Raw genomic sequence first — 60,948 nt, forward strand, 5'->3', positions numbered from 1 at the left:
AGCTCTGGTGGACATTCCTGCAGTCAGCATGCCAACTGCACACTTCCTCAAAACTTGAGACATTTGTGGCATTGTGTTGTGTGACAAAACTGCACATTTTAGAGTGGCCTTTTATGGTCCCTAGCACAAGGTGCACCTGTGTAATGATCATGCTGTTTAATCAACTTCTTGATATGCCACACCGGTCAGTTGGATGAATTGTCTTGGCAAAGGAGAAATGCTCACTAACAGGGATGTACACTAATTTGTGCACAACATTTGAGAGAAATAAGCATTTTGTGCATATGGAAAATGTCTGGGATCTTTTATTTCACCTCATGATACCTGGGACCAACATTTACATGCTGTGTTTATATTTTTGTTCAGTGTACATACAGCTCAGTATCACCCCTATGTGGAAGACATGGGTTAGCTTTGAAGCATGTGTGCTGTAATTGCTATCACATTTGCTCTCAGAGCCAAGCGAAGAGCTCTGGACTAAAATTAGACAAGGGAGAGTGGAAAACAAAATGTAATTTAGATTCTTTTGTTGAAATGACCTTTGGAAATATAACTCATTCTAGCGAGCAGATAACTGGCAAATGTCTCTGTTTGGATATGCAATATACATTAATACAGTTGTCAAGGAGCCACTCACACCCTTTCCGTGTATACAATGGTAAGGTCCTCAGAGCCCAGGGCTAGAGGAGCAGATGACCTTAACTCAAACTGAAGCAAATAAAAAAGAGGGAGGGAATCTTATATTTTTTTTATACACTCCATTTAAAAAAGTTTATAATTATATTAGTCCCACATTCTGTAGAATTTATGTGAATTCTGCACTCTTTCTGACCTTAAGAAAACCCCAGAATCAAACCTGCATTGTGGTATTTACACAGTAGTTCTTTGTGTCATGGTCATATAAAATCACAGAATGAATTTGGGTTCTGTGAAAACCTACTACTGTACCAGGTTGTGTACATGGGCAGACTTTGTCAACAGACACTTAAAGACATTGAACGAGATCTTAACCACAACAAATTCTTAACATATTGTACGAATTGGATTAGTAACAATAATAATAAAAAATAAAAAAACATTAAATCGGGACACGTTTTGGCTCAAATCCCAAGCCTTTATAACATATCTTTTACATTGCCATTGTGAGTTGGATTGAATTCCAGTCATGCAGCAATGACGTAGGACTATATACTGAGTGTAAAGCACACTATATCCTGTAGATGGAGATGTTACTCTTTCAACAAGTGCTACAATATCAGAGTGGGGGTAAAAAAACAAACATTCACTCATATTGTAATTAATTATAGGCCCAATTTCATAGAAATCTGGAAACACTGGACAGCTACTTTAAAATAATCTGCTTCATACAGTGATTAATTATATTATTATACATAAGATCATTATATGTTTTTATTACAGGCATTTCACACTATGATATTTGCCCTGGTTTTCATTAGTCATCATAAAACATGTGTGTTCTTTATATTTTATATTGTCGGTAGCTAGTGTAAATTTGTATTTTGTATTTTTGTATTTATTAGGGATCCCCATTAGCTGCTGCCAAGGCAGCAGCTACTCACCTGGGGTCCAAACATATTAAAGCACTTACATTACATATAAAAATATATATAAAACAGTACATCATATGACATTATTACACCACTACCTATCTACAATACAAAATGTTTAATACCACCATACAACAATATCACAATGTGTGCGTATGCATGTTTCTATACCCTTGTGTGTGTCTCTTCACAGTCCCCGTTGTTCATTAATGTGTATTTTTACCAGTTTTTTAAATCTGATTTTACTGCTTGCATCAGTTACCTGATGTGGAATAGAGTTCCATGTAGTCATGGCTCTATGTAGTACTGTGCACCTCCCATAGTCTGTTCTGGACTTGGGGACTGTGAAGAGACCTCTGGTGGCATGTCTTGTGGGGTATGCATGGGTTTCCGAGCTGTGTGATAGTATTTTAAACAGACAGGTCGGTACATTCAGCATGTCAACACTTCTTTCAAAAACAAGCAGTGATGAGGTCAATCTCTCTTCCACTTTGAGCCAAGAGAGACTGACATGCATGTCATTAATGTTAGCTCTCCGTGTACTTTTAAGGGCCAGCCGTGCTGCCCTGTTCTGAGCCAACTGCAATTTTCCCAAGTCCCTCTTTGTGGCACCTGACCACACTACTGACCAGTAGTCTAGGTGCGACAAAACTAGGGCCTGTAGGACCTGCCTTGTTGATAGTGTTGTTAAGAAGGCAGAGCAGCGCTTAATTATGGACATACTTCTCCCCATCTTAGCTACTGTTGTATCAATATGCTTTGACAATGACAGTCTACAATCCAGGGTTACTCCAAGCAGTTTAGTCTCCTCAACTTGCTCAATTTCCACATTATTCATTATGAGATGTACAGTTGAAGTCGGAAGTTTACATAAACCTTAGCCAACTACATTTAAACTCAGTTTTTCATAATTCCTGACATTTAATCCTAGTAAAAATTCCCTGTCTTAGGTCAGTTAGGATCAAAACTTTATTTTAAGAATGTGAAATGTCAGAATAATAGTAGAGAGAATTATTTATTTCAGCTTTTATTTATTTAATCACATTCCCAGTGGGTCAGAAGTTTACATACACTCAATTAGTATTTGGTAGCATTGCCTTTAAATTGTTTAACTTGGGTTAAACATTTCAGGTAGCCTTCCACAAGCTTCCCACAATAAGTTGGGTGAACTTTGGCCCATTCCTCCTGACAGAGCTGGTGTAACTGAGTCAGGTTTGTAGGCCTCCTTGCTCGCACATGCTTTTTCAGTTCTGCCCACAAATTCTCTATAGGATTGAGGTCAGGGCTTTGTGATGGCCACTCCAATACCTTGACTTTGTTGTCCTTAAGCCATTTTGCCACAACTTTGGAAGTATGCTTGGGGTCATTGACCAAGCTTTAACTTCCTGACTGATGTCTTGAGATGTTGCTTCAATATATCCACATAATTTTCCTTCCTCATGATTCCATCTATTTTGTGAAGTGCACCAGTCCCTCCTGCAGCAAAGCACCCCCACAGCATGATGCTGCCATCCCCATGCTTCACGGTTGGGATGGTGTTCTTCGGCTTGCAAGCGTTCCCCTTTTTCCTCCAAACATAACGATGGTCATTATGGCCAAACAGTTCTATTTTTGTTTCATCAGACCAGAGGACATTTCTCCAAAAAGTACAATCTTTGTCCCCATGTGCAGTTGCAAACCGTAGTCTGGCTTTTTTATGGCGGTTTTGGAGCAGTGGCTTCTTCCTTGCTGAGCGGCCTTTCAGGTTATGTCGATATAGGACTCGTTTTACTGTGGATATAGATACTTTTGTACCTGTTTCCTCCAGCATCTTCACAAGGTCCTTTGCTGTTGTTCTGGGATTGATTTGCACTTTTCGCAGCAAAGTACGTTCATCTCTAGGAGACAGAATGCGTCTCCTTCCTGAGCAATATGACGGCTGCGTGGTCCCATGGTGTTTATACTTGTGTACTATTGTTTGTACAGATGAACGTGGTACCTTCAGGCGTTTGGAAATTGCTCCCAAGGATGAACCAGACTTGTGGAGGTCTACCATTTTTTTTCTGAGGTCTTGGCTGATTTCTTTTGATTTTCCCATGGTGTCAAGCAAAGAGGCACTGAGTTTGAAGGTAGGCCTTGAAATACATCCACAGGTACACCTCCAATTAACTCAAATGATGTCAATTAGCCTATCAGAAGCTTCTAAAGCCATGACATAATTTTCTGGAATTTTCCAAGCTGTTTAAAGGCACAGTCAACTTAGTGTATGTAAACTTCTGACCCACTGGAATTGTGATACAGTGAATTATAAGTCAAATAATCTGTCTGTAAACAATTGTTGGAAAGATTACTTGTGTCATGCACAAAGTAGATGTCCCAACCAACTTGCCAAAATTATAGTTTGTTAAAAAGAAATTTGTGGAGTGGTTGAAAAACAAGTTTTAATGACTCCAACCTAAGTGTATGTAAACTTCCGACTTCAACTGTAGATAGGAGTTGCAGTAATTTGGTTTACCTTTAAGTCAATTCAATTGAATACTTTTCTTAAATTGGATTTTATGTGTAAAAGAATTTGCCTTGTATTTCATTTGAATCTGTTCATCAGATATAGCTACTGTTACAGAGTATACTGTAGACACAGAACATCAAACAGTTTGTGTAGTTTTCGTTTTTACTAAAAATAATTTGCAGTTTACGAAAATAGCGGAACAAAATATGATACATCCAGTCATATATAATGTGTCTGAATAATACATACAGTAAGTACAAATAAATGTCATAATATACTGTGATATTAAATTAGCATAGTGGTACAACATCCTTCAAGAGGATAGAAAGGAACAGCAGCTTAAGGGAGATAGAAAAGAGAGAATTTGGAGTGAGGCACTGACACAACCTGTCTTAGTGTGTTAAAGACAACCACACGCTAACACCAGGTATCTCCTACCCTGTTCCTGGAGAGCTACCATCCTGTAGGTTTTCATTCCAACCCTAAGCTAGCACACCTGCTTCTAATGATTAGCTGGTTGATAAGCTGAATCGGGTTAGTTACAACTGGGGTTGAAGAGCCCTTCTCTACACTGTAAAAACTAGTGTTACCTCTAGCCCACTGACTTAAGATTTCAGGTTGAATCAATTTGATCAACTATTGTCACTCATATTACGTTTTGTCAACTAATTTTGAACTAATGAGTTGACATAACCGATTGTAAGGCAGCCAGGTAATTTATCTTCTTAAGTTGAATAGTTTTTTTTGAACAGTGCAAAACTACTTTTGATATCATCAGTGTGGTATAAAACTGGGCAAATGGTGTCCTAGATGGTCAATATGATAGGAAACAAATGCAGGGCTGTGCTGAAGACTAACTTGGAGGTCACCTATTAAGATTATTGATGTTGACTGTTGAATTATTGTCAAAATTCATACTGTGCATTGAGGGGTAGGGCTATGGGGGTAGAAGGGAATGGGCTGTCCATTGAGGGGGGTGGGACAAGGGTGAAAGTAGGGTGAGGCTGGGGGCCAGTCTGTTAGAGTGAGTTGACCGTGATGAAGACGTAGATCCGGGCCAGGAACGTAGTGAAGGTGCCCTGTCTCCACAGCTTCATCTCCACATCGATCAGAAAGTCCCGGGGCTCAAGCACCTGCCTGTGCATGTACACCGCGCCCGTGTAGGCGTTCAGCTTCCGCGTGCTAAAGTAGTTCTCCTCGTTGCCCTGGGTGATGCTGATGATGACGTTGTCCCCGGAGTAGGCGGGGGAGGGGCCGATGCGGAAGATCTGGGCGGGGATGACAATGTTGGTTTGGAAGCTCAGATGGTAGTAGGTGATCCTGAGAGGAGAGTTCTGACAGTCCAGGAAGTTGGGACAGCTCTGTCGTTCACAGCGCCTAGAGGACCAGCCAATGAGAGAGTCAGAATCACATAGAATCACTATAGTGAAAAACGATATTAATCAGAATGAAAAAGACAGACTCACAGAATGAGAACAGTCAAAACATGAGCCAGAGAGTCAGAGTCATGGATTCAACACATCATAAATAATAACAGTCAAATGGGCAGAATCGTATAGGCAAAACATGACTGTTTTTCCAGGTCATTTCAGAATAAGATAGAAGAGAAATAAAGCCATAAACTCAATAATGCGATCCCAGACAGCTCTTCTGAATCCTAGCTGATCTATCATGGCCTCTGTGTCCACTGTGGCCGTTCTGTTTCACAGCTTTGATCAGATTACCCAGCCTGACACATTACCCTCAAGGGAAACATTGTTCCTTCCTTCGTACACTCCACTAGATTGGAGAAAAACCTCAAAAGAACTTTGAGAAAATCAAGAGAGCACAGTTTGCCAGCCCCAGAGGGCAACATGAAAATACCTGTGAAAATGCCCATTCATTGTTGTTTGAACTTTTCCAACAACACATAAGATTAAAATGCTTCAATTCAACTGTAGTTCCTCTCTTTTCCAAGGAGTCCTGGGATAATGGATTAGTTGAGATACAGTCACTTACATGTCAGAGGATTTGCGGTAGTTCTGTGGACAATTGAAGGACAGACAGCGAAAGCCTCCCTGGATGTTGTAGCAGGTCTCAGCCAAGGAACAGTTATGGGCCCCGATGGTACACTCATCTATGTCTGTAACCCAAACCATAGTCAGCTCAGAGGTAATGTGTTTGTGTGTGTGTGTGTGTGTACAGTATGTGTGTGTGTATTATGTGTATGTAATGTGTGTATAAGTGTGTCCTCACCTCTACAGGAGCGTCCGTTGGGGGACATGGTGTAACCGTACTCGGGACAGGCACACTGGTAGCTCCCTGGGACGTTGACACACTTAAAGGAACACAGGTGGCCAATGCTCTGGGCACACTCATCAATGTCTTCACAAGTGTGTCCATCCTCCCTCAGGTAGGAACCCTGTCTGCAGTAACACTGGTAGGAGCCGTAGATGTTGGCACACTCCTGACTGCAGGGGTTGGTTAGACACTCATTCACATCTGTAAGACATTCAAAGATGGAAAAAATACTCCTAAAACACTGTCATGACGTCCATGATGCCACAGAATGCAACATATGTCTGTGTCTCTATGTCTCTCCACCAACATCCACTACTGTCCTATCAGTCCAATCTCACAGTCCCCTAGAGTTGTGACGGGGGAACAAAAGCCTTCTCTGTCCTGCTGGGGGTGTTGCAGGACACCCACACACAGACAGACACACACCCACACACAGACAGACAGACACACACCCACACACAGACAGACAGACACACACCCACACACAGACAGACAGACACACACACCCACACACAGATAGACAGGCACACACCCACACACAGACAGACAGACACACACCCACACACAGACAGACAGACACACACACACCTTCACAGTTCTTGCCATCCCTGGATAAGCTGAACCCAGCGGTGCAGGAACACTGATAGGATCCCGGGGTGTTCTCACAGGTCTGGGCACAAAGGCGGCCAGGGTAACGCCAACACTCATTCACATCTAAAGAGAGTGGGGGGAGAGTGTGAACATGTGTGTGTGCATGAATTAGTGTGTGTGTCTGTGTGTGAGAGAGAGAGAATGTGCATGTGTGTGTGAGTGTGAGTGTGAGTGTGTGAGTGTGAGTGTGAGTGTGGGTGTGAGTGTGAGTGTGAGAGTGAGATTGTGAGTGTGAGTATACAAAACATATGTATGTGTGTGTGTGCATCATCTTAGTGTGTGTATGTGTGTGTGAATAGGGGTTGGAAGTGGAGGGGCCAGCTGCCTGCTGATAAGTCTAAACACGCCACTGGAGTTCATTATTATTAAAGTCACGTACCAGTGAATCAGCACACTGTCCTCTGCAGATAATGGCTGGCTGGCTGACTAGCTGACCAGCTGACTGACTGACTGACTGACTGTCTGGCTGACTGGCTGACTGACTGGCTAACTGCAGCCCAAAGGAACAAATCAGAGCAGCAGGAGTTAAGACTGCAGCAGGAGAGAGCTGCCTGGGAGACTAACTGCAGCAGGAGAGAGCTGCCTGGGAGACTAACTGCAGCAGGAGAGAGCTGCCTGGGAGACTAACTGCAGCAGGAGAGAGCTGCCTGGGAGACTAACTGCAGCAGGAGAGAGCTGCCTGGGAGACTAACTGCAGCAGGAGAGAGCTGCCTGCGAGAGAGACAAGTAGGGGAGAGAGAAAGAGCGAGAGCAGCATCTGGAAATGTTTTCCATTTTCCTAAAATTGTCATCCATATTTCAACTAGCCTACCAAAACCACCCAGAACTACACTGACAAAGATTTGTATTGAAATAAAAAAGTGAAAAGGGAGAGCTTCTCCTCTTGAGGTCAGTAGGCCACACAGTACCTACCCACACAGTACCTACCCACACAGTACCTACCCACACAGTACCTACCCACACAGTACCTACCCACACAGTACCTACCCACACAGTACCTACCCACACAGTACCTACCCACACAGTACCTACCCACACAAGTCTTCCTGAACATGTCATACTGGTAGCCCGTCTGGCAGTCACAGCGGTAGGAGCCGGGCAGGTTGTGGCAAATCTGTCCCTCCCCACAGTGGTGCAGAGCACTCTGACACTCATCCACATCTGGACACAGGAAGTGAGGAAGAGAGGAGAGATACAGAGTGGGTACTGTGGCTCAATGTCAACCATCTCTATTAAAGGCTTGTTGATGGTATTAACCATGGAAATGAAAACTCCACAGATCTCTATACCTCTCCTCCTCTTACCTATGCACCTGGCTCCGTCTGGGCTGGCATGGTAACCACGGCTACACATGATGATCTTCCTCTGGCAGCTGTAGGATCCCACAGTGTTGATACAGTTAAAGCCAGGACTGCAGGGTTGGCCCACTACACCACATTCATCTATGTCTGATGGATGGAGAGGAGGATAGAGGTGGGGAGGGAGGATGGACAGAGGGAAGAGAGAGGGTTGGAGACATAGAGGGAGGGAGGGAGGATGGACAGAGGGAAGAGAGAGGGTTGGAGACATAGAGGGAGGGAGGGAGGGAGGGAGGGTGGATGGATGGACACAGAGGGAAGAGAGAGGGTTGGAGACAGGGAAGGAGGGAGGGAGGGAGGGAGGGAGGGAGGGAGGGAGGGAGGGAGGGAGGGAGGGAGGACACAGAGGGAAGAGAGAGGGTTGGAGACAGGGAGGGAGGGAGGGAGGGAGGACGGAGGGAGGGAAGAGAGAGGGTTGGAGACATAGAGGGAGGGAGGGAGGGAGGGAGGGAGGGAGGGAGGGAGGGAGGGAGGGAGGGAGGGAAGAGAGAGGGTTGGAGACATAGAGGGAGGGAGGGAGGGAGGGAGGGAGGGAGGGAGGGAGGGAGGGTTGGAGACATAGAGGGAGGGAGGGAGGGAGGGAGGGAGGGAGGGAGGGAGGGAGGGAGGGAGGGAGGGAGGGAGGGAGGGTTGGAGACATAGAGGGAGGGAGGGAGGGAGGGATGGGGTGAGAAGGGAAGATAGAAAAGGAAGAACAGAGGACCACGGGAGGACAGGGCGAAAGAGAGGACAGAGTCAGAGAGAGATGGCAGCCATTTAGTCACATTGTGTTCCTCAGAGGCAGTCGCACATCATACACTCCCATTCCCTGGGATCATTTTGGTGTGTGTGTGTGTTTCCCTCTATTTTCTCATCTTCTAACCCTGCCTTTGACTGTTTTTCAGTGGTTCAGAACTGCCTCGACATGCCCCAGTTTCTGTCCCCCAGGCTCATTCCTCAGCATCAGAATGTACTGACTGGAGGAGGGTTGGCTTTCATCCGCCCCACTGCAGCCCACTGTGCTCTGCTCCCCTCTGATCCCCCTCCTGTGTGGCATTCAACCCCTCTTTACATGGTCTGGCCTGCTGGGTGTTGGTTTAAACCCCACTATCTGTATGGCATTCAACCCCTCTTTACCTGGTCTGGTCTGGGTATAGCATTACATTTATATTGACACACTTCTACAGTTACAGTGGGGGAAAAAAGTATTTAGTCAGCCACCAATTGTGCAAGTTCTCCCACTTAAAAAGATGAGAGGGGCCTGTAATTTTCATCATAGGTGCATGCATCTATGACAGACAAAATGAGAAAAAAGAATCCAGAAAATCACATTGTAGGATTTTTAATGAATTTATTTGCAAATTATGGTGGAAAATAAGTATTTGGTCAATAACACAAGTTTCTCAATACTTTGTTATATACCCTTTGTTGGCAATGACACAGGTCAAACGTTTTCTGTAAGTTTTCACAAGGTTTTCACACACTGTTGCTGGTATTTTGGCCCATTCCTCCATGCAGATCTCCGCTAGAGCAGTGATGTTTTGGGGCTGTCGCTGGGCAACACAGACTTTCAACTCCCTCCAAATATTTTCTATGGGGTTGAGATCTGGAGACTGGCTAGGCCACTCCAGGACCTTGAAATGCTTCTTACGAAGCCACTCCTTCGTTGCCCGGGCGGTGTGTTTGGGATCATTGTCATGCTGAAAGACCCAGCCATGTTTCATCTTCAATGCTCTTGATGATGGAAGGAGGTTTTCACTCAAAATCTCACGATACATGGCCCCATTCATTCTTTCCTTTACACGGATCAATCGTCCTGGTCCATTTGCAGAAAAACAGCCCCAAAGCATGATGTTTCCACCCCCATGCTTCACAGTAGGTATGGTGTTCTTTGGATGCAACTAAGCATTTTTTGTCCTCCAAACACGACGAGTTGAGTTTTTACCAAAAAGTTATATTTTGGTTTTATCTGACCATATGACATTCTCCCAATCCTCTTCTGGATCATCCAAATGCACTCTAGCAAACTTCAGACGGGCCTGGACATGTACTGGCTTAAGCAGGGGGACACGTCTGATACTGCAGGATTTGAGTCCCTGGTGGCGTAGTGTGTTACTGATGGTAGGCTTTGTTACTTTGGTCCCAGCTCTCTGCAGGTCATTCACTAGGTCCCCCCGTGTGGTTCTGGGATTTTTGCTCACCGTTCTTGTGATCATTTTGACCCTACGGGGTGAGATCTTGCGTGGAGCCCCAGATCGAGGGAGTTTATCAGTGGTCTTGTATGTCTTCCATTTCCTAATAATTTCTCCCACAGTTGTTTTCTTCAAACCAAGCTGCTTACCTATTGCAGATTCAGTCTTCCCAGCCTGGTGCAGGTCTACAATTTTGTTTCTGGTGTCCTTTGACAGCTCTTTGGTCTTGGCCATAGTGGAGTTTGTAGTGTGACTGTTTGAGGTTGTGGACAGGTGTCTTTTATACTGATAACAAGTTCAAACAGGTGCCATTAATACAGGTAACGAGTGGAGGACAGAGGAGCCTCTTAAAGAAGAAGTTACAGGTCTGTGAGAGCCAGAAATCTTGCTTGTTTGTAGGTGACCAAATACTTATTTTCCACCATAATTTGCAAATAAATTCATAAAAAATCCTACAATGTGATTTTCAGGATTTTTTTTCCTAAATTTGTCTGTCATAGTTGACGTGTACCTATGATGAAATATTACAGGCTTCTCTCATATTTTTAAGTGGGAGAACTTGCACAATTGGTGGCTGACTAAATACTTTTTTTCCCCACTGTATGTTCATAATGTTACAATCATACTATTAACCAGCCCAGCCCAGTTAGTCCCGACAGCCCCTCTTACCAATGCAGTTCCCATGTGTGTCCTGTGTGAAGCCCATGGAGCAGCGAGGTTTGGCGTTACACCTGAACGAGCCCTCACTGTTCACACACTCAAAGCCTGGCCCACAGTTATGAGTCCCCTGAAAACACTCATCAACATCTGTAGACAGAGACAGGAATAAACAGGATGCATGCTAGAAATTAAACCTAATATATGACCAATTATTTAAAAACAATTTTGGTTGGTGAACTATTGTCAGTTTGTAATCAATCTAAGTTGCTTAGAGGAGAAGCAAAACTCATATGTTGCAAGCCTGTTAGCGTGTAATGTCTACTGTAACCACTGGGTGTCACTGTGTTACTGTGGCCTTGAGACATCAGCTACAGCGCTCTTGAATTACCCGATAAATCATTTCACATAGATCTATTTAAACACTCTCCCTCCCCTTTAAGAAAACAATCAACAGCAAAAAGGTTAATTCTCCAACTTCAGAGAGGATCCTAGGAATGTTCCCCCCACCAATCATCCTCATTTCATTAGCACTACAGCAGATATAGCTTATTATTTCTACATTATGAATTATCTCCAGTGAGTCAGATGATAGTTATGTGCATTAGTCTTCCTATTCTCTGGTGTTTGTGTCTGTGACAGTAGAGAGCAGTGAGAGCAGTGAGTTCCCCCAGAGCACAGCTTCTTACAGCTCTTCCACCTGTCTACACTGGGATTCCCCTAATGTCAATCATCCTGACACATCTGCTGTTGTACAGAGCCTTATCACTGCAGGGAAATCACATCTGTCATAAACAGGGCTTAGAGAGCTAACTTCTGTATGTGTGTGTGTGTGTGCATGCATGCAGAAAGCAAGTGTGTGTGTGTGTGTGTGTGTGTGTGTGTGTGTGTGTGTCTTCCTCTGTCCATGAAGCCACACATACTGTATGTCTGTGAGGCTCTATGATCCCTGTAGGGACATCATACAGTATGTACCATGCTAATGCCTCAGCTTGGCCCCTGGTTAGGGCAGGGCTTCAACTAGCACATTAAGACCATCCTGGCCCCTGGTTAGGGCAGGGCTTCAACTAGCACATTAAGACCATCCTGGCCCCTGGTTAGGGCAGGGCTTCAACTAGCACATTAAGACCATCCTGGCCCCTGGTTAGGGCAGGGCTTCAACTAGCACATTAAGACCATCCTGGTCCTGACACTTGCCTGGCACGGCTGGCACAGGACTGAGTGAAGCTCAGACAGACCCAGACATTCTGAGACAGAGAGAGACAGCGGCCAGGGACAGGAATAAACGTGTGAGAGATTGGCAGGGTGCTCAGTCGCAGTCAAAGCAATACTGTAGGAAGGTAATTGGCTCATGACAAATCGAGGAGGGAGCTGGCTCGACAACCTCACAGAGGCCAGGGAGTTCACTCTACCCAAGCAGGGACAGCAATTATTGGCTAAGAAATTGGGGAAGACAATCAACTCCTGGAGTAAGCAGTGAAGAGAGAATTCAGTGAGGAGAGAATTTGCTCTCTTTGTAAGATGTGGGAGGGGAGGGGACTTCAGTCGATGAGAGGGGAGTTTGGTCGATGTGAAGTAATGGGCAGGGAATTGAAAGGGGAGTAGAAACATAACAACACAGTCTCCATCCCACACTCCAACCAGCCGTCGCAAGTGGCAGCTGTTATGAGCACTGTGTTTAAATGCTAATTTGGTTGACTCATTGCTGTGCGAGTTTCATTTACGTTGAAGCCCAGAGCACTCTCCACCAGAGCACATTGAGACCCATCTCTCCCTCCATTTCCCTCTAGTAGTCAACAGCTGCTCATCTCACAGCTCTATCTCAGAGCACACTGGCTGTGTGTAGAAGTCCAGCGTTAGCGTATCCTGCCAAGTGTGGGCAATGGAAATAATGAGAAAGGCTGTGAGGTTTCTCCACCGACATAAACACAAGTCAAGTGAGATCTTCGTAAAGAGGGTAAAACCTAATTCTAATACCTAGTCTGTAATCATATTCAGCATCAAATAGACTTGTTTGTGTGGTCAGTTGAGAAATTGTGTAATTACTATACTATGGCTTACATGAAGCATGGTTCAAGATCTAATTGGCAGCTCCCAATCTCTGACTCGTAGTCACTCCCATGGGTGGCAACTGTGATTGTAAAACTAAACAATGTGCTTTCCTCACATTGTGAAAGGTCAAATTAATACACACCAGTTGTTGTGTTGCTACTAGTTACAACTATACATGGGTCTACTGGAGAGTGAATGCTTTGGGTGTTGCTACAGGTTGCAGCTACAGTACTGTCTCCATACCTTCACAGACGTCGTTGTTGATCTGGTAACCCAGAGAACAGGTGATCTGACGCTGACACACAAAACTACCAGCCGTGTTCACACATCTCTCGTTCATCTGACAGGTACGGGTGGACATCAAACACTCATTGATATCTGTGTGAGAGAGAGGTGGAGAGAAAGAGGGAAAATGAGAGAGAAACCAAGAGAGAAACCAAGAGTGAAACCAAGAGTGAAACCAAGAGAGAAACCAAGAGAGAACCCAAGAGAGAACCCAATAGAGAAACCAAGAGAGAAACCAAGAGTGAAACCAAGAGAGAAACCAAGAGAGAACCCAAGAGAGAACCCAATAGAGAAACCAAGAGAGAAACCAAGAGTGAAACCAAGAGAGAAACCAAGAGAGAACCCAAGAGAGAACCCAATAGAGAAACCAAGAGAGAAACCAAGAGTGAAACCAAGAGAGAAACCAAGAGAGAACCCAAGAGAGAACCCAATAGAGAAACCAAGAGAGAAACCAAGAGTGAAACCAAGAGAGAAACCAAGAGAGAACCCAATAGAGAAACCAAGAGAGAACCCAAGAGAGAACCCAAGAGAGAAACCAAGAGTGAAACCAAGAGTGAAACCAAGAGAGAAACCAAGAGAGAAACCAAGAGTGAAACCAAGAGTGAAACCAAGAGTGAAACCAAGAGAGAAACCAAGAGAGAAACCAATAGTGTAGGAGGGGAGATACAAAAGCAAAAATAAAGAATGAAAGCATGAGAAAAGATGGAGAGAGAGGGGAGTGGGATAGAAAGGGTAAATCAGAGTGGGAGAAAGAGAGAGGGAAAGAGAGAGAGAGAGAGAGAGGGAAAGTAAGCACATTAGAATAAACTAGTCACCCCTAGTCCTGTGTAATTCTCAGTGTAACACAGTGCCAGTCCCAACTAGATTAAGCAGCCTGGCCCTGGCCTCCACAGAGAGAAGGGATTGGGGGCACAGCCACAGGGTATAACTCTCACACAATGAGAGATCTGTCAAAACACTACACCACCATTCATAATGTCACAACAGAACAATCCACTGCCACCAAGCAGGAAGTCTCAGTCTGCAAGACGAGATGGTTTATCCCTTAAATATGGAATCAGAGCAATCTCTAACAAGGGTGACGTAACGTATGCTTTCTACGAGATGACTTAAACAGATACAGTAGCTCACTAATCAGCTTCATCGTAACAACCGTACAATCCCATATTGTGTCTCAACCAGTAGATGTGTGTGACGTATAGTACTGTAGGGACAGTGTGAGATCACAGATAGAAACACATTTAATCCCATAGTGGCGCCAGCCTCCAAGTATCAGGCTCTGTTTGTCTGCAGCCTGGCGTCTTCTTCTCCAGTGTCATTGTGAGAAAAGGGGATTAGTGCTCTGGTTAGCAACGTGCATGCACTGCCCACCTGAGGACCTTTCCATTTCCTGTGTTTGAGGAGTGCAAAATCCACTTAAATCTGGATTGATTTCTTTCATTTTACTCTGGTGACTCTTTCCAACTCTTGCTTGTGCCATTAGTTTTTTCCCATTAATGTAATGACTGGGGAAACCTTTGTAATGACCTGCCAAACACACTCCGGTAATGGCTGAAATGGGCTCAATGGAATACATCGGCTTTCTGTTGCATCTATAAAAATGCTAACACTTCGTCTGGGATTTAACGCATCGTCTCGGCAGTTACATCACAAGAAAGAGAAGAAAGATAACTTTATTTTGTGCAATTGAAATACGCTGAAATAAAAGTACCTTCCGAATACTCGGATTATAGTGATATTACAGTTGAAGTCGGAAGTTTACATACACTTAGGTTGGAGTCATTAAAACTCGTTTTTCAACCACTCCACAAATTTCTTGTTAACAAACTACGGTTTTGGCAAGTCGGTTAGGACATCTACTTTGTGCATGACACAAGACATTTTTCCAACAATTGTTTACAGACAGAAAATCAAAAGAAATCAGCCAAGACCTCAGAAAAAAAATTGTAGACCTCCACAAGTCTTGTTCATCCTTCGGAGCTATTTCCAAATGTCTGAAGGTACCACGTTCATCTGTACAAACAACAGTACGCAAGTATAAACACCATGGGACCACGCAGCCGTCATACCGCTCAGGAAGGAGAAAGCACGGGGGTGGCAGCATCATGCTGTGGGGGTGCTTTGCTGCAGGAGGGACTGGTGCACTTCACAAAATAGATGGCATCATGAGGAAGGAAAATTATGTGGATATATTGAAGCAACATCTCAAGACATCAGTCAGGGAGTTAAAGCTTGGTCGCAAATGGGTCTTCCAAATGGACAATGACCCCAAGCACACTTCCAAAGTTGTGGCAAAATGGCTTAAGGACAACAAAGTCAAGGTATTGGAGTGGCCATCACAAAGCCCTGACCTCAATCCTATAGAACATTTGTGGGCAGAACTGAAAAAGCGTGTGCGAGCAAGGAGGCCTACAAACCTGACTCAGTTACACCAGCTCTGTCAGGAGGAATGGGCCAAAATTCACCCAACTTATTGTGGGAAGCTTGTGGAAGGCTACCCGAAACGTTTGACCCAAGTTAAACAATTTAAAGGCAATGCTACCAAATACTAATTGAGTGTATGTAAACTTCTGACCCACTGGGAATGTGATGAAATAAATAAAAGCTGAAATAAATAATTCTCTCTACTATTATTCTGACATTTCAAATTCTTAAAATAAAGTGGTGATCCTAACTGACCTAAGACAGGGAATTTTTACTAGGATTAAATGTCAGGAATTGTGAAAAACTGAGTTTAAATGTATTTGGCTAAGGTGTATGTAAACTTCAGACTTCAACTGTATGTCTGATCTCTCAAACAATGTAAAGTACGTATAGATAGGTGTAATCTAGAGCCAAGTGTTTTGATTTTAAATCACATGGGTATCCTTCTCTTGACACACTTGTTGAATTAGGCAAGAGAACGTGATAATAACGGTAATTAATAATTAGCGAGGTAGTAGAGTGCAGGTAGGCCAAGTTTTAGGTGGTTGCAGCCCAGTTCCACTCCTTTATATTAATTTATTCTTATATGCAAATACACCCAGTGTATATGCAAATAAGGCAAATTGTATTTTAAAGTCACAGGAGGTTGGTGGCACAGGTAATGGCTAGAGCAGAATAAGTGGAATGGTATCAAATACATCAAACAAATGGTTTCCATGTGTTTGCTACCATTCCATTCGCTCCGTTCCAGCCATTATTATGAGCTGTCCTATTAACGCAACATATAAGGTATTGGTTTCATGAGCTGAAATAAAAGATCCAATACATTTTCCATATGCACAAAAAGCTTATTTCTCTCAAATGTTGTGCATACATTTGTTTACATCTCTGTTAGTGAGCATTTCTCCTTTGCCAAGATAATCCATCCACCGGACAGGTGTGGCATATCAAGAAGCTGATTAAACAGCATAATCATAACACAGGTGCACCTTGTGCTTGGGATAATAAAAGGCCACTTTAAAATGTGCAGTTTTGTCACACAACACAATGCCACAGATGTCTCACGTTTTGAAGGAGCGTGTAATTGGCATGCTGACTGCAGGAATGTCCACCAGAGCTGTTGCTAGAGAATTGAATGTTCATTTCTCTACCATAAGCCGCCTCCAACGTCATTTGAGAGAATTTGGCAACCGCAGACCACGTGTAACCAGGCCAGCCCAGGACCTCCACATCCAGCTTCTTCAGCTGCGCGATCGCCTGAGACCAGCCACCCGGAAAGCTGATGAAACTGAGGAGTATTTCTGTCTGTAATAAATCCCTTTTGTGGCGAAAAACTCATTCTGATTGTCTGGGCCTGGCTCCCCAGTGGGTGGGCATGGCTCCCAAGCGGGTGGGCTTGCCCTCCCAGGCCCAGCCATGGCTGCACCCGTGCACATTCATGTGAAATCCATAGATTAGGGCCTAATGAATTTATTTCAATTTACTGATTTCCTTATATGAACTGTAACTCAGTAAAATCATTGAAATTGTTGCATGTAGCGTTTATATTTTTGTTCAGTATAATAAAAAAATACCTGATATACTAAGAAAATGTATATGAGTGCATTTTAAGAAAAAATTTGACATTTTTCAATAAATGTAATACCTGAATTCCATTAATTATGTCCGTGCCAGTTCAATGTTTTTTATTTTATTTAATCAAAACGTTTGGAGTATCTTTGTTCATTGTCCAACTGTTGCATTTATTAGAATAGTTTTTAAGACCTTTAAACAATTACGATGACCATTGCTAATCTGGTACACAGAGAGCAGCTCTGCACTGCTCCGGGGGCACTGGGGGGAAACTGAAGAGAGACCGGAGTCAGTGACAGCCATTCAGAGACTCTGCCAGACTGGAACTGCTGAAATACTGAACTGGTGTGCCCTCTGTGCATGTGTGTGTGTGTGTCTTTTTTTTTTTTACCATCACAGGATTGTCCATCAGCCATCAGAGAGAACCCAGGGAAACAGGAGCAGCCAGGCCTTCCAGCCACTGGGGAGCACTGTTGCATACAGGGGCCATTTCCTGCTCAGAGGGTCACAACACAGCTCAACATCACACCAAAACACACCACAACACAACAGTAGTCAGGGTGACATAAGTCACAGGGGGCCAGTCCCTGGCCCTGCATGTGTGTTATATAACCTCTGTGTGATTTACTATATCCCTGTGTACTAATTTCCTGTTTCCACTTTGACCCCTGACCTGATCATATTGAATTTCCTCCTGCGGCCCACTGGGACGGGACCCCACCCTGGAATTATGGAGCCAAACACACACACCCTGAGGAGACCCCCACTACATATACTATGCTGAACTACATGGGGATGGCTGGATACTTCTCAATACACACAGGAGCTTCATGGCCTTTGATGCAATCTTAAAACTTATATGTGACATTTAAAAGTACAATGGGTCAAACATAACTAAAATGGACAAAGGCGGTTAAAGTATTTAACTGAAGGAGGAAACATCTGTCATGTGAAGGAATGTGACATGAATTATACCAGAAGGGTGCATAACTGAAAACCTTATGGTCTTTGGGCTCTCTTAGGGGACCTAATTGGTTTCTATTCTGTACCTAATATGCTGTTCCATAATGGTTCCTCTAATGCTGGCGCACCATAATAATGGGACTACTTCCACACACTGATTCCAGACATGCATTTGGGTTCTTCTATCAAGACTAATGACTGATTTTAAGGTATGAAAACACAGTAGACATTGTGGTCTGCCAGGTCTACAGTAGATAAGCACCACTCTGGCCTACAGTCAGGTTCTACCCACCCTCACAGGGGTTAACAGAGGTTGGAGTGGTGGGGGGTGCAGTTGAGGTAGCCTCAACCTCTGGTCTGTCATCCTCTCTCAACTTGTTCTCTTCATCTACCGTCTCTGTGAAAACAGGAATAAACTCATCACGGAAAATACTAATTAAACAGTATAACCAACAAACCGCCCAGTCATCCTGTCTTGGTGGTTAAAGAGAAAGCTGTGAAATGCCTTCAATTCATCCACAGATATGAGGCTAGGCAGCAACAGGGCACAGATGAAAGTTCCCTTAGAGAGAGAGTTGAGGTACGACAGGAAAAGGCATGGCCTGCAGACAAACCTGCGTTTTTATCAGCATGCAGACTCACTGCACCTTTCTGTAAAGTAGGTCTCGCATTAGATTCCTGTTGAGACAGGCTTGTGCTGGTGAAAGCCTCATTCGATAAATGTATGGCACACTTACAGTAGCCTACAGTACAGTAGGTTGGAAATACCTGAACATACTGTCTTTACTTGTCTAAATGTATATAGGCTACTGTTGTGATAACTGTGAAAAGAGGCTTTATCAAAACAGTATGAGATCTGGGGGCCTCCTGAAGGCACTGATCAGTGCTAGAGGCGTTACTACAGATCCGGGTTTGATCCCGGGCTGTGTCGCAACCGGCCGTGACCGGGGGACCCATGAGGCGGCGCACAATTGGCCCAGCGTCGTCCGGGTTAGGGGAGGGTTTGGCCGGCTGGGATGTCCTTGTCCAATCGCGCTCTAGCGACTGCACGCTGACTTGGGTCGCCAGCTGTACGGTGTTTCCTCAGACACATTGGTGCGGCTGGCTTTCGGTGTAAGCGGGCAGTGTGTCAAGAAGCAGTGCGGCTTGGCGGGGTCATGTTTCGGAGGACGCATGGCTCTCGACCTTCGCCTCTCCCGAGTCCGATGAAACAAGACTGTAACTACCAATTGGGGAGAAAAAGGAGGTAAAAAGTACCAAAAAGAAGAAAAAAAATGAGATCTGGATAACAATGATCATTCTGAATCAGAGACAGTAGGCAGGAAGCAACGTTCAGGCCAGAGCAGGAAAATCATATGCTGTCAAAGTGTGGACAAATATAGACAGATAGTCTGGCAGGAGTCTGAAAACACAGAATGCTGTTAATCATACTGTTGAGAGAGTGGCTGTGGAAAATGGTTTGGCACAAAGCTACTACACTCTGGAATCAGTCATCCTTCACTGGTTTTATGTAATTAAACATAACTGTTCTATACTTTAGTTATTAGCCTGGGTGCCAATCAGTTTTTCCACTTCATCCAACTTGTATTGCCAATTAAGGCAACTGTGTGCCGTTATTCAAGGCCCAAACAGACAGGCAACCAGGCTACTAGCTATGTGGTCTTGCACATATAGTATCGTGGAGTACTGTACAGTACAGTGCATGGTCTGACATACTCGAACAACCTCAGAGTAGTTTTCCTTTACCTGGCACACAGCTGACTGCGTCCTTCTGCAGCACATAGCCAGGGTAGCAGGCACACCTGAAGGAGCCAGGGGTGTTGATACACCTGTGGTGGCATAGTGTTCCCTGGTAAACCTGGCACTCATCTACATCCTCCACCTCCAGCGGGCCCTCCACCGTGTTCTCCCTCTCCTGCTCCTCCTCCTCCCCGATGGAGAAGGCCTCTTTAGGGAACAGACTGTCTGACACTACAGGACAAGGAGAGAGGGCTGTCACTAATAGCCTAACCTCTATGTTGTACAGTAGAATAGAGTCAAGTAAAGCAGAATTTAACCAAGGCAGTTGGATACAAGAGAATACAGAACAGAAACTGCATCTCATTTGTTAAAACTGCATTGTTGGTTAAGGGCTTGTAAGTAAGCATTTCACAGTAAGGTCTACACCTGTTGTATTCGGCGCGTGACAAATAACATTTTATTTCATTTTATTTGTATCTCTCATAGAGGGGTCTATAGTAGTTCCCATCCTCACTCTGGCAGGGCAGTGGGGTGCACAAAGTGGGGAGATTCCACTACAAAGCCTCTCTTTAGTAAGGAGGGGTAGAGTAAAAAAGGCTTTCTTTTGTTTAACTCTGTGCCTTTCTTTGACAGGACAGTGGTGTGTGTAGTGTGTTGGCAGGACAGTGGTGTGTGTAGTGTGTTGGCAGGACAGTGGTGTGTGTAGTGTGTTGGCAGGACAGTGGTGTGTGTAGTGTGTTGGCAGGACAGTGGTGTGCGTAGTGTGTTGGCAGGACAGTGGTGTGTGTAGTGTGTTGGCAGGACAGTGGTGTGTGTAGTGTGTTGGCAGGACAGTGGTGTGCGTAGTGTGTTGGCAGGACAGTGGTGTGCGTAGTGTGTTGGCAGGACAGTGGTGTGTGTAGTGTGTTGGCAGGACAGTGGTGTGTGTAGTGTGTTGGCAGGACAGTGGTGTGTGTAGTGTGTTGGCAGGACAGTGGTGTGTGTAGTGTGTTGGCAGGACAGTGGTGTGCGTAGTGTGTTGGCAGGACAGTGGTGTGCGTAGTGTGTGTGCGTGTGCGGGTATGTGACACTACCTCTCTTTGGCACTGCGGTCGGGTCCAGGACAGGCCTCTCTCTGAGGGTGTGCAAGCCGTCTCCCTCCCCCTCCCCCTCATCCCCCTCTTCTCTCGCCACCTCCTCCTCTCCCTCACAGCAGGTGAGGAAGACGTGGCTGCAGGGGTAGCCCAGGTACTTATGGGCCTCACAGCGGTGGCCCTCGCTACGGAACCTCAGCCCCAGAGAGCAGCAGCTACAACACTCCTGTAGGGTGGACAGATTCAACATCAGACTACCATATCTACCACATCATGTGTCTCTCTTCCTCTCTCTTCACTCTCAGCAGGATATCGTTCAGGCTACATGGAGGAGAGCGAAACATACAACTGAAATAGTGACCACTGTGATATAGAGTGGCTGTACAGAAGTATTATATGACTTGAGTTATGTAGATCCCATGGTGGGGAGGTGAAAGACAATATTTAACATTAGGCCAAGGCCTTGAGTATATAATGGCCCCCTACTGTTCTGGGCGCTCTGAGTACTTCCTGGAAGACAGGTCTGATGGCAGATGAATGGTTCTGGAAATCTGGGCTAATACACTACAACTCCACACTACATCACAATGATTTGACTCTCACTGACATCAATAACAGACCTTGAGCTACATAGCTAAATTTTTCCAGAAATATCAAATATCACTGCTTTCAAAATACCGGCGAGTCGAAGCTATTGATCTAGGGAGGATGGTGAAAACAGCTTGAGACATATCCTGCAGTACTGCAGCCTCATTTCACCGTGAACCTCATAAATCTGTGGGAACCTTGACCACAAACATGGTCCTCCCTCTCTGAGTTGTCTAAATTGAATAAGAGGTAATTGAATCACGGTCCTCCTGATTGGTGTGGTCTTCACTGGCAATGACTATGGCCAGTGGAAATCTGAAGTGAGGTTTTCTTTTAACTGCTTTTACAGTTGTCTCTGTACGTTTAATCCATGAAACTGTGGCTATTCATGTCTTGTAGATGCATTTGGTTTGATTTAAATTAATTCTAGGTAGGCTATGTTTGACCTTAAATAATTTCTGGGGACTGCCCCCGCAAATTCTGTCGGCTCTGTCAACAGATCAGAGAATAAGGTAACATAAAATATATGGCCATTTAACCAACGCTTTCATCCAAATCCAAGCATATACTGTATATTCAGTGTTAGAAAAGAGGTAGGAGTTGGTTGTGGCAAGAACAACAGAACATTACTCACTATATGGAATGTGGCCTATGTGGGAATCAAACCCACAACTCAGGGGTTACAGCTAGCACCACCATCCACCAACCAACCAACCCATGGGAACCACATTTACCTTGAAGGAGTCGGCTCCACACTGGTCATTGTTGTCCACCTCACACACAACTCCCTCTCTGGCTGCATTCATACCAGAGAAACAGCGACTCTCCTTCAGAGAGCCCAGACAGCACTGTCTCTGAGCCGTCCTGGCAGAGAGAGAGACACACAGGAGAGATGTTAGAATCTGAGTCAGTGTTTTGACTGTACCTAGACCTAACTGTGGTTCTACACTAGCAGTGTGTTGGCTAGCTGTGCCTCCCTCTGGCCAAAACTAGCATAATCTGGAAATGTTATGGAACCAAATTGGAAGTCTATTAGGGCAAACATTCACACTAGTATGCTGTGCAATATAATATCATTTCCAAAAGGAGTGTGAGGGCCTGTAAATTGTATCGTTTTCATATTAGCACAAATTGTAAATAGATAGTGATCTCATTCACTTCATTTTTAACACATCAACCACAAATAGAACTTTCGTTGAATCATGCCATACAATAATGACATGGGTCCACGAAGCGAAATCACTTAAGATGCCATTTATAAGATGATCATATTTTACAAGTAGGCTCAAAACTAAACTAATGCATAGTTGGCTTGCCGTCAACAACAAGTTGGCTGAAGCAGAAACAAACTTGGCAGTCAGACCATCCCTCATTGGCATAGTGAAAGCAGCAAAGCTGACATTTACAACACACTCTATAACTAAGTAGGAGCCTCAGTTTTTTCTTACCACATGACAAAAACTCTGGTCCCTACCAATTAGTAATTACTACACAAAAATTGGGCTTCTTAGAACTTGTGTTTAGTGTGTCTCCGTGGGCTTACCGACAGATGGAGTGTCTGTCCTCTCTGGGGAGCTCCATGTTGCTGCAGTGGCCTTTGGCTGAGGCCCACTTCTCCCCTGTCTCACAGCAGGTCTCCACCAACTCCTTGGAAGAAACTACAGAAACTACAGAAACACACACACACACAAAACAAACACACACACAGATGGGGTTTTAGGGAACACATTAAATGAAAAAAGAAAAGTGGCTAAAGAGAATGAAGGAGAGATCACCATTGGAGAGGACAATCTTAAACGTTCAGACTATCATTCACGCAACACATCTCACTCAGTCCTTTGTGGAAGTAAGGATTTAATGTGTAACATTGTAGTCTATGCAATATCAAAAGATAAATAAATCCAAGGACGTTTATTGAGAGTGTGTCTGCATCCCAGCTTGACTGTTACTGTTCCACGTGTATGTTTGAGTTATTGACTTTGCTCTGAATGTGCTTTGGTGAATAGACTGAATTCACATTCAGCAGCATGAGGAACAAATTATTTTATTATTTTCCACCTCCGTCTCCCTCTCTCTGTTTCCCTGGCAGGGAGCACTGTGAAACCTTAGACTCTATAAAGTACACTTCAGAGCCAATGTATACAAAATCTTAGCTTGAAGGCTAATCAGTGTTCAGGTAACACACTATCACCCCATCCAGCACTAGGAACAGACAGAGGAAAAAAAAAAAAATCTAATTTAGAGTTAAAATATGCTTGGCCTGCTCAGTGATCATGACGACTCCAGATCAGTGCATTCCAATGTTGATTGGTGTTTCCTGTACTGTACTGTAGTTCTTTGTGTAACAGGGCTCAGCTTGCTGCTAACAGCTTAGCTTCCTCCATTGTCCGACTGCCCCATACTGGGCTCGAACCAGTGACCTTCTGCTTCGCAACACATGTGACTGCTGTTCTTGACAACGTTCCAAAGGGTTGAGCCACCCAAAAGGTGCCGATTGGATGGCTCCATCCGTGACATTTCAAGCTAGCTGTGGACTGAGCTTACGGTGCGTTCTTAACTCCGTTACATTTGGACAGACTGAACCTAACCCTCTAGGATAAAGATATGTTCCCAGTGTAGCCATTCCAGCTGAAAAGGTAGGCCTGTAGCCTACAATACTGTATCTCTCTGGTTGGTATAATTAGTTAAATCTATGATGTGCCTCTTTCCGGCCCTTTCTCCCACATGAACTCATCATTTGCTACTAAGTTTGTTGCTAGTGCACAAAAATTACAAAAAGTTAACTCGAGTTAAATGATTTACTCTTGACAGCCCTAGTTTTGCATAATAAAAGAATGCCAGAGACAGATAATCATGTAATTTATTAAGAAATGTTTGGTCGTGTTCCCCTGCTCAGGCGTTGCATTGCATCAACCAATGGTTGCGTGCCACGTGGACGACTGTGCCATTACTGTGGCTTGCGAAAATATTCATTGACTGTAAGTCGCTTTGGATAAAAGCGTCTGCTAAATGGCATATTATTATTATTACTGTCACGGTTTCGGCCGAGGCTGCCTCTCTTCCTTGCTCGGGCAGGCTTCGGCGTTCGTCGTCTCCGGAATACTAGCTGCCACCGTTGCATGTTTCTATGTTCGTTTGCTTTTGTCTGATTGTTGTTACACCTGTTATCGTTTAGTGTAATTAGTGTCCTATAAGTTCTCGTTGTGTTTGTCTAGTGTTGTGTGTGATTGTTTTCACTGTCGTGCGCTTAGCTTTTGTATGTACAGTTTGCTCGGTTGAGCTGCTCTCCATTCTGTGTTTTTGGAGTATTTTGTCGCACGTATTTTGTGCGCCCGCTTTATTTCGCCTGTGTGCGGAGTTTCTCGCCTCAGGGCATTTGTGTTTGTGCTGTGTTTTGTTGCCAAACAACTAAAGTCTTTTGGACTTACTTTGTGCGTCCTGCGCCTGATTCCACCACCACACCCACCTACAGCTACACTGACAGAATCACACACCATACTCGATGGAGTCAGCAGGAGCCGCAGCAGCACAGGCGACGTTGGAGGACAGGATCCGCAAACAAAATGACCAGATCCTGCGGATGGGGTCCGCACTGCAGGAGGTGATCACCACCATCCGAGGCTGGGAGACCCGAGGGACTCCTCCACCGCCATCCTCCCTGCCCGCACCATCGGCAGGTCAGCCCATTCCCGCTCCGGAACCCAGAGGAGTTCGGCTCTCGCTCCCGAGGGCCTACGATGGGACCGCGGCCGGGTGTCAGGGATTCCTTCTCCAGGTGGAGCTTTACCTGGCCACCGTGCACCCGGCGCCCTCGGGACACGAGAGCGTGTCCGCCCTGATCTCCTGCCTTTCCGGGAAGGCGTTGGAATGGGCCAACGCAGAGTGGAGGAGAATCGACGCGAACACCATCACCTACGACGAGTTCTCCTGCCGCTTCAGGGCGGTGTTTGACCATCCCCCGGAGGGGAAAGCGGCGGGGGAGCGTCTGGTCTGCCTCCGGCAGGGGAAGAGGAGTGCCCAGGAGTTCGCCTTGGAATTCCGTACTCTAGCGGCGGATGCAGGGTGAAATGAGCGGGCTCTCATCGATCACTACCGATGTAGTCTACGCGAGGACGTCCGTAGGGAGCTGGCCTGTAGGGACACCAGCCTCTCGTTCGACCAGTTGGTCGACATGTCCATCAGGCTGGATACCCTGCTAGCTACCCGCGGACGTCCCGAGGGGGGTCCGTCCATTTCACCCTCCAGCGCCTCCGAGCCGTGCCCCATGGAGCTCGGGGGCGCTGGCGCTAGAGAGAGGAGGGGTCGGCTTACGAGGGGGTCCATCTCCTGCACCAACTGTGGTCGGGGAGGACACACCGCGGCTAGGTGCTGGGGATGGCCTCCTAGGGGAGAGGACGACAGGTCCCGCACTGGGGAGTCCTTCCAGGTGAGTAGGCGCCCCACTCACCCAGAGCTCTCTGTTGCACATTTCTGTATACCTGTGCGTTTTCCACAGGTAGCACCTCATTCCCAGCATAAGGCGCTGGTAGATTCAGGCGCGGCTGGGAATTTTGTTGATAAGAAGTTTTGCTTAGCCTTAGGGATTCCCCTTCTCCCAGTTGACGTTCCCTTCCCCGTTCATGCCCTAGATAGCCGTCCGTTGGGTGCGGGCTTGATCAGGGAGGTCACTGCGCCACTTAGGATGTGTGCGCAGGGGGGTCATCAGGAGATGATCCAGCTATTTCTGATCGACTCGCCTGCGTATCCGGTGGTGCTGGGCATGCCCTGGTTGAGTACCCATAACCCATCTATTTCGTGGCAGGAGAGGGCTCTGATGGAGTGGTCTGCCCAGTGTGTGGGTCGATGTTTAGGCGTTTCCGTAGGGGTTACCTCGGTGGAGAGTCCAAACCAGGTGCCCGCATTGCACGTTCCCCCTGAGTATGGGGATTTGGCTATTGTGTTCAGTAAGTCGAGGGCGACGCAGTTGCCTCCCCATAGGCAGGGAGATTGTGCGATAGACCTCCAGGCAGGAGCTGCGCTCCCACGGAGCCATGTGTATCCTCTGTTTCAGGAGGAGAAGAGAGCTATGGAGACGTACATAGACGAATCTCTGAGACAAGGATACATACGGCCCTCCACTTCCCCTGCGTCCTCGAGTTTCTTTTTTGTGAAGAAAAAGGATGGAGGATTACGCCCGTGCATTGATTACCGTGGTCTCAATCAGATCACGGTGAAGTACAGTTATCCACTCCCGCTGATTGCGACCATGACGGAGTCATTGCACGGGGCGCGTTTCTTCACTAAATTAGATCTCAGGAGCGCGTACAACTTGGTGCGCATTAGGGGGGGCGATGAATGGAAGACAGCCTTTAGTACCACCTCAGGCCATTACGAGTATCTTGTCATGCCATACGGGTTGATGAACGCTCCTTCAGTTTTCCAATCCTTCGTGGATGAGATCTTCAGGGACATGCAGGGGCAGGGGGTGGTCGTGTACATCGATGACATTCTCGTGTACTCGCCTACCCGAGTCGAGCATGTGGCCCTGGTGCGCCGAGTGTTGCGGAGACTGTTGGAGCACGACCTGTATGTCAAGGCAGAGAAGTGTCTGTTCTTCCAGGAGTCGGTCTCCTTTTTGGGTTATCAGTTGTCTGCGTCAGGGGTGAAGATGGAGGTAGACCGGGTGTCAGCCGTGCGTAATTGGCAAACGCCAACCACTGTGAAGGAGGTGCAGCAGTTTTTGGGGTTTGCGAATTATTACCGGAGGTTTATCCGGGGTTTTGGACAGGTGGCAGCTCCCATAACGTCTCTTTTGAAGGGGGGTCCGGTGCGTCTGCAGTGGTCAGCCGAGGCGGACAGGGCGTTTGGGAGGCTGAAGGACCTGTTTACCTCGGCTCCGGTGCTGGCGCATCCGGATCCCTCTTTGCCATTTCAGGTAGAGGTGGACGCGTCAGAGGCCGGTATAGGAGCCGTGCTGTCGCAACGGTCCGGCGCGCCACCTAAACTCCGCCCCTGTGCTTTTTATTCCAAGAAGCTCAGTCCGGCGGAGCGAAACTATGACGTGGGGGACAGGGAGCTGTTAGCCGTGGTACAGGCCCTAAAGGTGTGGAGGCATTGGCTTGAGGGGGCTCAACACCCTTTCCTCATTTTGACGGACCACCGTAACCTGGAGTACATCCGGGCAGCGAGGAGGCTGAACCCTCGCCAGGCGAGGTGGAATATGTTTTTGACCCGGTTCACATTTAAGATCACGTACATCCCTGGGTCACAGAACGGTAAGGCAGACTCACTGTCTCGGCGGTATGACACGGAGGAGAGGTCCGTGGAGCCCACTCCCATACTGCCGGAGTCGTGTCTGGTGGCACCGGTAGTGTGGGAGGTCGATGCTGAACTCGAGCGGGCGTTACGCACCGACCCTAGTCCACCTCAATGCCCGGAGGGTCGGAAGTACGTTCCGCTCGAGGTTCGGGATCGATTGATCTATTGGGCTCACACGTCACCCTCCTCTGGACACCCTGGTATCGGCCGGACAGTGCACTGTCTTAGTGCCAAGTACTGGTGGCCCACGTTGGCGAGGGATGTGAGGGTTTATGTTTCCTCCTGCTCGGTGTGCGCCCAGTGTAAGGCGCCTAGACATCTGCCTAGGGGTAAGTTACTACCCCTGCCCGTTCCACAACGACCATGGTCTCACCTCTCGGTGGATTTCCTCACTGACCTTCCTCCTTCACAGGGGAATACCACTATACTGGTCGTTGTGGACCGGTTTTCTAAGGCCTGTCGTTTGCTCCCTATGCCGGGCCTTCCTACTGCCCTGCAAACCGCCGAAGCACTATTCACCCATGTGTTCCGGCACTACGGGGTACCCGAGGATATTGTGTCTGATCGAGGTCCCCAATTTACCTCCAGAGTCTGGAGAGCTTTTATGGAGCGGTTGGGGGTCTCGGTGAGCCTCACCTCGGGTTACCACCCGGAGAGTAATGGGCAGGTGGAACGCGTGAACCAGGATGTGGGTAGGTTTCTTAGAACATACTGCCAGGACCGGCCGGAGGAGTGGGCAAGGTACGTTCCCTGGGCCGAAATGGCCCAGAATTCCCTACGCCATTCCTCCACTAACCTAACCCCTTTCCAATGTGTGTTAGGTTACCAGCCGGTTCTGGCACCTTGGCAGCAGAGCCAGATCGAGGCTCCTGCGGTGGATGAGTGGGCGCGGCGCTCGGAGGAGACATGGAACGCTGCACACGTCCACCTGCAGCGGGCCCTCCGTCGTCATAAGGCGAGCGCCGATCTCCACCGCAGTGAGGGACCGGTGTACGCACCTGGTGATCGAGTCTGGCTCTCTACCAGAAACCTGCCCCTCCGCCTGCCCTGTCGGAAACTGGGTCGGCGGTTTGTAGGGCCATTTAAAGTCCTGAGAAGGTTGAACGAGGTGTGTTACAAATTACAACTACCTGTTGAGTATAAAAGTATTAACCCCTCGTTCCATGTGTCTCTTCTCAGGCCGGTGGTAGCTGGCCCACTCCAAGAAAGTGAGATCAGGGAGACTCCTCCGCCCCCATTGGACATCGAGGGGGCACCGGCGTACTCCGTGCGGTCCATCTTGGATTCGAGACGTCGGATGGGGGGTCTCCAATATCTAGTGGAGTGGGAGGGGTACGGCCCGGAGGAACGGTGCTGGGTGCCGAGGAGAGACATTTTGGACCCGTCTCTCCTGACGGAATTCCATCGTGGGCACCCGACGCACCCTGCTCCGCGTCCTCCTGGTCGTCCCCGAGGCCGGAGTCGGCGCACGTCTGGAGCCGCGCGTCAAGGGGGGGGTACTGTCACGGTTTCGGCCGAGGCTGCCTCTCTTCCTTGCTCGGGCAGGCTTCGGCGTTCGTCGTCTCCGGAATACTAGCTGCCACCGTTGCATGTTTCTATGTTCGTTTGCTTTTGTCTGATTGTTGTTACACCTGTTATCGTTTAGTGTAATTAGTGTCCTATAAGTTCTCGTTGTGTTTGTCTAGTGTTGTGTGTGATTGTTTTCACTGTCGTGCGCTTAGCTTTTGTATGTACAGTTTGCTCGGTTGAGCTGCTCTCCATTCTGTGTTTTTGGAGTATTTTGTCGCACGTATTTTGTGCGCCCGCTTTATTTCGCCTGTGTGCGGAGTTTCTCGCCTCAGGGCATTTGTGTTTGTGCTGTGTTTTGTTGCCAAACAACTAAAGTCTTTTGGACTTACTTTGTGCGTCCTGCGCCTGATTCCACCACCACACCCACCTACAGCTACACTGACAATTATTCACCCCCCTTGGCATTTTTCCTATTTTGTTGCCTTACAACCTGGAATTAAAATAGGTTTTGGGGGGTTTGTATCATTTGATTTACACAACATGCCTACCACTTTGAAGATGCAAAATATTTTTTCTTTTGAAACAAACAAGAAATAAGACAAAAAAACTGAAAACTTGAGCGTGCATAACTATTCACCCCATTAATATTTGTAGTGTGCAATATTATTGCCTGTGAAATGTATTACCACTGCTGCCTATTGATTATATACCTGTTCTAGGTGTTAATTGATGACAGATTAGGGCAGCTGCGTGTTCTGTTGCTGCTCCTTCCCAACTAGGCTGCCAAGTCCTCTGCTGACAACTCCATCTTGGACCATGTCTCTGTCACGACTTCCGCCGAGGCTGCCTCCCCTCCTTGTTCGGGCAGGTTTCGGCATTCGCCGTCACCGGCTTACTAGCTACTGCCGATCCATTTATCATCACTCCATTTGTCTTGTCTTCAATCACACACACCTGGTCCTTATTCCCTCATTAGTCATTGTATAAGTGTTCCCTCTGCTTCCTTGTCTGTGTGGGTGATTGTTTATTGTGGAGGTTAGTGAAGCTCGGTGGAGCTCGTGTATTTTGTATCGACGGGAGTTTTCCCGTGTGCTTTGTATTTTCCAGTGCGCTTGTTTTGTGCCCTGGAGTGTGTTTGACGCATTTCTGCGTAGACCTGTATTTTGCAGATTAAAGCCTGTTATTCTGTGAATACTCTCCTGCGCCTGACTCCTTCAACACCACCTCGTCACAGAATCACCCACCCAGACATGGAATCAGCGGGAGAGACACGCATGCCTGGAGTCGTGGAATGGGTCCAGGAGCATTCAACTATGCTAGCCAGCTTGGGTGAAGCGATGGATCGGGTTCTTCAGGTCGTCCAACGCCTGGAGAGGAGAGAGCCCGATCCGTCGAGACCAGCTGGCTAGCCGGATCCCGCCACCTACACCGCAGCACCCGGAGGGATCCAGATATCCCGACCACAGGAGTTCGACGGGACAGCGGCGCTGTGCCAAGGATTCCTTCTCCAACTGGAGCTCTACTTCTCCAGCATCCGACCGGTCCCATCGGAGCGGGAGAGGGTGTCCGCTCTCATCTCCTGCCTCTCGGGGAAAGCCCTGGAGTGGGCCAACGCGGTGTGGTATGAAGGAGGAGCCGCGTTGGAGAACTACGGGGAGTTTGCTCGCCTCTTCCGGGCGGTCTTTGATCACCCACTCGAGGGTCGAGAGGCGGGCGAGCGGCTGGTCCACCTGAGGCAGGGGACGAGGACTGCGCAGGACTTCGCATTGGAGTTTCGAACTCTGGCAGCTGGATCCGGGTGGAACGAGCAGGCCCTGATCGACCATTTCCGGTGCCATCTGCGAGAGGACGTCCGACGGGAGCTAGCCTGCCGTGACACCATGTTGTCCTTCTCGCAACTGGTGGACATGGCCATTCGTTTGGACAACCTGCTGGCAACCAGAGGACGTCCTGTAGGAGGTCTGCCCGTTTCCATCCCGGCCGACTCGGATCCAGAACCAATGGAGATGGGTGGAACCGCTAGCCGAGAGAGGACGACAGCGCCAGTGCCACACTGGTGGCGCGAAGGGACATTTCACCACACGTTTTCGTCAACGCTCTTCTGGGTTTGGAGGCGGCAGGCAGGGCACTCTCGCATCACCCCAGGTATCGAACACACACACTCGTTCAGAGCCCTCTGCTGCGCACTGTAAAATACACATCTCCTTTCCTGAGCACATGGTAGTTCCCCAGTGTAAGGCGCTAGACGATTCAGGCGCAGCTGGGAACTTTATGGACAGGGCATTCGCATTCCATTGTATCCCCTATCCATTCCACGCCCCATCAGAGCACTTGATAGTCGACCATTAGGGTCCGGGTTGGTTAAGGAAGTTACTGCACCAGTCACCATGATTACCCAGGAGACTCATTGTGAGCAGGTTACTTTTTCCATTATTGAGTCTCCTGCTTTCCCTGTGGTATTAGGTATCCCTTGGCTAGCACTCCACAACCCCACCTTCTCATGGCCGCAGAGGGTTCTCACGGGGTGGTCGCGAGAGTGTCTGGGTAGGTGTCTAGGTGTTTCCGTTGGTGCAACCACGATGGAGAGTCCAGACAGTACCTCCACCGTGCGCATTCCCCCTGAATATCTCGATCTGGCGCAAGCGTTCTCTAAAACGCAGGCGACTAAGTTACCACCTCATCGGGCGGGGGATTGCGCGATAAACCTCTGGGTAGACACTGTACCTCCCAGGAATCATATATACCCCTGTCACAGGCTGAAACGGTGGCTATTGAAACATATGTCACGAGTCCCTGTGCCAGGGGTATATACGTCCCTCCACTTCACCCGCCTCCTCGAGTTTCTTCTTTGTGAAGAAGAAGGACGGTGGTCTGCACCCGTGCATTGATTATCGACCACTGAACAGGGAGACGATAAGATTTAGTTATCCTCTCCCCCTCATTCCCTCAGCAATTGAATCAATGCATGGGCGCGCTTCTTCACCAAATTAGATCTCAGGAGTGCATACAACCTGGTGCGTATCCGAGAGGGAGATGAGTGGAAGACAGCATTCAGCACAACCACGGGGCATTATGAATACCTGGTGATGCCTGGAAAATGAACTTTATGCTAAGGCAGAGAAGTGTATGTTTTTCCAGCAGTCCGTCTCCTTCCTTGGATACCGCATTTCCACCTCAGGTGTGGAGATGGAGGGAGATCGCATTTCAGCCGTGCGTAATTGGCCGACTCCAACCACGGTTAAGGAGGTGCAGCGCTTCCTTGGCTTTGCCAACTACTATCGGAGGTTTATCCGGGGCTTTGGCAAGGTCGCAGCTCCCATTACCTCCCTGTTGAAGGGTGGGCCGTCCCGGCTCCGCTGGTCTGCTGAGGCTGACCTGGCCTTCAGCAAACTGCGGAGTCTGTTCACCTCAGACCCAGTACTGGCCCACCCCGATTCATCACTACCGTTCGTAGTGGAGGTGGATGCGGCCGAGGTTGGGATAGGAGCTGTCCTGTCTCAACGCTCGGGTACGCCACCCAAGCTCCGCCCCTGTGCGTTCTTCTCGAAGAAGCTCAGCCCGGCGACGCAGAACTACGGCGTTGGTGATCGGGAGCTGTTGGCTGTTGTCCGAGCCTTGACCGTGTGGAGGCATTGGCTTGAGGGGGCGAAACACCCTTTCCTCGTCTGGACGGACCACCGTAACCTGGAGTACATCCGGGCAGCGACAAGGCTGAATCCTCGCCAGGCCATGTGGGCCCTATTCTTCACCCGGTTTGATTTCACTCTATCATACATCCCGGGTACGAAGAACGTGAAGGCAGACGCACTGTCCCGGCTGTATGACACAGAGGAGAAGCCCAGCGACAATACCCCCATACTGCCGGCCTCCTGCATTGTGGCGCCAGTAGTATGGGCGATGGACGCGGATATAGAGCAGGCATTACGCACGGATCCCTCTCCACCTCAGTGTCCAGATGGGCTACAGGACGTGCCTGCTCTTATTTGTGATCGTCTGATCTACTGGGCACACACGTCACCCTCCTCTGGTCACCCAGGTATCGGCCGTACAGTGCGCTGCCTGACCGGAAAATACTGGTGGCCTACCTTGGCTAAGGACGTGAGGGTGTATGTCTCCTCCTGCTCCGTGTGCGCCCAGAGTAAGGCACCTAGGCACCTCCCAGCTGGTAAGTTACAACCTTTACCAGTTCCACAACGACCATGGTCTCACCTAAGTGTTGATTTTCTAACTGATCTTCCCCTCTCCCAAGGTAACACCACCATCCTGGTCATTGTGGACCGCTTTTCTAAAGCCTGCCGCCTCCATCCTCTGTCCGGTCTCCCCACGGCTCTGCAAACTGCGGAGGCCCTGTTTACACATGTCTTCCGGCACTACGGGGTACCCGAGGATATAGTGTCTGACCGAGGTCCCCAGTTCACATCCAAGGTCTGGAAGGCATTCATGGAACGTCTGGGGGTCTCGGTCAGCCTGACCTCTGGGTTCCACCCCGAGAGTAATGGGCAGGTGGAACGGGTAAATCAGGACGTGGGTAGGTTCCTGCGGTTCTATTGTCAGGACCGGCCGGGGGAGTGGTCGGTGTTCTTTTTTTTTCTTTTTGTTTTTGGGGGGTAGATCAGCTTAATATTGCAGATAGATTGTAACTTCCATCAATGTAATTGTCTGCATCACTTCCAATCCCCCATGTTTATATATATATATATATATATATATATATATATATATATATATATACAGTGGGGAGAACAAGTATTTGATACACTGCCGATTTTGCAGGTTTTCCTACTTACAAAGCATGTAGAGGTCTGTAATTTTTATCATAGGTACACTTCAACTGTGAGAGACGGAATCTAAAACAAAAATCCAGAAAATCAAATTGTATGATTTTTAAGTAATTAATTTGCATTTTATTGCATGACATAAGTATTTGATCACCTACCAACCAGTAAGAATTATGGCTCTCACAGACCTGTTAGTTTTTCTTTAAGAAGCCCTCCTGTTCTCCACTCATTACCTGTATTAACTGCACCTGTTTGAACTCGTTACCTGTATAAAAGACACCTGTCCACACACTCAATCAAACAGACTCCAACCTCTCCACAATGGCCAAGACCAGAGAGCTGTGTAAGGACATCAGGGATACAATTGTAGACCTGCACAAGGCTGGGATGGGCTACAGGACAATAGGCAAGCAGCTTGGTGAGAAGACAACAACTGTTGGCGCAATTATTAGAAAATGGAAGAAGTTCAAGATGACGGTCAATCACCCTCGGTCTGGGGCTCCATGCAAGATCTCACCTCATGGGGCATCAATGATCATGAGGAAGGTGAGGGATCAGCCCAGAACTACACGGCAGCACCTGGTCAATGACCTGAAGAGAGCTGGGACCACAGTCTCAAAGAAAACCATTAGTAACACACTACGCCGTCATGGATTAAAATCCTGCAGCGCACATAAGGTCCCCCTGCTCAAGCCAGCGCATGTCCAGGCCCGTCTGAAGTTTGCCAATGACCATCTGGATGATCCAGAGGAGGAATGGGAGAAGTTAATGTGGTCTGATGAGACAAAAATAGAGCTTTTTGGTCTAAACTCCACTCGCCGTGTTTGGAGGAAGAAGAAGGATGAGTACAACCCCAAGAACACCATCCCAACCGTGAAGCATGGAGGTGGAAACATCTTTCTTTGGGGATGCTTTTCTGCAAAGGGGACAGGACGACTGCACCGTATTGAGGGGAGGATGGATGGGGCCATGTATTGCGAGATCTTGGCCAACAACCTCCTTCCCTCAGTAAGAGCATTGAAGATGGGTCGTGGTTGGGTCTTCCAGCATGACAACGACCCGAAACACACAGCCAGGGCAACTAAGGAGTGGCTCCGTAAGAAGCATCTCAAGGTCCTGGAGTGGCCTAGCCAGTCTCCAGACCTGAACCCAATAGAACATCTTTGGAGGGAGCTGAAAGTCCGTATTGCCCAGCGACAGCCCTGAAACCTGAAGGATGTGGAGAAGGTCTGTGTGGAGGAGTGGGCCAAAATCCCTGCTGCAGTGTGTGCAAACCTGGTCAAGACCTACAGGAAACGTATGTTCTCTGTAATTGCAAACACAGGTTTCTGTACCAAATATACTTCTGCTTTTCTGATGTATCAAATACTGATGTCATGCAATAAAATGCAAATTAATTACTTTAAAATCATACAATGTGATTTTCTGGACCTCTACATGCTTTGTAAGTAGGAAAACCTGCAAAATCGGCAGTGTATCAAATACTTGTTCTCCCCACTGTATATATATATACAGTGGGGAAAAAAAGTATTTAGTCAGCCACCAATTGTGCAAGTTCTCCCACTTAAAAAGATGAGAGAGGCCTGTAATTTTCATCATAGGTACACGTCAACTATGACAGACAAAATGAGAAAAAAAAATCCAGAAAATCACATTGTAGGATTTTTAATGAATTTATTGGCATATGATGGTGGAAAATAAGTATTTGGTCAATAACAAAAGTTTCTCAATACTTTGTTATATACCCTTTGTTGGCAATGACACAGGTCAAACGTTTTCTGTAAGTCTTCACAAGGTTTTCACACACTGTTGCTGGTATTTTGGCCCATTCCTCCATGCAGATCTCCTCTAGAGCAGTGATGTTTTGGGGCTGTCGCTGGGCAACACAGACTTTCAACTCCCTCCAAAGATTTTCTATGGGATTGAGATCTGGAGACTGGCTAGGCCACTCCAGGACCTTGAAATGCTTCTTACGAAGCCACTCCTTCGTTGCCCGGGCGGTGTGTTTGGGATCATTGTCATGCTGAAAGACCCAGCCACGTTTCATCTTCAATGCCCTTGCTGATGGAAGGAGGGTTTCACTCAAAATCTCACGATACATGGCCCCATTCATTCTTTCCTTTACACGGATCAGTCGTCCTGGTCCCTTTGCAGAAAAACAGCCCCAAAGCATGATGTTTCCAACCCCATGCTTCACAGTAGGTATGGTGTTCTTTGGATGCAACTCAGCATTCTTTGTCCTCCAAACATGACGAGTTGAGTTTTTACCAAAAAGTTATATTTTGGTTTCATCTGACCATATGACATTCTCCCAATCCTCTTCTGGATCATCCAAATGCACTTCAGACGGGCCTGGACATGTACTGGCTTAAGCAGGGGGACACGTCTCGCACTGCAGGATTTGAGTCCCTGGCGGCGTAGTGTGTTACTGATGGTTGGCTTTGTTACTTTGGTCCCAGCTCTCTGCAGGTCATTCACTAGGTCCCCCCGTGTGGTTCTGGGATTTTTGCTCACCGTTCTTGTGATCATTTTGACCCCACGGGGTGAGATCTTGCGTGGAGCCCCAGATCGAGGGAGATTATCAGTGGTCTTGTATGTCTTCCATTTCCTAATAATTGCTCCCACAGTTGATTTCTTCAAACCAAGCTGCTTACCTATTGCAGATTCAGTCTTCCCAGCCTGGTGCAGGTCTACAATTTTGTTTTTGGTGTCCTTTGACAGCTCTTTGGTCTTGGCCATTGTGAAGTTTGGAGTGTGACTGTTTGAGGTTGTGGACAGGTGTATATTATACTGATAACAAGTTCAAACAGGTGCCATTAATACAGGTAACGAGTGGAGGACAGAGGAGCCTCTGAAAGAAGAAGTTACAGGTCTGTGAGAGCCAGAAATCTTGCTTGTTTGTAGGTGACCAAATACTTATTTTCCACCATAATTTGCAAATAAATTCATTAAAAATCCTACAATGGGATTTTCTGGATTTTTTTTCCTCAATTTGTCTGTCATAGTTGACGTGTACCTATGATGAAAATTACAGGCCTCTCTCATCTTTTTAAGTGGGAGAACTTGCACAATTGGTGGCTGACTAAATACTTTTTTTCCCCACTGTACATACATACACATGGTCGGTGTTCTTGCCATGGGCCAACGCTGACCGCCAACGCAGTGAGGCCCCCGTCTTTGGGGTTGGGAAAGTTTTCCCTGGAGGTGGACAGTGGAGCTGACCTTTTAGCAGTGATGCCATGTCATCAAGAAGATGGAGCAGGAATTTGAGCCAGCACTTGCCTAAGGATGCTGGGGGGGGGGTTGGGTGGGCAGAGTTAGAGAGAGAACTGATCAGTCTGCAGCATCAATTGAGGAGGCAGATGCTGTCTAACCAAGGAAGTAATCCAAAAGTAATTATTATTCGAAATGAATCATTATTCATTTTGAGTAATCCAATGGATTCTGTTACTAATTATTTTTATTGTCATGTAATCTGTAATAAATTAAAATGTTCAAGTAATCCGTCCCACCCTGGGGACAACATTGGTCAAATGACAGTTAAATGAAATAGCAGCGTTAGCTTAAGCCTCTTTTGTGCATTACAATGGTTTTGACGTATGACATTTCATAAAACGACATAAGATTTTATTGAAGGGTTTACCCTTGTGAAACAAAAAACTGGGACATTGTTCTAAAACTGTTGTATGTTTGTGGGCCTTCCAGCTGCCCTGTTTCTAAATCAGCAGACTGGAAAAACAAATTTGTATACCTTTTATAACTTTAATTTGTCAATTATTATGTAGGCTGATTAAAATGTAGCACTTGATTTAATAGAAGAACAGCTGGAGGCTGTAGAGAAAAAAGTGCTAAGTGGAGATTTTTATCCAATACCATGATTAAACTCCACACAGTCTACAAAATCAACTAAAGCATGCGTCCAATTAAAGAAACAGCCAGAAAGGATAAATCATGTCAAATTAGCCTAGTATAACACATAAGCAAAACAAAAAATTGTTGACTCTCGTCATTAATTAACTTCCCCAACTTTTCTTAGTGATTTACTTTCCTTTGTTTTGGTCCTGATGGCCCGCTCTCCTTGACATGCCTTTTCATGTGAGCACCAAGCTGTTTATTTCCAGTGGAGAATGTGCTGCACAGCAGTGAATAATTTATAGGTTTAGAAATGAGAAGATAGGGAACCTCAGAGGAGGCAAGGCCTCTTTGATGCATAAATATCTGTCCCCATTCGCGCTCTGACAATGTTCTTTGAACCTGCATGAATTTGTTATTATTATAAGACAGAGAGCTTCATCAGTCATCTGTTTCATTTGCATCCTCCTCATTTGTTTCTCCAGCTGGGATCAGTATAGTAATCATGAAACACAGTACAGAATGGTCCCATGTGCTCATTAAGAAGGTAAGATATTATTTGCAGTTTGACTGGAATTCAGTTGAACATGCCAAAGCAATGTTTGGGCACTGTCTTAGTTTACAAACTTCTGCCCAGAAACACATACTTCTTATTCTGAAATATGTGAGTTTTTACAGAACCCAAGACCATTCTATGTTTTTTTTTACAATGGGGAAAAGAGCTACTTTGAAAATACCACAATGCGGGTTTGATTGAATTGAGGCCTTTAAGTTAACAACATCAAAAAGGCTCTGAAAAGAGACCCTGCAGATAAAGGTCAAACATTTAGACTGAAACAGCCACTTTACAGCCTTGAAACAATTACCTGAAGTAGCGGAACCATGTCTAAACTCAGCCCATGAATATCCTGCATCTCTATAATTAGGAGACTAAAGCAAATATGTTCCATTCAGGTGTGTAATCACCCCCATGGCTGATTTATCATGTGAGGAGGATAGTTGTGGAGGTGGGCTTGATAGGTGGTTCTAGGTACATCTCTCTTTTCTTGGCCTGTCATTACATCTGTCTGTCAGGCTTTAAGTTAAGTTGCAGTAATATCACGCACACACGGCACTGTAGCCCACAACCAACACCATCATCCTTTGAGAGTAGCGAAAACATGAGGGGAGCAGCTCCCGTCCCAACATGTCTCCATCCTTGTGCCATAAATCGGTGGCCGGCGCTGCTGTACAGTTTATTATTATAATTTGTTTTTATTTTACCCTTATTTTATTAGGTAAATTGACTGAGAACACATTTTCATTTACAGCAACGACCTGGAGAACAGTTACATGGGAGATGAGAGGGGATTAATGAGCCTTTGAGCCAATTGAGCCAAATGTTCAACTTTTATTAAAATGTGGTGAAATATATATATATATATAAAAATAAAAAAACGTACAATATCCAAAAGGTACTCAATTGGTGGAACACCCCAGCTGTCTATGACTTAACAGGGAGGGGGCTTCCCCTATCAGCATGACTTCATTTCTATGGCCGGCTGAAGCATGTTGATGAAGACAGTGTATCGACAGCTATTTATCCTAATCACCCTGATAGTGATTGAGACTGATAGTAGTGATAGTAGAACAGATGGACATGTGTGATCCATCAGTCTCTCTGGAGTCTGAACTCTTGACTGGGCTGTGGTTTGTGGATGGGAGCCCTGAGGGCCATCCAGACCCCACTGTATTTGATGGTTTCCCTCTCTAAACTCAGTGTGGTGTTGGATGGATGACCAGACCAGTACGAGGCACAGACACACACTGAAGTGTCCCATCGCCCCGTCCCAACTCCTGGGGCACTGCAGTTCCTGATTGGCTCCGGTGATCTGAATGATCTACATCATTGACAGGATTGCAACCAATGTTCCAGTATCTAAGTATTTAGTTTAGGTCTGGTTGTTTGTTCCTTTCCACTGTTTTGCTATGCATTCTGGAAAATACGTCTGTGAAAAATGCAAATAAATACAACTCATTTGATTTTGATTGACATTGAAACAGACTAGAATCAATCTGCATTTCAAGGATAGAGCTCTTGACTGTGATTATTTCCCTACATGTAGAGTTATGGTTCGATGCAACAATCCCTCGCCAGACCTCTCATTTACTCCAACGTGTGGAGCCATTTCCTGTTGGTGTTCTATGGGTAATATATCACAGCCTGTTTTCACAAGCCACCGGACAGGATATTCTCTAATTCCATGCCTTGGCACGTCCATCCAAATCCAGATTTAGCATTTTATGGACAACAATGTAACATCAAATACCATGGGACAAAAAATGCCCAATTGCTCAGCATGGTTGGATTTGCAAGCTGCAGTTAAAACAGTCTCATTTATATGCAGCCATTCAGACGGGAACATTACTATATAGAAAGAACGGTGGTTATTTCTAAAATGTGTTAGTGTTTCCTTTTCATTATTGCCTTATGCTAACAGGCTCTGGTTCTGTCCATTTGTGGTCACACAGGTGAACCTTTCTAATCTTATTTGGCCCATTGTAAATGTTTGACTGCCAGGTCAAAACACATTCATGAAGAATAATAAAGCATATCATCTAATTTTTAACCATGAGAACAGATTTATAGTTTGCTGGAAATAGCTGCAAGCCGTTGGCCTTACATAACCCGTGTAGCTCAGTTGGTAGAGCATGGCGCTTGCAACGCCAGGGTTGTGGGTTCGATTCCCACGGGGGGCCAGTATGAAAAAATTTATGCACTCACTAACTGTAAGTCGCTCTGGATAAGAGCGTCTGCTAAATGACTAAAATGTAAAAGTAAAATGTAACCATAATTGCAATGACATTAATGCAGATGGATACAAGTGGCAGAGCTGTTATTCAGTTGTTATTTATCGCCACTCTCATGCTATTTATAGGTCTTGTTGACGATCTGGTTTCCTGCACATGGCCTTGCCGGGTTCGTACTTTCAATTATGAGTGGTTTTGTGGATCAGTTTGCCCTTTTTTATTTTTTTTATTTAACCTTTATTTAACTTTTACGTAAGGACATGCAATAGTGAGATAAGCCTTCCTGGAAATGTCCTGGAAAGCCCCCTACAGTAGATTGGCTAGAGGGTCAACCACCTCCAAGCTCTACCCTGACAGTAGTGGTAAAGATTAACCCTGATGTGACCATGTCTGGAATTCACACTCCTTTTCATCAGCACTAAAATGACATATCTGCCAAGTTCACTCCCAGATGCTACCAGGGGCGGATTAATGCAGGAGCTTACCGGGGCTGAAGCCCCTGGGCCCAGGCCCACTGGGGCCGCAAGAGGCAGCATTTTATTTATTTTTTATGAAGAAAAAAAATGTCTAAAGAAATATATACAGTATATATTATATATATAATATATATTAAGAAATGTTTTACTGCAACCGCCAACCACAGGAGGATTCAGGAGCCCGCTCTCAATGAGTGTAAACATCCTGCTGCTGCCTGCTGCCGCTCTGCTAATCGTCAGATGGGGGGAGGAGAGGAGGTAGGGGGCCCACGTGGGTAACTGGGGGGCCCTGCCTTCATTAGGTAACTGCATAATAAATAAATATGACTGGTCAATTGTGTGAGTGAGGGGCTGGACCCAAGCCCATAGGGGACCCAAGAGGCAAAGAAAAAAAAAATGTATTAGTATTTTTTGTTTAATTAATATTCTTATTTTATCCAACCACAGGAGCAGTGGTGTAAAAATACTTTAAAGTACTACTTAAGTAGTTTTTTGGGGTAATCTGTACTTTACTTTACTATTTATATTTTGAACAACTTTTACTTCTCTACATTCCTAAAGAAAATAATATGTACTTTTTAATCCATACATTTTCCCTGACACCCAAAAGTACTCGTTACATTTTGAATGATTAGCAGGACAGGAAACTGGTCCAATTTACACACTTATCAAGAGAAAATCCCTGGTCATCCCTACTGCATCTGATCTGGCAGATTCAATAAACACTCACTAAATGCTTAGTTTGTAAATTATGTCTGAGTGTTGGAGTGTGCCCCTGGCTATCTGTAAATACATTTTTTAAAAGAAAATCATGCTGTCTTGTTTGCTTAATAAAAGGAATTTGAAATATTTTATACTTTTACTTTTGATACTTAAGTATATTTTAGCAATTACATTTACTTTTGATACTTCAAAGTATATTTCAAACCAAATACTTTTAGACTTTTACTCAAGTAGTATTTTACTGGGTGACTTTCACTTTTACTTGATTCATTTTCTATTAACATAACTTTACTTTTACTCAAGTAAGAAAATTGGGTACTTTTTCCACCACTGCACAGGAGCCCGCTCTCAATGTTCAAAATACACCAGAGAGCATGATTTAACAACAGAGGATCAATAGTTTCAAAAAGATTACTGTGGATAACATTTTATCACATTGCACACACCGGTAACTGCCAAAATAAAGGAAACGCCAACATAGTGTCTTAAAAGGGTGTTTGGCCACTACGAGCAGCCAGAACAGCTTCAATGCTCCTTGTTATAGATTCTACAAGTGGACCTAAACCATGACAGGACAAATTTACCCCACACCATGACAAATTATTTGTATTCCTCATTTACTCAAGTGTTTATTTTATTTTGGCAGTTACCAGTTGCCTATAGTCGGAAAGGCCGCAATTTGGCCAGCATGCGAGCCAAATATACAACTTGTTGCGTTGCGGCCATTGACATATAATCCATTGAAGGGTTTAGGAACCTCTTACACTGGCAATTTGACTATTAAACTTATGGGTACACTATCAATGGCTGCCAGTCCTGACTTGAATGGGAACTGCCATCTATGGATTATATTTATATGGTTGTCTGTCTGCGTTTTGCAAATTTCTAAATACAATCGCGGGAAAAATGTAAAGTTTGGAAAGCAAATGCCGACTTCTGAAAAGAGAAGACTAATCTGTCTGTCGAACCAACAGTAATTATTTTTCAAACAGCAGCAGTTTTTATAAGTAGCTCATCTTGAGATATGCTATTGCCAAGACTGGTGGGAAGTAGCCTGTGGCTTCATCTTCATCATTAGGTGAGTCAGTGTGCCACCGGAAATTGTGTTTAGTAGCCTTCTGAAGCCGATAATATACACTACATGACCAAAAGTATGTGGACACCTGCTCGTCGAACATCTCATTCCAAAATCATGGGCATTAATATGGAGTTGGTCCCTTTGCTGCTATAACATCCTCCACTCTTCTGGGAAGGCTTTCCACTACATGTTGGAACATTGCTGTAGGGACTTGCTTCCAGTCAGCCACAAGAGCATTAGGGCACTGATGTTGAGCGGTTAGGCCTGGCTCGCAGTCGGCGTTCCAATTCATCCCAAAGGTGTTCGAAGGGGTTGAGGTCAAGGCTGTGCAGGCCAGTCAAGATCTTCCACACCGATCTCGACAAACCGTTTCTGTATGGACCTCGCTTTGTGCACGGGGCATTGTCATGCTGAAACAGGAAAGGGCCTTCCTCACTTTACAGTTGGCACTATGCATTCAGGCAGGTAGCGTTCTCCTGGCATCCGCCAAACCCAGATTTGTCCGTCGGACTGCCAGATCGTGAAGTGTGATTCATCACTCCAGAGAATGCGTTTCCATATACACTGCACTGTATATATATATATATGTATATATATATTTGTTTGTATTTTATTAGGATCCCCATTAGCTGTTGCAAAAGCAGCAGCTACTCTTCCTGGGGTCCACACAAAACATGAAACATGACATAATACAGAACATTAATAGACAAGAACAGTACAGAACTTTTTTTAAAGGCACACGTAGCCTACATATCAATACATACACACAAACTATCTAGGTCAAATAGGGGAGAGGCGTTGTGCCGTGAGGTGTTGCTTTATCTGTTTTTTGAATCCAGGTTTGCTGTTTATTTGAGCAATATGAGATGGAACGAAGTTCCATGCAATTATGGCTCTATATAATACTGTACGCTTTCTTGAATTTGTTCTGGATTTGAGGACTGTGAAAAGACCCCTGGTGGCATGTCTGGTGGGGTAAGTGTGTGTGTCAGAGCTGTGTGTAAGTTGACTACGCAAACAATTTGGGATTTTCAACACATTAATGTTTCTTATAAAAAGAAGAAGTGATGCAGTCAGTCTCTCCTCAACTCTTAGCCAAGAGAGACTGGCATGCATAGTATTTATATCAGCCCTCTGATTACAATGAAGAGCAAGACGTGCCACTGTGTTTTGGGCCAGCTGCAGCTTAACTAGGTCTTTCCTTGCAGCACTCGACCACACGACTGGCAATAAGATTAGACAAAACTAGAGACTGCAGAACTTGCTTTTTGGAGTGTGGTGTCAAAAAAGCAGAGCATCTCTTTATTACGGGCAGACCTCTCCCCATCTTTACAACCATTTAATCTATATGTTTTGACCATGATAGTTTACAATCTAAGGTAATGCCAAGTAATTTAGTCTCCTCAACTTGTTCAACAGCCACACCATTCATTTCCAGATTCAGCTGAGGTCTAGAACTTAGGGAATGATTTGTACCAAATACAATGCTCTTAGTTTTAGAGATGTTCAGGACCAGTTTATTACTGGCCACCCATTCCAAAACAGACTGCAACTCTTTGTTAACGGTTTCAGTGACTTCATTAGCTGTGGTTGCTGATGGGTATATGGTTGAATCATCAGCATACATGGACACACATGCTTTGTTTAATGCCAGTGGCAGGTCATTGGTAAAAATAGAAAAGAGTAGAGGGCCTAGAGAGCTGCCCTGTGGTACACTACACTTTACATGTTTGACATTAGAGAAGCTTCCATTAAAGAAACCCCTTTGAGTTCTATTAGATAGATAGCTCTGATTCCACAATATGGCAGAGGTTGAAAAGCCATAACACTTACGTTTTTTCAACAACAGGTTATGGTCAATAATATCAAAGGCAGCACTGAAATCTAACAGTACAGCTCCCACAATCTTCTTATTATCCATTTCTTTCAACCAATAATCAGTCATTTGTGTCAGTGCAGTACATGTTGAGTGCCCTTCCCTGTAAGCATGCTGAAAGTATGTTGTTAATTTGTTTACAGAGAAATAGCATTGTATTTGGTCAAACACAATTTTTTCCAACAGTTTGCTAAGAGTTGGCAGCAAGCTGCACCATCGAGAGCATCCTGACTGGTTGCATCACCGCCTGGTATGGCAACTGCTTGGCCTCCGACCGCAAGGCACTACAGAGGGTAGTGCGTACGGCCCAGTACATCACTGTGGCCAAGCTTCCTGCCATCCAGGACCTCTATACCAGGCGGTGTCAGAGGAAGGCCCTTAAAATTGTCAAAGACTCCAGCCACCCTAGTCATAGACTGTTCTCTCTGCTACCGCACGGCAAGCGGTACCGGAGTGCCAAGTCTAGGTCCAAAAGACTTCTCAACAGCTTCTACCCCCAAGCCATAAGACTCCTGAACAGCTATTCATGGCTACCTGGACTATTTGCACTGCCCCCCAACCCCATCTTTTTACGCTGCTGCTACTCTGTTAATTATTTATGCATAGTCACTTTAACTCTACCCACATGTACATATTACTTCAACTACCTCAACTAGCCGGTGCCCCCGCACATTGACTCTGCACCGGTACCCCCCTGTATATATAGCCTCCCTACTGTTATTTTATTTTACTTCTGCTCTTTTTTTCTCAACACATTTTTGTTGTTTTATTCTACTTTTTTATTATAAATAAATGCACTGTTGGTTAAGGGCTGTAAGTAAGCATTTCACTGTAATGTCTGCACCTGTTGTATTTGGCGCATGTGGCCAATAAAATTTGATTTGATTTGATTTGATTTGAAGCTTATAGGTCTGCTGTTAGAACCAGTAAAGGCTGCTTTACCATTCTTGGGTAGTGGAATTACTCCAGGCCTGAGGACAAAGACTTTCCTCTAGGCTCAGATTAAAGATATGACAGATAGGAGTGGCTATAGAGTCAGCTACCATCCTCAGTAGCTTTCCATCTAAGTTGTCAATGCCAGGAGGTTTGTCATTTTGATCGATAGCAATATGTTTTCCACCTCTCCCACAGTAACTTTACAAAATTCAAACTTGCAATGCTTTGCTTTCAATATTTGTTTTTTTATGCATGAATACGATGGCTCACTGTTCATTGTTGGTATTTCCTGCCTAAGTTTGCCCACTTTGCCAATGAAGTAATCACTAAAATAATTGGCAACATCAAATGGTTTTGTGATGAATAAGCCATCTGATTCAATGAAAGATGGAGTTGAATTTGTCTTTCTGCTCATAATTTCATTTAAAGTACTCCAAAGTATTTTTTCCATCATTCTTTATATCATTGATCTTGGCTTCATAATACAGTTTCTTCTGTTTGTTGAGTTTAGTCAGATAATTTCTCAATTTGCAGTAAGTCAGCCAGTCAGATATGCAGCCAGACTTATTAGCCACTCCTTTTGCCCCATCTCTTTCAAGCATACAGTTTTCAATTCCTCATCAATCCATGGAGCCTTAACAGTTCTATCAGTCAGTTTCCTAACAGGTGAATGTTTATCAATAATTGGAAGAAGCAATTTCATAAATTCATCAAGTGCAGTGGCTGGATGCTCCTTATTAATCACATCAGACCAACAAATATTTTTTACATCATCCACATATGAGTCACAGCAAAACCTTTTGTATGATCTCAAACACTATTTTAGGCCCAGCTGTTAGAACTTTGGCTTTCCTGGATATAGCCACTATATTGTGATCACTGCATCCAATGGGTACGGATACAGCTTTAGAACAAAGTTCTACAGTATTAGTAAATATGTGGTCGATACATGTGGATGATCTTGTTCCTGTAGTGTTTGTAAACACCCTGGTAGGTTGATTAATAACCTGAACCAGATTACAGGCACTGGTTACAGTAAGAAGCTTCCTCTTGAGCGGACAGCTTGATAAAAACCAGTCAATATTCAGGTCCCCAAGAAAGTAGACCTCTCTGTTTACATCACACACACTATCAAGCATTTCACACATATTATTTAGATACTGACTGTTCACACTTGGTGGCCTATAGCAACACCCCAAAAGAAAAGGCTTTAGAAGTGGCAAGTGAACCTGCAACCACAACACTTCAATAACACTTGACATAAGATCTTCTCTAAGCATTACAGGGATATGTCTCTGAATATATACAGCAACACCTCCCCATAAGCATTTCTGTCTCTTCTATAGATGTTATATTATTGTATTGCTACTGATGTACAGTGGGGGAAAAAAGTATTTAGTCAGCCACCAATTGTGCAAGTTCTCCCACTTAAAAATATGAGAGAGGCCTGTAATTTTCATCATAGGTACACGTCAACTATGACAGACAAAATGAGAAAAAAAAACCAGAAAATCACATTGTAGGATTTTTAATGAATATATTTGCAAATTATGGTGGAAAATAAGTATTTGGTCAATAACAAAAGTTTCTCAATACTTTGTTATATACCCTTTGTTGGCAATGACACAGGTCAAACGTTTTCTGTAAGTCTTCACAAGGTTTTCACACACTGTTGCTGGTATTTTGGCCCATTCCTCTATGCAGATCTCCTCTAGCGCAGTGATGTTTTGGGGCTGTCGCTGGGCAACACGGACTTTCAACTCCCTCCAAATATTTTCTATGTGGTTGAGATCTGGAGACTGGCTAGGCCACTCCAGGACCTTGAAATGCTTCTTACGAAGCCACTCCTTCGTTGCCCGGGCGGTGTGTTTGGGATCATTGTCATGCTGAAAGACCCAGCCACGTTTAATCTTCAATGCCCTTGCTGATGGAAGGAGGTTTTCACTCAAAATCTCACGATACATGGCCCCATTCATTCTTTCCTTTACACGGATCAGTCGTCCTGGTCCCTTTGCAGAAAAACAGCCCCAAAGCATGATGTTTCCACCCCCATGCTTCACAGTAGGTATGGTGTTCTTTGGATGCAACTCAGCATTCTTTGTCCTCCAAACACGACGAGTTGAGTTTTTACCAAAAAGTTCTATTTTGGTTTCATCTGACCATATGAAATTCTCCCAATCCTCTTCTGGATCATCCAAATGCACTCTAGCAAACTTCAGACGGGCCTGGACATGTACTGGCTTAAGCAGGGGGACACGTCTGGCACTGCAGGATTTGAGTCCCTGGCGGCGTAGTGTGTTACTGATGGTAGGCTTTGTTACTTTGGTCCCAGCTCTCTGCAGGTCATTCACTAGGTCCCCCCGTGTGGTTCTGGGATTTTTGCTCACCGTTCTTGTGATCATTTTGACCCCACGGGGTGAGATCTTGCGTGGAGCCCCAGATCGAGGGAGATTATCAGTGGTCTTGTATGTCTTCCATTTCCTAATAATTGCTCCCACAGTTGATTTCTTCAAACCAAGCTGCTTACCTATTGCATTCTCGCCTGTCCGACGACGACCCGGTTGGCGCCGCTTCGGCTCTCCTGCCTGGGCATCCTCCCTCATCGCCCTCCAGTATCAGACGGCCTCCTCCTCTGTGATTCTCCCCCAACCGAGGAGGACATCTACCAGAGTAACCTCCTGTTCCATACCCGGCGTTTGCTCCTGCACACGCTGCTTGGTCCTATTTTGGTGGGATCTTCTGTCACGATCGTTGTAAGAGGCAGACCAAGGCGCAGCGTGATAGGCGTACATCTTTTAATGAGTACTTTACATCAACAACAAAACAACAAAACGATACGTGAAGTCTAAAGGTTCACCAACACCAACCTATACAGAACAAGATCCCACAATTAACTAGAACCAACAGGCTGCCTAAGTATGGTACCCAATCAGAGACAACGAGAATCAGCTGCCTCTGATTGGGAACCACCCTGGCCAACATAGAAAACACGAACTAGATCAAAAACATAGAAACTACAACCTAGACACTACACACCCTGGCTCAACTTTTAAGAGTCCCCAGAGCCAGGGCGTGACATACAGGTCTGTGAGAGCCAGAAATCTTGCTTGTTTGTAGGTGACCAAATACTTATTTTCCACCATAATTTGCAAATAAATTCATTAAAAATCCTACAATGTGATTTTCTGGATTTTTTTTCTCAATTTGTCTGTCATAGTTGACGTGTACCTATGATGAAAATTACAGGCCTCTCTCATCTTTTTAAGTGGGAGAACTTGCACAATTGGTGGCTGACTAAATACTTTTTTCCCCACTGTATCATCAAATGAATTATATCTAAATTATATCTATCTATATATATATATATACACTACATGACCTAAGTATGTGGACACCTGCTCGTCAAACATCTCATTCCAAAATCATGGGCATTAATATGGAGTTGTTATAACAGCCTCCACTCTTCTGGGAAGGCTTTCCACTAGATGTTGGAACATCGCTGTGGGGACTTGCTTCCATTCAGCCACAAGAGCATTAGTGAGGTCGGGAAATGGTGTTGGGTGATTAGGCCTGGCTCACAGTCGGTGTTCCAATTCATTCCAAAGGTGTTCGATGGGGTTGAGGTCAGGGCTCTGTGCAGGCTGTCAAGTTCTTCCACACCGATCTCAACAAACCATTTCTGTTTGGACCTCACTTGGTGCACAGGGGCAAACAGGAAAATGCCTACCCCAAACTGTTGCCACAAAGTTGGAAGCACAGAATAGTTTAGAATGTCATTGTTTGCTGTAGCGTTCAGATTTCCCTTCACTGAAACTACAGGGCCTAGCCTGAACCATGAAAAACAGCCCCAGACCATTATTCCTCCTCCACCAAACTTTACAGTTGGCACTAAGTATTCGGGCAGGTAGCGTTCTCCTGGCATCCGCCAAACCCAGATTCATTCGTCGGTCTGCCAGATGGTGAATCGTGATTCATCACTCCAGAGAACGCGATTCCACTGCTCCAGAGTCCAATGGCGGCGAGCTTTACACCCCTCCAGCCGATGCTTGGCATTGCGCATGGTGATCTTAGGCTTGTGTGCGGCTGCTCAGCCATGGAAACCCATTTCATGAAGCTCACGACGAACAGTTCTTGTGCTGACGTTGCTTCCAGAGGCAGTTTAGAACTCGGTAGTGAGTGTTGCAACCGAGGACAGACTATTTTTACACGCTACGCGCTTCAGCACTCGGTGGTCCCGTTCTGTGAGCTTGTGTGGCCTACCACTTCTCGGCTGAGCCGTCGTTGCTCCTAGACGCTTCCACTTCACAATAACAGCACTTATATATATTGCCTCTTAATATTGTACAATCTGTGTGACGCTTCATTGGCCTTGTCTATTGTTTTTTTGAATTCAAGACCAGATTGATCTCAGTTTGTCAGACTAGCCACTCATTTAGGTCATTTGTGTGGTATTAAAAAAGATTCAGCTAATGTCTTGAAGTAGAATTGCATGAAATGCATTTTTAAAAGGCCAATTTTTTCTGGACCCTGCTAACAATTGTTCCCCATGTGTGGAAATCCTAAAAACACCTCTGCTCAACTGTAGCCTCTGCCACATTGCAAATGTTATTATGGCTTTATTATAAAGGGGCTTTTTCTTCAACAGTAAATTTACCACGCATCGAATTGCATCTTGGTGCACGGATTTGTCTACAGAAAATCATGGTGTGCCGGGAAGTGGGGGTGGGTAGGGCCTATAAATAAAAACAAAGCCCTGGGGCCTATGATTTCTTAATCCGGCCCTGGATGCAACAGTAGGTGTTGTGAGTGGCAGTGATACAAATGTCCTCCTTGCTCTATCCCTGACACAAATAATGAGGGCAAAAATTACAGCATAGTGGCCACTGAAAATTATAGAGTTTTAAGTCCAAAATGACTTGAACTTTTTGTACACGCCTTACATTTTCATATGCCTGTTTAACAAATCGATCCCAAAATGGCTTCAGCTTGGTTGAGTAGGGTAAGTAGGTTTCTTGATGAGCAGAAGAGTGTGAAAGTCTAGCGGAGCTCCAGTGATTAATGGTTGGATTGGGAGGCCCAGTGCCTCGTGGGAGAAGCGTAATCACAGCGGCTCACGAGGGACCAGCGAGTAGCGCCTGGCAATCAGGCCACAACAGAGGTCTCATTCATCACATGTGTATTATGCCCTTTTCAGGTACAACCCCCTGATAAATCCTACACCAACACGGCCATGACAGCCTCGGAGTGCCTAGAAACCCCCACAACTTGTAACTGGTAGAGGGAGGGGAGTAGCCCAGACTCTAGACGGAGCAGGGTAGTTATCGACTCTAAAATAAAAATAACATTTTAACTTGGTCTGAGTTCCAGTAGAAACTATTCCAGTTTATGTGTAGTTCATGCTTTCTCCTTTCTTCTGGCAATGACTCTGTCATGCTGCCCTGAAGACTCTGGCATGCTGCCCTGAAGACTCTGGCATGCTGCCCTGAAGACTCTGGCATGCTGCCCTGAAGGGGGTTGATAACAGGCATTATTCAGGGACCTTGTCAACTGAGTCTCTTCCTGTCCTTAAGGATGTCACCATGCTGGAACCTCTTTCCCTTCACCCAGTGACCATGACCTCTGACCCTTAACAATAGGGCCAGATTACTGAAGGGGCAAGCAGGGCACGTGCCCCGGGGCCCCGACCTCCAGGGTTCCCGAAGCCTTTTTCTGTGGGGGGGGGGGTTTGGCACCCTGGTGGTCGAGGATATGAACACGTCATAAGAAATGGCAAAATGTATAGAATGACAGGAAATTAGCTTTAAAACTGCACAATTTTCTCTCATCTTCATTGCAAAATGTGAAGAATATCATGTGATGAGCTATAAAACAGCACATTTTTCTCTCGGCCCCATGGCAAAATGTGTAGAATTGCAGGAAATTAGCTTTAAAACTGCAACAAAAGAATTGGGTTGGGGGGCCCCAAATGCGGTAGTCAGGCCCTGCTTAACAATGTCAGTTTGACCCAGGGGCTAGACAGTAGCCAGACCAGTCATCTCTATGTCGCTGCTCCAAACGGGGCAGAGATACTCAGGGTGTGTTGGACAAGCATGGATGTGAATTAACTCAGACTCTCTCAGTCAACCTACCGTGAAGCAACAGTAATCTACCATTTAATTATTGGATGATATCCTAATATTCTGATATGCAGCGTGAAAAACAGTTGAGGGCATCTGTCAAGACAAATCTATGTGTTGCACTGCAGCCAAGGCAGGCCGGGGGATATTTACTCACAGGCAGGCACATAAGGCATACTGGAGAAGTTGACCAGACCTTGCCTTTGTAAACAAATTGTGTGAATTGTAAACACCAACGCCACTGAGGAAGGCAAGAACTGACATATTTCTTTCTTCGCTCTCGTGAGTCCAGACTTGATCCGTGACCTGTAAAATCTACCCTCTCTGCATGGAATGCATGTGACAGGTATCTCTCGTGCTAACTCCCAAAGAAACACCTCATACAGCTAATACATACTATACATTCCTCTGCTGAAAGCAGAGAAAAATCCCAACAGGTCTAAACAGTGATAGTGTAGTAAAGCAGCATGGCTTGCAGAGGCTGGGAAAATCCACAGATGACTGTTTGTTACACGATACCTACTTACAGTATAGTACAAGAGTCTGAATTCCCATAGCTCTGACCTAGTTCGTACTGTAATTCAGTAGCTGTACTGTGGTGGTGATGAAATCACAAGGAGGTTATTAAGTTCAAATCACTGTATTACTGTAGACATTATGAAAGGTAAACCCATGAACCCTATAGGAATCTCATGATCTGATTGAGGGGTTTTTCTCCCAGGGTGAAACCTAGATTTCATGATTCAAGATTATCCAGCATATTGGAGGCCCCAAACAGCGGCCATTTAGAGGTCATCCACAATCACAGCTACTACCTATGAATGTGTCACAGACGACCTCAAGCTGAAAGCAGAGATAGGTATTCTCTATGAACTCTGTAACCTCTTAACCCATCCTCCAGACATTTAGCTAATGTATTCATCATCTGCTGCCCATCTCAGAAGCTGCTGCAGTACAGTGTGTATGCCCTGGGGAGGGCTGCTACCACTGAGAGCCTACTGATGATGGTCCGTAAGCAGTGTTCAGGAGGCTCGTTGAAGGAGGGAAGACACTGATGTAGATGCCACAAGGAAGATTACGGAAATGCCACAATACTGTATCTATCTGTCACTTCGGATTTGAATGAAAGAAAACATGGAAACATTCCTTGAATTCTCCAAATGACTCCATTGTAGTCCTTAATTGAGAGTTTATCCTAAGGAATTTCCCATTTGATAAAATGCCTAACTAAAATTAGTAAAGAAATATATTTTAAAAAGACAAGCATAGTAATCTCCAACCTCTGTTGTGAGTAGGAAAGTTGAAGGCTCACTGTCTAGGGACCATATGCTTTCCATGAACCCTAGTTTTTCCTGGACCAGTGCCAGCTACTGTAGCAGCTACTATAGATTGAATAAAGAATTCCTACATCGAACACAGGATCTAAGTGAAAAAGGACAGTAAATCATCTGAGGTTCTTAAACCATTTAATTGGATGAATGTGGTTCCTATCTTTTAATGAATTAACTAATTGCATATACAAGAACTGCTGTCATGTATAGTGCCTTTCACTAGGTCTCAAAGGGCATTGTATGGGATTTACTCACGTTAAATAAAGAAATGATAGAAAATGAATAGAAAGATATCAGCAGACCCTATTGTTTTAGACTGTGGACTGGTAGAGCAGTTCACTATCAACTACACCAAAACGACAGTGGCCATATTAGTGTTGTTGACTTACCCTCAATGTTTCCAGGCTGTTCGTTTGGGCCCTGGTAGTTGAAGAGGGTGTGGGGCTGTCTCCTGGCCAGCTGGTCTCCCTCCTCCCTCGTGACAGGAGCTCTGCTGGTCGGACTGATCTTCTCTGCGGAGAACGAAGACTCCTGGTCAGGTTTCCTCTGGGGCGTTCTGGGCTCCTCACGCTGCTCCTCAAGGGGCTCCTCAAGGTGCCTCCCATGACTTTGGGATGAAGGACTGCCATCATGGTGGTGACTGCTGTGGCTGTCTCTTTTTTCGTGGAGGCCAGTGTATCTCACTCCCTTGTCACTATGGACAGTTGGAGTGACGTCCTCCGAACTGTCACTCTTCATCACTCTGTCACTGTCTCTGTGACGCCTGCTGTCCCGGTCAACAACTTCCTGTTGACGCCTTTGACTCTCTGAGGTCACTTCCTGTTTAGTTGTTGATATTGTTGACTCCTCCTGGGCCCTTAAGGTGGTCTGATCTATGTGATGTGGATCCTCAGTAATGGCCGCCTCCTCTGTTCGCTCCTGATCGTATGTTCCTAGTCTCTCTCTCAGCTCCTGCCTCAGGTCATTAAAGATCTCATAAGGAGAAGAGCTTGTCTCAGCATAGGATGGTGACACCGTGGTAGATTCTGTTCGCTTGACCAGGTCTTGTGGAGTAGTAGATGTGGGGTCAGGCAGTGTGTAGTCATAATCCTCATCTTCATCCAGGACGGATGGCTCCTCTTTGTAAAGAGGTAGGATGTTAGCAGGGGCAAATGGGTCTAGTGGGCTTGTCTGTTTGTTATCATGCAGTTTGCTGAGGTCTCTCGGAGGGTTGTTGTTCTGTGTGGTCGTTGCTATCATGGGCTTCTTAACGTTACGAGAGTCACAGTCAGGGATAGGAGAACACATCAGGCTCCCGCCATCGTTAGGACAGTGACACACCTGACAAGGGTCCATCTGGAAGGAGTGACCTGCCTCATATTTCTGATTGCCATGGACACAGCCAATGCGCTCACACTGCGGACACCCATCCGCGGGTTCCGCGACAGCAATGCAGTTGGGAGGGATCTCGGGACACGGGATGAAATGGCAGCCGATCCTCCCGCCTCCCTGTAGACAAGAACATTCTGTGCTTCCGAAATCCACAAAGTAAGATTCTCCCTCTGGAACTTTACCATTCTGGAAGCCTGCATGGATGCAGTCATAGTACTGGTAACCTTCACATAAGCATCCTATTTTAACACAGGTGGCACAGCAAGCTCCTTTCTCCAAAACCTCCTCAATGCAGTTGTCCAACACTGGACAATCCACGCTTGTACAGTCCCTTTGGCTTAGACAGGGGCCCAGGCACAACAGGATCACACATTGAAACAGCATCAGTTTCTTTTGGTTCATTTTGCATAAAAGTCCCCCAAGAACAAATGTTGAAAATTGAATTTGTTGATAACTATTGTCCACAGTCCTCTGCAGTCGAACAAGAGTGAGAATGATGTTGAAGGTCCGATTTCAAATGGCCTCCTTTAACCTGTGAGAATGAAAGAGACATAACATGACATTTCTGTTATGTTATGTTATTGTAGTGACAGAACCACAAGGTCATCACCAAGTTGTCTGTTTCTTCTACTTACTTGTTGTTTTTGATTGACTTTTGATTATTATTGGTATTGATATTTGAACTGCTTTGTTGAGGGAGCTGCAGGTAAGCATTTTGCTGCACTGTTTACAGCTGCTGTAACCTGTGTACGTGACAAATTAACTTTTATTTAATTTTATTTGAACTGGGTCCCACTAGTCTGTTTAAACTAGCTAACATTACTGTCATTATGCCTAGACTAAAATTGACCATTGAGCTAATGTATGTTTTTCCATGCCTACTCTCTAGGGCCACAGCACAGCTGTGGATGCATGTTGTGGTTTACATTACATTGGCATGGAAATTTGGCTACAGGTAACGCCGGATAGGGATAGGGGGAAATATGGACAACCCTAGACAAACTGTCCACAGTTAGAAAAGCAAGGCTGAAATAACAAAACCTTCCTTCCAAAACAATACAATACAATTGGAGGCCCACACATAAACAGTTGACAGAGTGCTTGGAGCAGAAGATTGTTTATCAGCAACGATATCAACTTAATTTAATATTGCCTTGTAAAAAGCTTTATAAAGTGAAGTTTCTTTAAGATAAAGAGGGTATTGTTGAGGTACAGTAACAAGTCGACTCTGCGTTTGTTAGGAACACTAACAGATGAAAGTACTCCACCTACTGCACCTGACAGAGCATGAACAACTTCAACAGATACAATAATAAAGATAACAGAGAGCTAAGTTAATCCTCTTACACAATACAGTAGTAGGCTTGTAATGTGGTTGATAGTGCCCGATCTCTTCCAAATCAGCAATTTCAAAATGTGGGAAGTGTGCAAGTTCTTGATAAGATGAATATCTTACACTATTGTACTTTGCGGTGATCCATATTCAGACTGGTTATTCAGACAATTCTATACTTGTGTGTGGTCCAAGTCAGTGATGTGACTTCAAATCAGAGAACATATTATTGAAAACTAGGTGTTTCCTGTTTTCCTCCACTGCTCGTGTGCTTGGTCCAGTTCTAAGAGACACTGCGACATTTCAAGCAAAGAAATCTGTTTTATGATTCTACTAGTTATTTTCCAAAATACTTTCCTGTTGCAAGTGAAACATTCTGTGTATAAAAATCAATATTCTATCTACTCCTAACATTTTACTCATCTTTAACGCTGAGCTTAACACTCAGTTGAGGAATATTAACAGTGTTAGTTAGACTCAAAAGACACACACATAACGCCCCCTTAGTACTAAGAAACAGCTTGCTGGTGCATAGATTCCAACATATGGTGGAGCAGTTTGGGAAGGCAAAAGTCACGCCGTGTTGACATGGTATATATTCCTCAATAGACACCCTCCACGCTCATGTGTACATTGGTTGTATGGAGAAACCTGCACTGACACGTCTTTAAACTCTCAGCAGCAACTCATAACCGCACACAGTCCCTCTGTTTTCTATATCAACATATTCTAAAATACTATGCCCCTGCCATATTATGTGCTGATTCCATGACTATGTTTAAATATATTTTAATAAGAATGTTGAGTTTATCAACCTATATAGTGTTATGGACTGTAAGTATACCAAAATGTGCTGCTCTGTGTTGAGGCATCCATTATCTAGGTGCAAATTCCTCCTTAAATGCTGATTATATAGGGGACCATGCACTGGCTTCCCTTCAGTGAGGATTCTATCATCATACACTAACACAACCCCTCAGTGTCAAACTCAACCAAGCACACAGTTAACAGGTTATAGCAGTCACAGCCAAGTGCAGAGGTTTTCAAAATGAAATATTACAATCTCCCCTTCCAAATTCAACGTTTTTTCAAATTCAAAGCTTTTGAGAGACATCAGACATCCAATAGGGAAGTAAAACGTTGGTTCTGGCAACCTCTCTCACATCTGGGGCTACGTCTCTCTCTTCATCATACCAGACCACAGAATGAGAAGGACTGCAGCACAGACTAATGCACCACTTAGCCAATCAATGATGGCTTTGTGTGCAGCGGGTAAGGAATCATTTCAGGTCTCACAGTCTTGACTGGCATGTGCCCCACTGGTTTGGTGTTTTAATGATGTTGAATTCAGCACATGGCATGTGAAGACAACTGGCATGATTGTTCCTATGTCTGCCACATCTGAGAGTGAGATTCAAAAAAGAAATAGAAAGTCTGACTGGGAAAATAAAACTGATTGCATAAATATGTGTCACTCACAACCACTATCAGAATCTGTGATAAGAAGCTAAAGTGAATGCTTACCTAGATAATACTCAATTGTTTCAATGAAACAAAGTACATTGTTTGTTTTTCTATCCGTTAACACAATGTCCAAAGCTTCCCAAACAACGGTTGTGGGCTTGGCTTGCTCATCCCACTCTCCACCTTTGTCAACCACAGCTCTTGCCAGGACACAGAAAACATTTAACATGATAATGAACATCAGGAAGTGTTCTCAACAGTACTGTTTGGGGTTAGAGTCTTAGGGTTTTGAAATACTGTATGTTCTGACTGTTGTAAAGATTTAAAGATAGCCTACAAGATAACTTCAGTCTATCTGGTAGACGTTGCATTAGAATGTCTTGAATGTGATTAAGTCAGTAGCCTGAGGGGTGATAAGGTGCACAAACTCACATAGAGCCAAATCACTTTTAACAAATATTACTGTTGTCATTACACTTTGTCATTACATACAAATTGATATAAGCATTAGACTTCAGGGCTAATTGAAGAGAATACTCCATAATTTGATATTGGAAACATGATTTAAACACATGTTCTCTGTGTTTTAACAAATAAGTGTGAAATAGGCGTAATTGTATAGATTATTAAAAAGCTGACATCTTATTTGGAGAATGGAACAAAAATATAGCCTGACAAAGCTTTTTAAGTTAGTGACATGCTGTCATGCCAAGCCATACACACAACTGATGGGTAGAAATGGGGGAAAACACCATACGTTTTACATGTTTTACATCATGGAAAGAATCTCAAGCAGTCTCTTATATAAGGTTAGCACATAAACACATTTTCACAGAGAAGTGTACAAAGGCAGTGATTGAAAAGTTTACATTTACCTTGCGTCTCAGTTCTGTCAGTGTGCGACGGATAGACTATCCTGTATTATCTGCTGGCCAGTGGTTGTCCCCAAAGTTAGTTGAGCGCGTTCTAAAGAAAAGGGGGATGTGCACGCGCTCCCTGCGAAGGGAGAGAGGAGAGGGCGGAACAAAAACTTTCTTTGCCCTCCTAATACTTTGGCAAATTAGAGGTCTGGAATAATTTCGCGCCTCTATTTCATTACGCTACTGATTCATGTTTGAACGAATTCCAATCCCCTACTCTGTGCATCTCGTTGGTCTTTTACTTTACTGAAATAGGCTGGTTGCTGTCACATTCCAATATTAGCCATTGCACTTGTGTTTACTGACGAATGAAGTCATTTTCCCTAGCGCAATTTATATTGTAATTATTGAGACATTTTTGTGTAACTATTGTAATTCCAGCTGAATCACCCAAAAGTAGATTGTGCAGCTCCAGAACAACTATCATGCCCATATTATGCCCATTTGATTACCTTGAAAAGGATAAAGGATAGGCTAAAAAGGCTACAAGTCACACACAATATTCAAACTCTCCTGCAAATCTTCTCACTCAATAAGAAAATATCACATGATCCATGCGGCGTTTCATGTTTTAGGCCCAGGGATGAAGATAGCCTACATCTGTGAGTAACTGTTTAAAGACAATCAGGTACTGTAATTCAATGGAGTGGGTTAGCTGCTCTCCAGCTAAAAGACATACACGTGACTGAAGCGTTGATTAGATTTTTCCCAATCTCTGTCTCCCTGAGAGGACAGCCTGGTCTCATAGACTAGACCTAATAGTAAACATAAATCCGGGATACTCAAAATAGTATATATGTTAGGCTTGGTATGGTTACATATAAGACAGAAGGTTACTTAAAGGGATACTTCAATATTTGGGAGAAAAAAAAAACTTTATCTACTTCCCCAGTGTGAGATGAACTTGTGGATACCCTTTTTATGTATCTGTGTGCAGTTTGAAGGAAGTTGCTAACTAGCGTTAGAGTAATTGCTGCATGCTAGGAGTAGTGTTGCGAGCTAATGCTAACTAGCATTAGCGCAATGACTGGAAGTATATGGTATATATACTTCCAGTCATTGCGCTAATGCTAGTTAGCATTAGCTCGCAACACTACCTCTAACTTCCTTCATACTTGATGCAGAGATATAAAAATGGTATTCATGAATTCATCTCACTCTAGGGAAGTATATAAAAGGCTTCATTGCCAAAATCCAGAAGTTTCCCTTTAAGGCAAAAACTAAAGTAGGGTGGTTGGTCGGGTTGGATGGGTAGGTGTATAACGCGAACGTCTAGCAGCCCAAAGGTTGTGCGTTCAAATATCATCATGGACAACTTTAGCATTTTAGCTATTTAGCAACTTTGCAACTACTTTCTACTTTTTAGCTACTCTGCAACTACTTAGCATGTTACCTAACCCTTCTCCTAACCCTAACCCTAACCCTAACCTAAACCCTTTAACCTAACTTCTAACCCTAACCTTAACCCCTAATCTTAACCCCTAACCTTAACCCCTAGCCTAGCTAACATTAGCCACCTAGCTAACATTAGAATTAGCCACCTGGCCACCTAGCTAACGTTAGTCTAAACAAATTCGAATTTGAATTGGAAACATGTCATACTGATTGGAGTGTCCCGGATTTACTTTTACTATGTTACGTCTACCCCTGAGTCTAGGTTGCAGCAGAGAAGACACTCCTGTGATGTGGACTAACCTCTGAAATAACCCTCAAGTAGAGGTCAGCAACCACCAACTCCATCACTGTCTGACACACACACGTGCCTCGAGCCAATCTGTTTTATCTTATTTAGGGGTCATGGGGGCCATCAGTGAGAATGATCCTAGAGACAAAAGTCCCCTCAGTGAATGGATAGATTGATCAGACAAACACAAGGGGATTTATGGTGCCATTGGTGGCTTTGTTTTAGGGACACCCCCACAACAAATTAATGACATGGATGAGTCAATGGTCCCAGCGTTTGTTTTTGGGTGCACATTGTTGTAAAGGGAGAACAATGTGGAGATCATATGTCTTCCTCTGGACTATTGATCTGATGTAGTAGAGAAAGGGAAAGGGTGTACCTAGTCAGTTGCACCTCTGAAATGTGTCTTCTTCATTTAACCCAACCCCTCTGAATCAGAGAGGTGCTGCCTTAATCGACGTTATCGGCACAGTTGTTGTGGGGGTTAACTGCCTTGTTCCACCTTGCCGGCTTGGGGATTAAAACAAGCAACCTTTCGGTTACT

At 45.2% G+C, this 60,948-nt stretch overlaps 1 protein-coding gene across 1 annotated transcript; it reads right to left on the reverse strand.

Moving 5' to 3' along the window:
- Nucleotides 1–3,382: 3,382 nt before the first annotated feature.
- Nucleotides 3,383–58,755, reverse strand: LOC311149613 (fibulin-2-like). The gene is made up of 16 exons (XM_084186796.1): nucleotides 58,676–58,755; nucleotides 54,022–55,535; nucleotides 23,414–23,537; nucleotides 22,605–22,734; nucleotides 21,283–21,508; nucleotides 20,216–20,440; nucleotides 18,762–18,866; nucleotides 17,898–17,999; nucleotides 13,469–13,603; nucleotides 11,186–11,323; nucleotides 8,292–8,435; nucleotides 8,020–8,148; nucleotides 6,925–7,050; nucleotides 6,292–6,537; nucleotides 6,055–6,178; nucleotides 3,383–5,433 (listed from the first exon to the last, which is right to left on the reverse strand). The coding sequence occupies exons 2-16, from the start codon at nucleotides 55,403–55,405 to the stop codon at nucleotides 5,076–5,078; spliced, it is 3,696 nt and encodes a 1,231-aa protein (XP_084042922.1). The 5' UTR covers nucleotides 55,406–55,535; nucleotides 58,676–58,755; the 3' UTR covers nucleotides 3,383–5,075.
- Between the last annotated feature and the right edge of the window lie 2,193 nt (nucleotides 58,756–60,948).

This window comes from Coregonus lavaretus (genome assembly GCF_964263955.1).
Source record: "Coregonus lavaretus genome assembly, chromosome: 22".
NCBI lineage: Eukaryota > Metazoa > Chordata > Actinopteri > Salmoniformes > Salmonidae > Coregonus > Coregonus lavaretus.

What these genes read in the sequence shown, in the direction of transcription:
- LOC311149613 (XM_084186796.1), bottom strand. Translation starts at nt 55,405, where the DNA reads ATGAACCAAAAGAAACTGATGCTGTTTCAATGTGTGATCCTGTTGTGC. An exon ending in AGACGGAGCCAGGTGCATAG is followed by an intron (nt 8,149 to 8,291) that starts GTAAGAGGAGGA and finishes TCCTGTGTCCAG; the next exon opens with ATGTGGATGAGTGTCAGAGT. An exon ending in CAACGGACGCTCCTGTAGAG is followed by an intron (nt 6,179 to 6,291) that starts GTGAGGACACAC and finishes TTTGGGTTACAG; the next exon opens with ACATAGATGAGTGTACCATC.